The sequence below is a fragment of the Mus musculus genome, chromosome 7 (assembly GCF_000001635.26).
Source record: "Mus musculus strain C57BL/6J chromosome 7, GRCm38.p6 C57BL/6J".
NCBI lineage: Eukaryota > Metazoa > Chordata > Mammalia > Rodentia > Muridae > Mus > Mus musculus.
In genome coordinates this window covers 108,943,288-108,996,722 of record NC_000073.6, presented here as the reverse complement: position 1 = coordinate 108,996,722, position 53,435 = coordinate 108,943,288, and the positions used below count along the sequence as shown (strand labels likewise).

The following is a 53,435-nucleotide window of genomic DNA, read 5'->3' as shown; positions in this document are numbered from 1 at the left end:
AGACAGAAAGACAAGAAAGTGGGATGGATAGCTGGTGGTAGGCATGAGAGGAGGCTAAGAGAGGAGGTATGAGTGGGGTCAGAATTTATTATATATGTGCATGGACCTGTCAAAGAATAAATTAAACTGCCATAACAAAAATTAATGACAAAATGAAAAACAAAAGGCGAAGAGAAATGCTGTGATCCGAAGGGAGATCACAGGAAGCCATCAGAGCAGTTCTGAGAGAAGCAGAGACACCTGTGAGCTTCGCTGGAGGGAGGGGCATTTGAGGCTCCCAGGGCTCCAGGCAGGGAGGGCAAATCTTTTGGAGACAGCTGCTGCAGCCAGGCTGCCTGGTTTGGTCTCCTAACCATGGCTGCCGCGCTGACTCACTCTGTCACCTTAAATCATTTCTCATCTGTAGACGTCTGCAATGATTTCTTAGGGCCTATCAAGGGGTCATGGGATTTAATAAATGAAAGTCATTAGATTAGACTTCCATGCCTGTCAGACTCCAAATCAGACACTGCAAGGTCTATGATTTGTAGGGCAGAGAAGGTATCTATAGCCAGAGAAACCTCCTACTGTGTGCCTGCATAGTTTTGGGAGCTTTTCATCATAGATACATGCCCACACACAGCTCTACTTTTTAGAGAAACAAACCAAGACTCCACATGTTGTCAGGCATTTGCCCCTTACTATGCTGTATATCCACCCATCTAAATTCACCAGTCCTCCAGGCTAGATTCACCCAGAAGCTTGTCTGTCCTGCTCTTGCTTCTGGTCCTCCCACAGAATAGGCTGCCTCTTCCTGCTTCGTGTCCACTCCCCCACTTCATGATCATAGTTTTTGTTTTGTTTTTGACCTGGGCTTTCAGTCAGGTCCAACCTTCCTTCAGGCAAAAAAAAAAAAAAAAAAAGACTTTTTTTTTTAAATAAAATAGAGTTTATTTAGGGCATGGGGAGGGAGGTTAAGAGAGTAGTAGAGGTAGAGAAAGGCAGAGAGAAGGAGAGAGTAGAGACATAGAGGCCAGCCATGACCATGTGGAGAGAAGGGGGGAAAGGAATGGAAAGAGGAGGCAGCAAGGGGGCAAGAGGCAAGGGAGAAAAGCAGGAGTTATAGCAGAAGACTGGTATTAACTGACCAAGAAAACCAGGCATGATGGTGCATGTCTATCTATGATACCAGCATTCAAAAAGCTGAGGCAGAAGAGCAAATTTGAAGCCATACTGGCTTCATACCAAGACCCTGCCTCAAAAAAAGAATCAAAAGATCTACAGAGTATTTCCATGCATTCATCTCATTTACTCTTCTCAGTTACGGACGCCTCTGTTTTCCAACCAAGGAAGGCAGACTCAATATTAACTAACCAGAGGCCACACCATAAAGTTCAGTGTCAGAATCAGAATCTATGAACTACATATCTGCACCAAACCAGTTCCCAACTGTCTGGTTGCCATTCTGAAGTGCCAGCCACAATTCTCCTGTCCATCCCCACCCAAGTCCAGCCCCACCCACACCCAGGTTCAAGCAGCAGGTCAGGAGAGAATGGAAAAAAAAAAAAAACTGAGGATTTTCTTTTGTTCAAGGGTGACATCTGTGAGCCCAAGACACCTGTCACTAAAACACTATGTATGCTTTCTCCTTAGCCGAATGTCCACGATGCTAGCCTGCCCTCTGCAGACAACTCTGCCCATCTAGGTGGTGGGTGGGAATGCTGATCTGTGGCCAGCCTCCGCCATTTCTCTGAGAAGTTGGGCCCCACTGCTTTATCTATGCTGGTTCTTGTCCTCCCCTTGCTCCTGGGACACTGCTTCAAATTGGAGAAGGCCCTGGCACTGGGCCTGTAAGACCCCTTGGTTGCACACAGCATTCTACTGTTCCACTCTATCTCAAAGACCCTTGAGGATGCTCATCTGTCTATTTGTTCTCAATCCTGCTTGGTCCTATGGAGCCAGGATTTAAGCTGCTCATCTCTCATGCTCTGCTAGGTCCTCCAGCTCCACCAGCCATGTCTGCCCTGACTTCTCTCCTTCCTCATCCAACCTGTCTGTCCTGATATTCCAGGAGGCCCCACTGCTGCAACATTATGCCCCGCACTCATCCCCAGTCACTATGTCTTTCAGTCTCATTGTTTTGAGCCGAATTGTCTCTGATGAGCTGTCTTTGTTATTACCAGAGGGTAGTATTGGGCTCTTAATCAGACCAGCTTTTCCTAATAATCTCCTTGTCTATAATTGCCATACTTAGACCTCAACCAAGACATCAGGGCTCAGCCCCCAACCAATGCTACAACCTTACCCAGACTGTTTTCTCTGCCCAATGTCAGAGTTAATGATTTGACAAGCACTGGCTAAACTCTTGGTACTGACACATGATGGTCATTAGCAAGGACAGACAAGTATACTCCAAGTCTCCACAGACACAGCTGTGAACACAACTTGCATCCAGAAGGCCACAGCTGTGTGAGTGATTCTGCAGGTCCCAGTAGAGCTCAGGCACAGTCCACCAAGCTGGGGACAGGCAGGGGAACATGACTCTCCACCCTCCCCCTCATGCCAGGCTTCTGCCAGGAACCAGTGGTGCGGTTTGGAAACCACATTCACCACTTGGTCTCCATGCATTTAAAATGTAGTCTTGGAGTGCAGCTTGGCCTTCCGAGAGGACTGAAGCCCGAGTACTAGCCAAGGTCAGCACACTTTGGTTTGGGAATTGGGCTCTCTCCAAATGGTGTCCAAGTGAGTTTGATTCTCCAGCCTTAGCATCTTAAGTAGCTGAGACTACAGGGATACACCACCATGCCCAGTTGGTCCTGATCCAGCTCTTTGACTCAGAACAGATTCCCCTCAGGTCACTGTCATAATTGCTACAAGGCGAATGATACCCATCAGCCTCCGAAGTCCTGGTAATGTCCAATTTTATGTATCTTTACATAAGCACATGCATAAATTCTTTATAGCACTACTCCTAACCAATATGGCAAAACAGGGGAAACTCATAAATAAAATAGCCACCAATACCCCTAAATATGATGTTTGATATACCAGAGTGTCATAGGGACAGTTGTATGTAATTGGTGCCATGGCACATGGCTTCAATATATCTGAGTAACTATCTAGTAACATGTGACAAGGACTATAACATTTTTCATGACCTTTGACCTAGCAATGCCACTTGGGGGAATGCTTCCCAGTAAAACACTAAGAAAGTAATTTGTACAGAGATATTCATAGCTGTGGTATTTATAATAGCAAGACGTTGGAAGGAACCCAAAGGCCTAGCCCTCGGGGATTGACTGAGCAAACTGGGTCGGGTGAACACTTCAGAAGCTCTCCAGCCAGGAGGTGTGGACATGTGCAGTCTCAAGTGGAATGAATGCTCGATCCTAGGCTGCGAGATGGGACATAAGCCAACCCAGCCTGCCTCTGACTCTAGCTTCCACCAGGGGAAATGTACAGCAAATGTGTGCTGCCTTCAGGCTAATTTAGTCAAGCAATAGCCTGCGCGTCAATTATGAGGGCTTTAAAGGTCATTTATTTTATCTTTCAAAAAGGTCATTTTGAATTAACTAGGCACTGAGAAAATGTTACTTAAAATGTTGAAAGGAATTCCACCAAGGTTTCCCAATGATCCTCGATAGGTTCAACTCCAGGAATCCTCTCCAAACTCTATCTTGTTTCTGCAAGAGGTTCCAGGCTCATCCCTTGACAAAAGCAATGTGGGGAGTTGTGTGGACCTGGAGGTCTTGGGAAAGCTGTGAGTGCCACCACCTCTGTGAACTCAGCCCCTTATCTGTGGTGTCTAGACTCTGCTCAGCCTTCCTCCTTCAACCATCACCGTGCCCCCTCCTGGGCCTCAGGAAGATCTTATTGAAGAGCCTCTGGGTCTCTCTCCTATGCAAGAGTTCAACTGACCAGAACATCTTCTGGAGCCAGAATAGGAATACCCCAATCCCAGGACAGGTAGCCTCCTAGAGTGGTCTACAGAAGCTTTGAAAAGCAGACTCCTGGGCTCTCTGGTAGCAAGACTGGAAATGTGCATTTTAAAAACTCTCCCAGTGGGTTTCCCATGGTGCAAACCATCATTGGAGAGCCTGGTTGCTGAATAAGAGATAAGAGGATGAGCCTATTCTTCGGGACTGTTAAGCTCTGATGGCTCTTAGCCTTTGGAGATACCCCAGTCACACAGGTAACACAAGCACCATTCAGGGATGTCTCAGCTAGTGATTGCTCTGAAACACGGCCCCAGAGAGGGCCTTCACAGACCCAGAGAAAAAGAGCCAGCTTCTGCCTCTGCCAGAGCCCAAGCTTTGGAGTCCCCCACTGCAAGGTCTCTCAGTCCATGCCCTCGTCCCATGTGGAGAGTGGGGGCCCTATGACCCCACTCACCCCAGACATACTTACGGAGTCATTTTATAAAGCTGGGTCCTCCTCTCAAACAGCGACCCTCCCCAGGCCCAGGGCCACAACCCGCCCACTGGTGTGGCCTGGGCAGACTCGGTCTCACCGACCCCTGTCTCCAGGACTCTCTTCAGCTTCACATTGGTGCTTGCGTCCCCCGGCCTGTTGTCAGGAAACACCGTGAGTCGTCACCCTGTCCCCATCCAACCTCCCAGCCAAGTGAGAGCCAGTGGCAGACTCCTTGTGGTCCTGGGATATAAAGAACAGAAGAAGATAGGAAGGGACTGGAGAGACAGGGTCTTTTCCCAGGGTCCCTAGAGTGATTTTTCTGAGCCCTGTCTGAGGTGCTGATGAGGGGACAGGAAGAAGGCCACTTGGTTCTGAGCCCTCCTTCTAAGACGTGCCTAAGGGAGTGGTGGAACCTGGAGCTCCCACCTTGGAACCTGGAATTTGGGGTCCTAAACAGCTGGACCCTCTAGAAAGCAGAACTAAGATGGAATTGGCTTCCAGGCAATAGGACATGACCTGGGGCTTAAAGGACACAAGGCAAGTAACATGATTCCTTGTCCCTCAAGCGATCTCCATCTTCCTCCTCCCTCACAGAACCCCAGGACAAAGATAGAGGTCTGTAGCTCATTCCAAATTCTGAGACCACACCTGAGGATGGAAAGTCAGGAATTAGCTTCTCTGATCCATCATGGGAGTTTCTCCATCACCTTCCCACCCCACAACACCGGTCCTCACATACAGCTCAGGGCCCACCTGGTACCTATCTATCAGCAAGGCTTGAAGAAAGCTTCACGGGACTGAAGGGGAACCAGGACACCTTCTGTGGAGTCCTCCCACACATAGGCCAGGCCTGAAAACTCAGTTTTGGTTTCCTGTTCCAGGAACCTCTGCTGCGCGAGTTTGCAGAGACAAGTGGGTGGAGGTGTTAAGGCGCAGGGAGTCAGATGGGCTGCTTCTGCATTGTGCCGCAGTCTGCCCTGAGCAGAGGAGTGGGGCCTCAATGTGCAGGGAATGGGGCACTGCACCGACACATACACTGTGACTTACTAGCCAAGGTAAGAGACAAACTCCTATATCCTAGGCAGAGCACAGAGCTACAGAACGGGGGATATTGCCGTGACTGTGCTGTGCTGGGAATGGGCCTGGGTGTTCACGCTGCATCTGAAGCCAGGCTAGCTGGCTTTCTTTTTGTGTTTTGCGCCTTCCTCATCCCCATCAGTATCCATGCTAACGGGGATTCACACACCTGCACTATATGCCATGGTGTCTGGGGTTCTCTGGCCCCACGGGTTTCAGCTGGAGTACGCCCTTTCCTAGGCAGGACAGAAGAAAACAATCTAACAGCTCTCTCTGCCTGAAGCTGGGGGTGGGGCAGCTGACGATGTTCCACATCTCCTCCCCCCCCCCCCACACCTCCTTAAAGATTCCTCCTGAGGACCCTGGGGGCTACAAATGTCACTTGAATATCATTGGTCCAATCCAACCTTATTTTCAGATGAAGAAGCTGAGGCTCAGAGTAGGTAGAGATTGGCTGAAGGTCACACAGCAAGTTGGTAGCAGAGCTAGGACTGGCCTAACCATTGTGGACTCCAGGCCAGCTCTAAGGCTCCCCCTGGTGCTCTGAACTCCCCCAACTGTCTCCTCTTATCCATTCTCTGGTTCACTGGCGTGGAGGGCCCTACCATCCATGACACACTTCCCAGAAATGAGGCCTACAGGGGCTCCTGAACTGGCCCTGCAGCATTAGGCTTTGAATCGTCTTCCCAGGCTCTTCTCTCATCCTGTGATCTCCCTTCTCATCCCTGTGATCCTGCACTCCATGGCTCTCCTGCCTACCCCCAGAGGCTCTAGTCTACTACCTGCTCCAGGGACACTGGCTTTGAAAAAAGTCAGTCTAAACATATGACTTGTTGGTGAGGCTCCTCTCTCAGCCATGGCTCCCTCCCACCTCCACCTTGAGGCTGGTGAGGCCTTGGACCCATCCCATCTCCTGCCTCTGTTGCTCTCTCTCCTCCAGACTGCCCCACCTCAGCTGTGTTCCAGCTTTCCAAATACCCAACACAGATCTCTGCTTTCCCCTCCCCCTACCTTGCAAACACTCTCTCGCTCTCTTGCTCTCTAGTTCTCTCGTCTCTCTCCAGACAGTGCTTCTCCAAGAGTGCCCTGAGAGTTCCCTGTCTCCATCCCTTTGCCTATAATCCATGTTCCTGGGCACTACTCTGCATGGACCCTGGAAAGAGGATTGATACATTTTCAATTCAGGTCCTAGGGGTGTTTTGCTCTTAATATAAAATGCACACACTGGCTCCATCAGGCCAGAGACTCCTATCACCCCACCCACCCCACTGCATCAGCTGGGTCTTCCTCCACCTGCATACTCCAAAGGGAGAAACAGACAGTGGCTTGGTATCTCCTGCTGGGCTGTGTGCTCTCTGCAGGCACTGAACCTGTCTTCTCCTATATATAACTCCCACCTGGTGCCTGGCAAAGAAAAGGGACTTAGTTAAATGATTGGGACCCCCAAGTGAGCCCTTTCACTCATGACTAGGAGGTGGTCACAGCTGATTTAGTGGCAGGCTACAGCTTGTGGGAATCTGAAAAGTTGTTCTCCCTGCTGCTTGTCACTGGTACCTGTCCACTAATCCCCTCCACTCTATTCCCTCTACATAAAGGAGGCATATTGAAGGTGAGGGTAACACCAGGCTTATAAAATTCTGCAAAACAGCTTCAAATAGTGACACTTAATATCCGGCTTGCCAGAAAGTATTTACATGCATACATACATAAGTTATATAATTTTGCTGACATATATGATGGACAGTGGAAGTTTATAAATACAGATTAAATACCCAATTCTTAGGTCAGCAAGATGGCTCAGCTGGATAAGGGTACTTGCCAGCAAGCCTGATGACATGTGTTCAATTCTCAAAACTCCCATGATGGCAGAAGAGAATTGACTCCTGCAAGTTGACCTCTGACCTCCAGATACATACTACACACACACACACACACACACACACACAGAGAGAGAGAGAGAGAGAGAGAGAGAGAGAGAGAGAGAGAGAGAGAGGCAGAGGCAGAGACAGAGACAGAGACAGAGACAGACACACATAGAAAGAGACAGACAGATGGCTGTAAGGAAGAAAACCCTGATACTATACTGCTATCCCATATAGCTAGACAATTAATTGTCCCATAAATCAATGTGTGTGCTGATTCCACCTCATTTTTACCTTGCTGATCTGTGGCTGAAGTGATAAATGGATTTAGTTCTAACTCAAATGCTGCTTGATATTTTCACTTAGTTTAGCAAGCAAGACAGAAGTGAACTGACAAATAGCACACATTCCCAGTGCTGTGAGTGAGTGACTTCCCTGCTGAACTGGCTGACAGCTCCCAGCACTGCAGAGGCATTCTCCAGTGCTCAGTTCACAACGTGGCAACTACACATGTGATGGCACCGTAGAATTTAATCTGCACTGTGACATTTGTCCCCATCACCTTCTTCAGTCTAGATGTGCAATAAAAGGACATGTCCATTCTTTGTGAGACCTGCCGATTCCTTGCTCTGAAACCTCTCTCCTGGGCTGACCTGTGACATGCTGAGACACAACGTTAGGAGTACTGAGCAACTCAGTCTAGCAGCAGGGCCATCACACAGCACGGTGGGATTGGCCCTGATGGAGCTCAAACAATGAGGAAGCTGAGTGCATGGACTTGTTGGATTTTTAATTATAGTTTCATTTTATAGTTGATACAGTTTCAAAGTCTTAGCAACATCTAGGTTTAACGGCCTTGTATTTTCCTTTATTGTATACAAAAGCTTTTTAAAAAATAAAATAAAGATAAAAGTAAGGCTAGGTGTGGGCCTTTAATAAATCCCAGCACTTGGGAGGCAGAGGCAGGTGTCTGTCTACATAGTGAGAGCCAGGCCAGCCAGGACTACACAGCAAGACCCTGTCACCAAAGAAAACAAACAGGAACGCTTTCCTCAACTGTGCAAACGAATCTTCCTCGTCAATATGAACCGACTTCAGGACAGTGACCCTGAAGAAGTGAATGCGATTCATTACTCACCCACATGGACACTCTACTCATCCTCTAGCACCCAGGTCTTAGCTGCTACAGTGCACATTGTGTGCATGCATGGGACTGTCAAATGGAACAATTAATATGTTCCAATTAATATGTTCTAGTTAATATGGACAATTAATGTGTGTTATTTTTAAAAAGTCGAACAGACCCTTCTGTGTCACCCAGGTAAGGCTCAGGATCCTGAACTTTGAGAGGAGCTCCACGTGAGATAGAAGGAGGCCATCACTTAAATCTTCCTCTCAGACATGATAGCACACACACACACACACACACACACACACACACACACGCACGCACGCACGCACGCACGCACGCACGCACGCACGCACGCACGGTTTCCTGTCTGTGCCTCAGCCCTCTTTCCCCAACCCTACCACATTACAAGGGATATAGCATGCATATACTTTTGGTACATGTGCACTTTGGATGCTTTTGAACTATATCATACACAACAGCATGTCATTCTTCATATACACAGCAAAGAAAACTGACCTGCAGACCGTGGTCTCCCCCATCATCTTCATCATTCCAAGTCTTCCTAATACACATACACAAAATTACATACTCCAAATAAACATGCCAAGTACCTGGAACTCACAAGTTTAACAAACACATATCACCCATGAAATCCTAGTTTGATCTTCCCAGATATTCTGCATGTGTGCCCACAAAGCTTCATAACACACATGCATGCATGCACACACACACACACACACACACACACACACACACACCACACACACACACACACACACACACTTACCACCTACTTGTATTTCTCACATACACACATATCCTAGGCATCCATGTAGGCCACCCTTACTCTGAATCCACGATTCAGGTCTTCCTGTTCCAGGATGGGATTTCCCTCTGCCAGTCCTCTGAGACTACACTCTGTTTCAAGGAACAGTGAGCAGAAATTCTTACAACTGATGGTAGGCAAAGTGGGATACACTTCTACAGAGGTCAGGCCTGGGCCTAAGACACACGGTAACTACAAAGGTCTTGGAAAGGGATTGAATAAGGATTCCTGTGTAATCAAACCACTTTCTTTGCTTCAGATCCAAACTCAGACACCACAGGTAGTGCCTGCAGCCCTCTTCTCCTCTTCAGCACTGTTTCCTTGGAGAAAGAAGTCATCTGCAACCTGAAGCTACAAGAAAGTCCTTCGTGGGTATGAGTGGGTATGAGCCTGAGCCTTGCTCAGGCTGCAGTGAATGCTGAGTTTAGCCCTCATGTTCACTGAAGGCCTGGGATCCTGTAGGGAAGAGGCTGCTGGGGAGGAGAGGAGGGCTTGCTCTCACGAGCCTAGTGAGTGTCCTCACCATTCAACTCACCCTGTCCTTCTTTGTCCCAATCCTCTGTTCTACTTAAGGCCAGGCCCTACTAGGCCTCTGGGACCATCATCCTGTCCTTTTGTTCTGTCTTTGCCTGCCCCAGTGCCAGGACCCCTCCATGGAAATGAGTTCTGTAGTGGGAAGTTTCTCTCTGTTCTCAAAGCCTAGTACCTGGCCTGGGTAGGGGTCTTTCCTGGGCCACTTGTCATCTAACAAAGGAGACAGTTTGCAGTAGATGCTCGCTGGGTCCTGAGAGATGCCAGCATATCTACTGAGCTGGTCTAAGACCACTCTAACAGTTACCTCCAACTAGGTTGTGATGAGCGAATGGGCACCCTCTCCACATCAACCCTTCCTGAAGTGCTGAAGGGTTCAGGCAACAGCCTAGAACCATGCCTGAGGCCTTAGATGGTAATATTGAAACACAGACTTCCCTCTTCAAAGTCCATTCCATTCTTTGACCCTCTACACACACACACACACACACACACACACACACGGGCAGGGAGAGAGAGAGAGAGAGAGAGAGAGAGAGAGAGAGAGAGAGAGAGAGAGAGAGAGAGGGAGAGGGAGAGAGGGAGAGAGGGAGAGAGGGAGAGAGATGGAGAGAGAGAGAGAGAGACCCACCTTACCTCAGCCCATTATCTACATACTCTACATCCTGCTGCTCCAAAAGCAAACACTTATTTCAGATTGCCATAGCAACAAGAGTCAGCTTCCCTGAGTCTAGCCTAGGGTTTTTTTTTTTTTTTTTTTTTTTTTTTTTTTTAGTAGACTTAAGCTCAGTATCTGGGCCTAGGCTCCAGGCTTGGAATGCTCATGACTCACCATAGGGCACAGAGCACAGCCCCAACTCTTTGGCCTCTGTGATGGCCCAATGAGGATGAGGCCACTCCTTGATCCTGTAGCTCAGACACAAGGATTCTAGGTCAAGGCTGCCCCTCTTCAGATGATTTCTAAAATGGAACCACAATTAGCAAGAAGATTCTCCTTGCCTATGGGGCTTCCACTTCACCTCTGACAGCTTGTTTATAATGACAGAAAGTAAGTCACCAAGGCTCTGCTGAAGCCAGATACGTGTAAGGTGTGCTTTCCAGTGGTGTTCCTGCAGACACATATATCCATGTTGGGGTAATCTTTGTGTACACGATGTGAAGGTATGTCTGTCCTTCTTCATCTGCTTAAGGCATTCTCTGATTGGCTTTAATAAAGAGCTGATGGCCTATAGCTGGGTAAAATAGGGAAGGTGGGGCCTCCAGGCAGAGAGAGAGAGAGTCTCTGGAAGAGGAATTGAGAGGCAGAAGATTTGCCAGCTAGAGGTGGAGGAAGTCAGACATACCAGGACTTAGTGAGAGGTAATGGGCCACGTGGCAAGCAAGGCTTAGAATAAATGGTTTAATTAAGTTATCTAAGATAGTTGGGAAGTAGCCTAAGCTAAGGCCCAAGCTTTCATAAATAAATGTAAGTCTATGTCATTATTCAGGAGCTGGCATGACAGAGACAGTACAGTGGTACTTATGCATGTGCACAAGTGTATGATGCACTATATGCATGTGTGCAATGTACACACAAAGCAGAGATAGTTCTAGACATTATCCGTGTATACATGCTGGCACTGTATACATGCTGGCACATTTACTGAGGGGCAAAGATGAATGTATACACATAGAATGCTAGATGTGCACAAAGGTACACATGCTTTAGACAGGAAGGCACAAGGCTATAGATCAATATATGCATCCCAGCTTGTGAATTACAAGTGGGTTAATCTCCATAGCTACTCCTTGCTTTGTATGCATAAACATACACATGCACGTGCGCGCGCGCACACACATACACACACACACACACACACACACACACACACACACACACACCCTAGCCCTAGCCCTATATCTGCTCAGATCCATGGAAAAGCGTGTGGAATGTCATCAAAGAACTTGAAGCCCCCAGAAAATAATTTACAAACATAGAAGTGACACAGAAGAGATGGAACATATCTGAACATCTGCTAGGCTCTGAAACTGGCATCTCAATGAAATGAACTTTCTATAAATGTCTAAGTCTTTATGATGACTATGGCTGTCACCATAGTGATCATTATAATATATGTGTGTCTTGTAGTGTAAGATCTGTTTTTTCACAAAGAAGAATAAGTAGATCTCTAAACTTAATATGCTACACAATGAGTTAGGCCAACCTAGGTTACACTGTGAGATCCTGGAGAAAGAGGCAGAGGGAGAAGAGAACAGATAGACAGAGACTAAGAGACAGACAGTGAGAGAAACAGACAGACAGACACACAGACACAGGTGGGGGAGCCAGAAGTAAACCAAGAACAGCATTATATTCACTAGGCAAGACAAAGTGTCTTAGGTACAACTAAACATTGTCCTGTTAGGTCTAGACAAGGCCACAATTTGTGGGGTATTTCTATGTAATTAGAAAGAAGATAAACTGATTAGCATTTACACAGTTAGTAAGTCTCTGAAAGCCATTAAAACAGACAAACAGTTCAGTGAAGTTGATAGCCATAGGGTAGATCCTCATAAATTATTGCTTTCTCCACACAGCAGAAACATCTAGTTAAAATAAAACAAGAAAGACAACATTCAAATGACCTTTAAGTAAAGAATAGCTATAAAACTTCACATGAAATGCCTTAGTCATGTGTGAAAGATCTCACCAATTCTCCTTGTCACCTACACAAACAGCCTGTCTGACAGCAAGTGACTCCTTCCCTCCCATTAGAACTTCATGGTTCTAGTAACAGCTGCAGCAGCGTTTTCCTTACAACCAATGGATTTATTGCAATGCTTATCTGGAGAGTAAGCTTGTTTTCCAAACAATCCAAGAACTTTTGTGAAAGTAGAACATGAAGGTCCTGCCCATCAAACTGCACTGTGCACTTTTCACTGTCTTCGTGCACAACACAAACTGTACTCCAAGTGGAAACTCCAACACTAGAATGACCAGCTGCAGCAATGCAGTAGAGACAGGTCATGTACACAGTATGTATGTATATGTATGTGTATGTATATGTATGTATATGTATGTATATATATATGGCTCATGACATAGATGGTCTTCCAAACACACTCAAGGAATTTGGGTATTCAGCAAATGGTTTAGAGAACAATTTGCCACCACTGGGAAGAACAAAAGTCTATTCCTACTTCCTATTACACACTGACGTGAATAACAGGTGTGTTAAAACTTCATTTACAAAAGGAAACAAACAGGAAGGCAAATGCATCAGATGGAAATATTCTTTCCATCATCTTCAGGGAGCCGGATATCCCAAAATTAGAAACATTGGGCCCTGTTTCTAAATCCAGAGGCCATGTTTTATAATGAAAAAAAGACTTGTTTTTACTAGATTAAAAATTTTAAATCCTGTCTCTTGGGCTACAGACAGACATTCCAACTGAGTATATGCAAATTTGGTAGCTATTCGGTGAGGGAGCCATTTCATGTTCTTTAGGGAGGGTCTACTGATAACCTCTAGAAGCCTTTATGAACATTATCAAAGACCTTTAAAGACATTCATTCTTTGTGAACCATTATTTCCGTTCTCTGAAGCCATTCTAAGAAAATAACCACAAAGGCATGTATTTTTATGCACTATGTTCATCACAGATTTGGGAATTATGGGAACAACCAAAACAAGGTGATGCTTACATTCAGTAAATCCACAAAACCATCACACAGCCATTAAAAATAAGATGTGTTTAATAATACTCCTAGAGAATATATTACATTAAGACTTTATATAGCAAAACTTTTTCACTAAAATGTTTGCACACACAAACCAAAATTCCTACTTACAAACTCAGACTGCATATTCTTAGCCATAATATCCAAGATATATTTTTCAAATAGCACTTAACAGGAATTTAAACCTATTTAAAAAAATAACAGTTCCATCAGTAAGAAAGAACGACACAGAACAAATAAGGTTACTTTAGATCCATTCTCCACTGCTCTCACCTCTCTGCCAGGGCTTCCCTGAGACAGTTCCCAGTAGGGTCACACCAGCACTAGCTCTAAGATAAGAGTCCGTCAGGGAAGGCTTCCATCTTCTCTCTGAAGATGCCTTTCATTCGTACATTGGCCTCTTATGGAGTAACTATGGAGTAATTTCTCATACAACTGCCTTCCAACGAAGACATAAGCGCTGCTGTTGGGACAAGCACATTTAGTGAGAGCAACAGCAAAGGACCCTTTTCCTTTCTGAGCTCTCCTAGTTCCATACAACCTACTTCTCAAGAGCTCAGACTTCACCAAAGGGAAAACCAGAATCAGTCTTTTAAGCTGGGATATTTTGGTTTCACGGTAACAGCCTTTGAACTTCCTCACACTTTTGGGTCTTTGTAGTAAACTAAGGACTATAAGAAGTAGCCACATAAGTAACATATTTGTTAAGAAATACATCAATGAAATAATATTTAACTGTTATTCACCAGAGGACTGTAAAGTAAGGCCACCACAATTCTATGTGTTGTTCACTCACTGAGATAGCTGAAATGCAAAGACAAAGAATCAGCAGGGCTTACAGTCACCCAGACTCACATCCTGCAGAGAGGTATACTGGCAGGAGCATTCAGGAGGACTGAGGCAGCAGCCACTGGGGTTGAACTTAAGGCCAGCGCTGCAACCCTACTCCTAGTACACATTGTGTGGACAAACATATTTGAGAACCAAGAGATACATACAAGAATGTCCACAGCGGCACTGCTAATAATCTGCAAACTCCACAAGTGCCCATTAGCAGAATGGATGTATACGTTGTACCACAGTTGCCTACTTGAACACAATATAAGGACAATAAATGAGCTGCAGTGGAACTACGTGCCTAACAGATGAATTTCACTGTTGAGCAAAGTAAGCCAGTTTCAAAGTGAAGACAGTAAATCACTCCATTTGCATGAATGTCAAACAGAGGGTGAAATTAATATTGTGTTAGAAGTCCAGATAACTATTGGATACAGTTTCCAGAAAAGATCTCGTCAGGGGGTTGTAGGGTGTCAGTGCTCATCTGATCAGTATAGGTGGTGCGAGCCTGATTGTGCACATCCGCAGACACTCATCAGAAGTTGTGAAGCGTGTAATTTGTGCATGCTGATGTACAGCATAAATATTCCAATGGTAAGTTTAAAATGGAAATGAATCACCAGCAACAGGATTTACCTCCAAGTGCTGGGAATATAGGTAGTTTTAATTTTTATTTTATTTTTAATTATGTGTATGTGTGTATTCCAGAGTGCAGAGATTGAGGTGTCAACCCCCCCCCCCCCCCCGGAGCTGGAGTTACAGGCAGCCGTGAGCCACCAGAAGTGGATTCTGGGAATTGAACTTGGGTCTTTTTTTAAGAGCAGTATGTATGTACTCTTAACACTGACCTCCATAGGTAGTTTTGTTTTATATTGTTTCAGATAATCTACATTTACTATAATGAAATATGTTTTAAATACTATTTTATTTATGTGTATATATGTATATATACAATGTACATAAACACACATATATATATATACTACACGAAGCCACCATGATTCTAAAAGGTGTTGTGAAGTTGGCCTGGGTAGCAATAGGTCACCACTTCTTTTCCCAATAGGTATTTACTGCCTTTTCCCCAGACTTAGGCCAATAATACCTCAAATCTATTTTGCTATTGAAAACACCAGGGTTTTAAAACTCAACTCAGGGTTTTGGTCATTCCCCACCCTCAATCCCCTAATGACCGATATATCACAGGGTCTGAACTATAAAAGCTCCAGCTTTCCCTACTGGACAAGAGATGGGGAAACCTGCCTGGGCTGCAAGGAACTGAAGGCCAAACAGAGAAGTCAGCAGACCTGGACTCAGGTCTTGCTTTGTGCTCAGGTCTGTGTCTTCAAGGTTTAAATCTCTGAGCCTTAGCTTCAGCACAGAAATCCACAGGGGTGGAACACCTGTTTCACAATGTCATAAATATTAAGGAGGATAATCTGTCTAAAATACCTGAGCTGACAGCCTAAGGACACCCAGTCTCATGAGAGCATCTGGCCTTGGTTCCCTTCCTTTCCAAAGGACACTTTTGCTGAATGTCCACTCAGTGCATGGCCCTCTACTAGAGGTATAGAGTGAAGCAAGATATTTTCCTGGTCTCAGAGAGGGCACAGCTTAGTAGTAGACCCAGGCGTAATTGACAGTAGTAGTATACATACTAAGAACTACAACAGAGTTTAGCACTGCAATGGAAGTTTTCTTGGAGAAGGTGTCGGCAAGCCCTGATGGACAAAGAACAGTTCACAGGTGAAACAGGTAGGCTGTATGTAGGAGCCATGGGCTAGGGAGACCTGTGGAAAGGCAAGATAGGAGAGGATGAGGCATGTCAGGAGCAAGTAGTATATAGAGTCATCTCCAAAATGCTGAACCCTATGCCAATCACGTGACTGGAGGCTTAGAGCTTTCCGTCTCAAAGCCAGATCAAGGGAGAGGAAGGGAGCTAGAACTCAGCCACCAGTCTCCAAAGGCCTAATTGATCAGCCATGTAACAGAACCTCCACAAAACCCTAAACAATAGGGTGAATATCTCAGAGGAAGGGGCGCTAGAGAAGGCACAGAGGTCATCTACACTCCTTGTCCTGTGTGTCTCTTTCATTTGTCTGTTCCCAAGTTTTGACCTTTATAGTAAACGGTTAATAGTCAAAAAAGCACCTTTCCTAGGTTCTACCATCTGTTCTGGCAAATTACCAGAGGATTATGGGAGTGCCCAAATTATAGCCGATTGGCTAGCAGTTCAGTAGGCAACTGGAGACTTATTAGCCTGTGAGATAGGAGTGGCCTTGTGGGACTGAGGTCTTAACCTGTGGGGAACAAACTAACTCCAGATAACAGCAGAACTGAACTGCAAGACATGATTGACATTCAGATAGTTGTCAAAGTGGTTGGTGTAGAAAAACAAACAGATTTGAAAAAAAAAATCTAACCAACAAACAAGCAAAAAATAAACTTAAAAACAAAACAAAAAACAAACCCATATTCATTTGACATTTGTGTTGAGGGTAAACACAACACAGTAGAAGCACACTGGTGAGACAGGTGTCCAGTCCAGGGAAGATGATAAAAACATTTCTGCAAATTTACTTCATGCAAGGAAAGTAAGGGGGAAACATGACAGGAGGAATGGCAGCTACACTTGGTACCTAAAATGTGCTGCTGGTGTTGACATACTCCAAAGGAAAGATTACTGAATTCAAAGCCACAGACAGACATATTCCCAAGTAGGGACAGTCCATACTGCTCACCACATCTTTGATTCTACTTCTAGGGAGGTGGGGACAGGAAGATCTCAAGTTTGAAGCCAGCCTGATCTGCATGAATAACTTTTCTCAAAAACAGTGTGTGTGTGCGTGTGTGCGTGTGTGTGTAAAAATAAAATAGGAAAAAAATCCACAGTATCAGTGAAAATTGTTTAAAAATAACTAGCTAGTTGAATCTAATAACATCAAGATTATACATCTTGACTAACTTGAAGTTATTCCAGGGATGTAAAATTGACTTATCTTGCAAAAATCAATTAAAAGAAAATAAAGTATAATACAATGAAGAATAAAGCCCATATTATCATTTCAGGAGATATAAAACAAAAGCACTGAACCAACTTTAATACCTTTTCATGATAAAAGGCCATTCAACAAAGTATGAACAGAAAGGACATTCCTTCTAATTTATAAGGAGACTCTATGAAAAAAAAAATGTCTACATCTAACAAGACACTAAAGGTGAAAAAACAAACAAATCTGCCCCAGAGAGTAAAACAAATAAACCTACCCACTTGAGGTTCTACCCAAGATGCTTGGGGAAAAGGCGAAAGAGAAGATACCCAGACTGGAGAGGAAGAAGGAGAGCTGTCTTCTACTTGTAAATGAAACGGCACTGTTTTAAGAAAATTGATTGTGTCCTCTAAAATACTCTAGACTTAATAAACAAATACAGAAAAATTTCAGGACACAAGCTCAACACAGCAAATCGGTTTTATTCTTATACACATTCAATAAACAATCTAAAATGAAACAATTCAATTTATCAGCATAAAGAAATAGAATACCAAGGAATCATGTTTAAAAAGAAGTTCAATGCTCTACACTGAAAACAGCAAACTTGGGCTGGGGAGATGGCTTAGTATGTAACAGAATTTGCTGTGCAAGCATGAGGACCCAAGTTCAAATCTCTGCACCAACATAAAAGGCTAAGTAAGGCCATGCACATGCCTGTAACCCCAGGGCTATGAAAGGTAACACCAGGTACATGCCTGTAACACCAGGGCTTGCTGAGGCCTGATAACTGCCATCCTGGCTGCAGGTACAGAGAGAGACTGTCTCAAGGGATAAAGTAGAAAACAACATAGAAGGATATTCAACATCCTCCTCTGGGTGTGTGCAGCTGCTCACATATGAGTGTGTATACCACATATATAAACACACACACACACACACACACACACACACACACACACTTTTTAAAAAGAGAAAACTCTAATCTTCTGGAGAGAAATTAAGCCTCAGACATATAGGAAGTCATTCTGTACTTATGGATCAGATGACTAAATAATAGTAGGATGGCATAGTCCCTAAATTAGTCTATACACTCAGCACAGTACCCCTCACCAGAATACCAGCTGGTTCCTTTGCACAGTGTCACAAATGCAACCCCAAACATACACACACATATACAACAAGAATAACTCAAGTAAATTTGAAGAAAAAATTTAAAACTGAATGCCAGAGTAGTGTGGTGCTACACACCTTCAATCCTGGCACTAAGGAGCCAGAGGCTGGTGGATCTCTGTGCGTTCCAAGCTAATATGGTCTTCATAGCTAGTTCCAAGGCAGTCAAGGCGTCTAGTGAGGCTCTGTCTCAAGACAAATCAAGAACTGATCCCAGAGAAAGCAAAGGAATCAAAAACAGGCTAGATCTAGCAAGATGGCTCAACAGTTAAAGGTGCTTGCCGTACAAACCTAAAGACCTGAGTTCGAATCCTAGAACTCACATAACGGTGGAAGGAGTGAGCCAATTCCACAAAATTGTCCTCTGGACATGGCATGAACAGGTAACCTCTACACACACACACACACACACACACACACACACACACACACACACACACACACCAATGATAAATTAAGAAGAAATATTAAAGAACAGGCAGACAAATGTAGTACTAATAGCAAAAAGGCTGGAATTCCATGATATAAATAACACAATAAACATAAAATGGTCTAAACATCCCACATTTATTAGGCTGGATAAAGATGGCACAGTTATTTGATCCCTCAAAGAAAGGTACTTCAGGTATAAAATTGGTGAGGTTAAAACTAAAAAGCACGGAGAAAGATGCCAAGCAAAAACTAATGAAGAGTAAGCTGGGGTGATTATAACAGACTAAGTAGACTTTGAAGCAGCATACTCTGGAATCAACAGGGATGTTCACACTGATACAAGTGAACTTGTTGAGTCCTTACAACAACTGCAAATGTTTATAGTCCTAAGAAGAAAACTTCAACACAAAGGAAGCAAGACGTGATCCACCAGAGAATGCAAAGGAAAGGGAAGGATCTTGGGTATGGTATAGTTCTTGGCCTGAAACCGAAGTAGTTGTTTTCACTAACAAGATCACTAAAAACAAGGGAGAGGGAGGAAAGAAACCAAGACAGAAAGAAGTTCTCATATCAGAGATGAAGCAATAATCAGAAAGGTAGACGCAAACAAGGAGCGTGCAGAGTAACAGACAGCAGAGGAAAGGGGTCCATAGAGTTGGGATGAGCTGGCTTGGTTATGCCCAGGGCCGCCAGGAGGTGACAGGAAGTAGGAGTTACCAGCATCAGCAGCATAGGTGGAGAATTGGAGCAGAAGCCGGGCTGGAGCTGCCTGAGAGTTCAGCAGGTGAGGTGATGGAGCCGACAGGCCCTGACTTTGACTTCAACAGACAGAGGGAAAGAGCAACGGGACCTTATAAAATTGAGTTCGTGAGGACTATCTTTTAACTGGGTTACAAAGGAAAGTTCCAGGAAAATGGAGTGTGAACATGCACTGGAAGTGTGGGGAGGAAATGAAACAGGGTACTTGGGGTCCCAGGGGACATGGAAAGGGCTATCAGATCTCTGGTGGTGAGGTTAACAGGAAGAGTGACACCTATTCCTCAGTGTGTCAGGAACTGGAAGCATTGACTGTCACGATTGTGGAGAAGTTGGAGGTCCAGGGCAGAGTGCGGAGAAGTCGCTTCCTGATGAATATTCTTCCCTCTGCAAAGTCAGAGTCTACTGGCAGCTGAGGATGAGGAGGGAAGTGTAGCATATGAAAGCAGTATTCTGTGAGAGCTTTGAAACAGCTGTGGGGGACATGAGTGCTGCTGGACACTACTGGGACAGAGAGAAAGCTGCAGGCTTCTGGGAACGAGGGCGACAAAGGGCAGGCAATTCCCCTCCAAGGATGGTGAGTTGCTGTAACAGTAAGCTAGAATATCCACACAGAAGAGGAACTCAGAGCGAGCATTAAAACTAGGAGTTCAGGGTGCTGGGAGATTGCTCAGTGGTTAGAACTGACTGCTCTTCCCAAGGACCTGGTTCAATGCCCAGTACACACACATGGCAGCTCACAGCCATTTGTAACTCTAGTTCCAAAGAATCTGATGCCCTCTTCAGGCCTCTATAGGCACCAGGCATGCAAGTGGTACACAGACGTGCATTTGTTTTTTGTCAAACACCCACACACATAACAACAACAGCAGCAGCAAGAACAATAACAGGGAGTTTGGAGGCTGAAGGTCTCTAAGAACTGACACGGTTTCAATGTGGAAGAAAGCACGCATGGGAGTACAAAGACATTAAAGTTTCGGAGATATATAAAGAAGAGGGTATGGAACTGGACAGGGCTGTAGCAGGGTTTGAGAGAAGTTGGAAATGAGGGTGGATATGATCAAAACACATTGTATATACATATGAAACTCTTATATGGTAGGTAAATAAAAATTAAGGATTTATTTACTTTATGCATGAGTATTCTGCCTGCATGTATGTATATGTATCATATGCATGTCTCCAGAGGACAGAAGAGGGCACTGGATCCTCTGGAATGGAGTTACAGATGGCTTTAAGACTTCAGTGACTGAATATCTGAAATGGTTTTCTTTTGGGCAGTATATTGTGCTATTTTGAGCCAGTTTAATAATTTGGCCATTAAGTGGGGGTGTTTAGACCTTTTACATTTATTGTTTTTAGTAATATCACTGAGTTCTATCCACCCTATTATTAATAGTTCATTTGCCCATCGTGTTCCCTTAAAATCACCACCACTACCACCACCATCACCATCATCATTGTGTGTAGATCTTAAGTACTTCCATCAAATAATATTGAGATGCTAGTATGAGTAAATGAAATGGACATAATATTTAAGGAGTTAAAGATTAAAAAAAATCAAAGGTCATGATAGAAATGCACTATGCTCATTGTCTTAGAAACTTCTAGTACAGTGGTAAGACTAAAATGGAACACTATAGGTCAAGAACCAAACTTCTATTGCTTTCCTATACCACTCCATGGCTCTAGGGTTGCCGAGGCCAGGATAGCTAGTCCTATGACAATGTCATACAAGATACACATAGATATGCTCTTGCAATCTATGTTCCATGGGTTAAACACCCCAGGCTTAGTGTGTGGCTCAAGACAATTCTTCATTGTCTAGTGTTGCCTAGAAAAGCCTAAAGATTGGATGACCTTTGCTGACTGTTCCTAACCTATAAATATGTGTTCCTATAACACAGTCCCTGCTCCTGAGGCTGCCTCGCTCCTTAACTCCCTGTCTATCTATGGACATGCATGTCCATATAGGACTGGTCATTACTGGTGAAATGTGGGTACCATCTTGAATTGTGAAGTTTAGGGGTATTGAAAGAGCCAGAGTGGTACTAGCAGCCCTGAATAAAATAGAGATGTAGAAAAATCTAGAACCTAGCTAGCCTAGAAAAATATTATGTTCAAGAGTCCTTGATAATCCAGACACCAGATATAGACATCTACAACTTATTCAGGGTCTCAAGCTAAGGCAGGATTGCAGCCACAAGGCCAATGCCACCCCCTGTAAAACCCATGTCTCTCACACAGTAAGTCTTGATCCCTCATTTTCAGTGCCTAGAAGGAGCCCTGCGTAGACAGCCTGGGTTCCAGTTCCAACTCTCCCACGAACTTGCAGTGTGACCTTGCCCCAAAGCCCCAGTTTTTCCTGTTAAATAAGGGGTTGGATATAGGATCTCAAAGACACCTGCAGGTCTATGCTCTATAGTATGTTGGATGCATGAAGAAGGCTCATCAGCTTGCATCACTCAAAATACAGGAGCTGCAGAAAACAAATGAGCCGAGTCCTGCAGGCTGCATCAGTCATCATAGCAGAGCCCTCCCTTTGGGGTACACTGTTGCATCCCTAAGAGCCTACAGGCCAGGCTCAAGGGACACCATTTTCTTTGTGAGATTTTTCTCTAGGCTTCACAGTTAACCTGCTCTGAGGCTGTGTGGATGGGAGATCTCTGCCACAGGGCCATACCTGAGCCCCCAGGTTCTGTACAGAATGTCTCTTTAGGCTCAATTCTCACCATCCAACCTATCCATCAATGTTCTATGACCAACATCCATGGGAGGCAAAAGAGAGTCTCAGATGCACCCTTTTCTCTAGATTTTTTTCCCTTGGCAGAGCAGGCAGATTCCCCAGGTACATGGTGCACCTGGAAGGCCCTCCTCAGCGGGGGAGGAGAGCCTATCCTTTTGCTTAGTGTATACAGACAGAGCTCAGCCCCCTCCTTTGCAGGTAGTTATTTCTGACCACCCCTCTGTCTAAGAAATGAATCTTAGGAGTCCCAACACCAGCAAGCTACAAATGATGCACTGATCAGTAGTCATGGACAAGACTTGTCTCCAGCCTGGGCTAGGGGACTATGATATGAACAATGCAGAATGGGAGCTTTAGCATCAGGATCCAGTCAGTAGTAGCCCTAGGCTACAATGCTGGTGATAACTCATCCCTGGAGAGGTCCAGCTGAGAGACCCAGGGAAGGCTGGTAAAGCTGGGCCTCTGGGCCTTTCACCAGTGCTACTCGGATGGACAGGGGGCAAAAGGACCACAGAAGATCTGACAGGAGCAAATCAAGCTCACAATAGTCAAAGTAATACAGACTTTACCTAGTGGCCACACCCTTCCCTAAACTCCACCTCACACATATACACACCACAGCATGACCAAAGAGCCACCCTCACTTCCCCACCTCCCCACCTCCCCACGCAGCCTCTCCTGTGGATGGCCTTCTCCAGAGACAGCTCTCCCTCCTCCCCAGTCAGCTCACCCAGCGATTTCCCTTCCTTCCTTCCAGTATTTCCTCCGGGATGTTCTCCTGAGGAGGAAAAGAACAGGTGACTCTCCACACGCTTGCCAGCTCACCAAGTTATTCCCACTGGTTGCCTGGCCACACTGTGGTCACTCAAGGCCTCCTTTAGTGTCCTGGTTTCAATAGCTTCAGAAAGTAGATTAAGTGATGGATCAGGTGGAGGTGATTTCTACAGGATTGCTCACTCTTTGGGCAGTGACTGGCTGTGGTTGTGAAGCTGGGTTGGGGTGATGGAGAACTGGCAGAAGCTGGATAGAGGAGCCCTCCAGGAGAGAGAGAGCAGGCACAACCTGGAGTAACTGGAGGTTTAAGCATGGGGCAGAGGTCCTCACTTGAGGGGGGTTGGATCCCTGAGGTGCTGGGCACATCCTACAGTATGGACCTATTTGATCACATGCTTAGAGACTATTGAGCTTTGTGAGGCTGGGGGACCCCATGTGTTAGGGGAGAGGCATCTAGGGAGAAGGGGAGAACTCAGGACAGTAAGGAGTGAGGGGGGATGGTTAGAATGTAGAAAACAGGAATGAGGCCTGTGAGTGGTGGGTGGAGCTCACACAAGGGCAGGTCCTTGGGCCAAACGCAGGGAGGGCGTTCAAGCGCTTACCTATCTCTTCGGTGGCCCCGTTTCAGGGGCCCAGGTCTCCTGTTCTGCTTTGAATGCCGAGATCCCATGAGCCGGGGAGTGCCTCCTGGGAACAAAAGTCTTGTCTGGGTGGAGGAGTGCAAACCCAGAGAGAAAGAAAAGATATCCTGGGCCCATGATGGCCAGAGGATGGAGTGAGTTTGGGGGATGGTCCCGGCATCAGACTATACACAAAGCCCTGGAGTCTGTTGACAATTGTGTCTTCCTTCATCACCAAGGCAACAGGAAAGCTAACGACTACCAACACTGGTTAATCGGGACACAAAACCCTCTGTCTCATATCCCTTCTAAGCTCTTCAAGATCAGACTAAATTGTCAAGGTCTCGGGGCTATGTCACATAGGGATAGCCAACTGCTGGTTTCCATGGCAACGGAGAATCTGTGTGTCCCTGTGTCTGTAGGTTACTATGGCAAACCAGGCTGCACCAAATGTGCTGAGGTAAAAGACCTCATTTGGAAGGTCCACAGGCAGATGGCGCGGGCACTGCTGGCCTCTCTGTGGGTGGCTCTGTGCCAGAGGGCAGGCTCCAGGGTGGGAGTACACACAGCATGCTTTTCAGAAGCCACTGAGAACCAGATTCTCTTGTCAGTCTTCAGTCTCTTGTTTCCTCGCACCACTGGAAGTACACACAGCAGGCCACACATCCTCACATTAACCCCCTACACTGAGAACACCTGAGCCTGCAGGCTGTACAGTCTCTCCCTATCGCTAAACCCCTTTCTCTGCCTGCTTTCCATACCTAACAACAAGATGCTGCACAGCACTTGCCACTGGAGGGTGCCCTTGTTGATTTCCTATGTGCCTACCCATTCAGTCAGGCCACTGTGGCACCATCTTGGCTTCCTGATTTGTTCTATCCATTTTTGTTTACCGTGGCACGTTCTGATGTTCTCTACTGAGCATCTTTGAACCCCACCTATTTCTCCCCCAAACCACATCTGGATTAGGGTCTCTTCTCTGGCTGATTGGAATTAGGATAATGTCTACCGCCAATTTGCTCCTCTCAACTCCATCCACTAGCGGCACCTGGGAAAGGTGATGCTGATCTCTCTCTTCAGGTACCCTCCGTGTCCTGCTGAATGCCTCCAACACTCCTACTGCCTCAGGACAGACTGTGCTAACATCTCAGATGCTCCTGCCAACTCTCCAGCCCTCCCAGGGACACTGCCTCTTGTCTTTCCCTTACCCAATTGCTTCCCTAACTCCCAACTCACTTCTTTCCCTCTTGTTCTCCCCCACTCACCCTGTAAATACTACATCCTGAATGCCTGCAAGGGTTAGGAACAATAACTAAGAATTTCTAATAAAAATGCCTGAAGCCTATCTTTGGGGGCTAACTTCACCTTTAGGGTGAAAAGGTGACCCCCAGATATGAAACCAGATGTTGCTGATTCCATGCCAATGGGACTCCAGAGATCCAGGTCTCTCGTCTCAAAGCAGACAGATGAAGTCTTAGAGAGGAGTCAGGGGAGGGGTGCAGACAGTGAGACCCATTCTATTTGCTCTCACCCACTCCAGAACACAAAACCATCACAGACCATCAACTGAGATGGTTTCTCACCCACACCAGGTATCACAGACAGAATGTGGGGCTCAGAAAGGGAGGAAAGCCAGAGCCAGCCTCTGGGCACGGCACTGTGTATGGGCACTTTCCAGGTGGGGAGTGTGTATGATACAAATCAGCCCACTAAGGCACCTGCCAAGGCTTTGGCTTTTCCCTATCCACCACGGAGCACACAGTGCTTGTACCGGAAAGGGGAGATTGCATCTCTCATAACCTTCCCCTGACTCCACATGCTTTCTGTCCTGTCTCAGCAGACGAGAAACTTCTAGTTAGAATCGACAAGCTCTCAGAACTAAGCTCAGACCAGTACTTTCTCTAATTTTCCTTGGTCCCTTCCACAGTCCACAGGGTTAAGCCAGGAGAAGCAGGTCACACAGAAAGGGTGAACTTAGCAACTGAAGCCAGTTCCCTGGAGGGGCACCCATGCTTCTCACCTTGAGGCTGCTCTGGAGGTTCAGCTGCTACTGAGGCTTCTGCCCATGACACCCTGGAGAGGATTAGGGAAGGATGGTCAAAAGTAATCTTGGGGCTTGGTAAACTGCAGACCTCAGGATCACACCTCCCAGAGGCTAGGTAAACTGCAGACCTCAGGATCACACCTCCCAGAGGCTAGGTAAACTGCAGACCTCAGGATCACACCTCCCAGAGGCTAGGCAAACTGCAGACTCTAGGATCACACCTCCCAGAGGCTATCACACCTCCCAGAGGCTAGGTAAACTGCAGACCCCAGGATCACACCTCCCAGAGGCTATCACACCTCCCAGAGGCTAGGTAAATTGCACACCTCCCAGGCACAGGGTCCCCTGACCTTGAGGTGATGGACAGTGGCTCTAAAACCTCACACTTGCATAACTCAGTATCTAGGTCTGTACACTGCCAGGTCTTCAAGCCCAGGAAAGAGCTTTGGTTCTGGTTCTGTCCTCTAGGGTCCCATAGACCTTGTGTGTTTGAGCTGTCGCAGTACTCTGCATTTCTTTCTTTAGTGGGAAGCACACCCCTCTACAGTGGACACTAGTAATATTTCACAGACAGGCTGAGGCTCAAAAACTCGCTCAGTATGTGGCAGAGTGGGCAGGCAGAACATGATGCTCTGCTTCTACATGTAAGGGACAAGATGACCTTCTACCGCCAAGAGGGGTGATGAGCCCACTCTGTAGTACAGCGGGTACTCGAGGCAGATCATGGAATATGAAGGCAAGACATAGAGGCTTCTCTACATGTCACCTCAGACTGTTGCTCATCTCCCCTCACCAAGACAGGTATCCTGACATTGAATGGACAAATGACCCAGGCCCCATAACGAGGCAAGTCTTAGCACCTTGGCAACATATTGACACTGATCTTTCAGCAATGCTGTTCAGCTCTTAGAAGAATTCAGTACAACCTGGTGATGGCAGAGAGAGGGTGTTCTCTGGTGACAGGGCTTCCTCTTTGACAGAGTCTATTTACCACAATGGGAGCCCTTCAACAAACAAGACCTACCCTCTGCAGAAGGCTGGTTAGCGGGCATCCATGTGTGTTCCAGTGGTCCATCTCTCTGTCAAAATGAGATCCTCATTGTCCTCTGTCAGCCACATGCTGTCCTCTCCCTGGGAGGAATTCAGGCAAGTGTAATTTTCTCTACTTCTGCACACACACAGGACACTTTTGTTGCTCTTTAGATCCCCGTGCCAGGGATGCTGTGTGCTTGCCTCCACTGCCCTGTCTGGACATGCTTACAGGAAGGGCAAAAGACCAGCATGGTCTGTCTTCTAGTTACCAGGGTAACCTACAGACCTTCTTTGAGGTGTCTTCTTCTCGGGGATGATGCAGGGTCCAGATGGACCGATGGAGGAAGGGCACATTAGGACAGTTATAGGGGTGGGGCAGGAGGGTTTCCCTACGTCCTTGCTACTCAGGGCCCCCACTCAGAAGAGCAGTTGAGCCACTCTACTCAGGGCAGTAGACGTGAGCACTGAAGGAAGCAGGGGTGAGTTCCCAGAGGGGAGTGAGGGTGGCAAGGCTGGGGCCATGCAGAGTTTAAGGATGTACTAAAAAACTCGCTCTACAATGAAATGTACCACTTTAATAGAAAAAACTACAAATGTGTCCACGACTAACCGATGTCTGAAAATAGTGGAGTTAGATAAGCAAGGCCAAATCCTGGGATTTTCTTGCTTGGAGATGTTTGTGCATTTGTTTTGTTTTGATATTTAAGACAATTAGTTAGTACGTGGGCTGCAGCAAGCACGTGGAAACCAGAAGAGCACGGGGGCAGGTGTGGGGGGAGAGTCACGTCTCTTTTCTCACAACAAAGATCCTGGACATTCAACTCAGGTTACGGGAATTCACAGAAACTTGACCAGCTGAGCCACCTCACTGGGTCCTGATTATTTTTCAGAGATGGTATGAAAATATTATTTTGATGTATGAGGTTTTTTTGAGTCAGTGTCTCACTATCTAGCATGGCCTAACTTGGAACTCACTGTATGTACCAGGTTGGCCTTGAACTTGTGGCAATCCTCTTGCATCAGCCCTTGGGTGCCGTGATGACAGATATTTGAGTTACCACACCTGGTTTAATTAATGGGCTTTCTAGAGACTCCTTTAATTATGCATGAGAGACAAATGCCTCTCTTACTTCATCTTTCTGGGGCCTGAAGGAGTGGGACAGTTTTGAAAATATATCAGGTGACAAAGTACCACCAGTCCATGAGCTACCTATCATCTGCCAAGTGCACAGATTCATCTCAGTTCTGAGTGTATGGCATGTAGATTCACATGTCTCTGTGATATAAAGAGAGGTTCTGGGACAAACAGGTGCCTGGCACGCACATGGCCCCTTACTCGCAGAGCAGCAGTGACTCATAAGGCAGCTTCCACTTCCTGCCCTCCCTCGGGTTGGCTGCTAAGAGGAGGGGAGGGGAAACAGGGAGGGAGTAACGGGGTGGGCAGGGAAGAGGCTGCAGTCTTTCATGACTTCCTGGGAATAGCAGGTTAGCTGTAATTGCTCGGAGCTGAGAGGCTGTTGATGAATGTTCGTAATAATCAGCCTTCAGATCTGACACAGCTCAGGCTGGGATGACTGTTTTGAATGGAAATTGAACCCAAACTAGTAATTACCCAGGTGAGCGATGCCAGTCTTCTCCTGGAGCCCTGTTCTAGACAGGGAAATGACACCTGCATGTCAACTAAGGGCTCTTTCCCAGGGCCACTCTCAAGAGAACAAGCTGGCCCAAACTCTGCCAACATGATGGGAAACAGTAGACAGGATTACCCACCCTTCTTCCTAGGAACTACTGCTCGCAAAGGATCCACCATTGCCCCTAGTCTCTAAGCAGAGTCCTATGTCCAGCCTTTCCCCTACTGCTTGGTCTAGCATCTCTGCTGACATTATCTCTCCATGTCCAAAGCAAGTGCTTCCCCCACCCACACCCCACACAAGTGCCATCTTCAAAGGTGATGCCTAGGACCCCTGGACACTGATAGATGGGAGCCTTTTGTATTGAGCTGTGGCCAGCTGTGAGGAGTGGAACACAACAGGCCCTAGTATCCATCCTGGCTTAGGCCTCTGGTCTCTATTTGCTCCTTGCTCCAGACAGAGGCCAGAAATCTGTACCTGGAAAGAGACAGCCTTCTCTGGCCCACAATGTGGTGCCTCTGAGCGTCTCATTTCATATCTGGACCTCTAGGGTGTTGGCACTACCCAGAGCCAAGCCAGAGGGGGAAGCACTACTCCCGTGTCTTATGATTTTTTGTCCTGATTCTCCCAGGGCTGCTGGATACTAAGAAAGCAAATGCTAGACAGCTAAGATGAAGTTCATACATTGGACACACCAATCTTCCACTCTCTACACTGTGCTTGGCCTAGGCCAGTTGAGAGGCCCAGAGGAGGCCTAAGCCTTTGACAATTCCTAAGGGAAGACAGATAAGTGGGCAGCAAATTACAACTAGAGGTGGGCCCTAATGGTCTCTGCCCAAGGAAACACTCCGAGCCTCAAGTCTACAGGTGTTTTTGAGAAGCCTAGGAGAGACAGGTCAGGCCAGTGGGGTTCAGTGAGTGTGAGCATAGCCTTTCAGGCTGCAGAAACACAGTAAGGAGCTGGCACCTTGAGTGCCACCTAGTGGTGTCAGAGAAGGAAGGCAGCTTCAGGTCGAGTGATGTTTCCGTCCCTATCTGTCCCCACCCCTGAACTCAAATGTGAACAGAAAGCCGAGGAAATGGATTTAGTTTTGCTCCCAAAGGCTTGGGGCTTTGAAGATAGGATATAGCATGGGGCCCAGGGTATGGAAACAGCAGAGCAGCAGGGAGGGAGGGGCTGGATCACAGGTTCCCTTTCAGGACACACTGTAGCCTTCTGAATACGTCTCTACTCTGCAGTGAATCCTACTCCTTCAGCAAGACTTCAGCTGCCACCAGCGCCTGGTTTGTCCCATGGGAAGTGGCCAGAGCCCATCTCAGCCTGTCTGAACCCTGCTGGGTTCCAGAAGGCTCAGTTTCTAGACACTCTCACTTCTTCCCAGGGAAAAGTCATCACCAGAGCCGACTGGTCCCTGAGGTAACGTTCCGAGGAGTGGTGAACACTCAGCACAGGGTATATGGGCTGTGTGGGTGGGGTGGGGATTGCACAGGGCGGAGAGAGGCAGCTGTGGGAAGACACGAGAGAATGGCCACCATGGGGTAAAAGCAGGGCAGCCTTAGGGAATAACTCACAGGGTTGCAAGGTTTTTCTTAAAGGGCCAAGGAATAAATATTTTAGATGTGTGAGCCAGATTAGCCCCACGATTGCAGGGTGAAGGAGCCTTGACAGTATCTAAAAACATAGGTTTAGCAGTGCACCAATAAACTGTTTACAAAAGTAGGCACTTGTACACTGGCTATAATGCCCTGAATCAGTACATCTGGAGAACATAGGCTCTTGCTACACACTGTTAACAAATATAGGGTGTCTATGGACGATCAGCACACTTACTGAGATCTCCAGACATGGCATAAGGTCAGGGTCAGAGCAGGACAGTCCAGGTGGGTGGTCCTAATCCTTGCCCTCAGCACTGGGGGGTCGGGGAGGGGGGAGGCACTCACCTGCTGTGAAGGTTTTGTTGCTGTTGTTATTCCACTGTCTTCCTCTAGGGGGGTCTCTCTTGGTCTAGCTGCTGCCCCTTCAACCCCTTCTCCAGCAGGAAGCCCCCAGAGCAAGGGGTGGGGATAGGGGTGAATGGGGCTGAACTGCCCCAGGGACAAACCAACAGACAGATGACACCAGGGGAAGGTGAGGTGGCCAGAGGCAGGAGGAGGAGGTGTAACCCAGCACCAAGAGCCAGAGGCCAAGAAGAGGCCAGGCTGGCCCTATTAGTCCTGTGAGCCTGGGCCCCACTGGACCCCAACTCCTACCAGAGACACATACAGCTAGCTAGCAGGGGACCTGTCCAGCTTCTCCACCCCAGCCCCTGTCTCTTTGTAGGTGACACTGGGCAATAAGATCACAAGTCCTGGATGGGGTTGGTATGCTTGTTCTCATGTTACACTAAAAGTGAGACTGAGGGAGATGCTATCGAGGCAATGCAGACACAGCACGGGCTCATCCAACATTGATACGGGCCCTGGATTGCCCCCAGAGCCCCTCTGAGCAGATGTGGGATCCCAGGTCTCAGCTTCTGGTGATGGACTGCCAAGCAGAGAAGGGTCCTCTGCCCCATAGATCACATGGGGACTTGTTCCAGGCTTTCTGGCTTTTTAAAAAATCAGACCCCTCTGGTGGATCCCCTGGGAGTACAGGACCTTGCTTACTGGACCGTATCAGTAGGCAGAGACTCCCATGAAAAGCCAGCTGTTCAGGAGGCCGTCATCACACCCAGTCGTTGATGGGTTGGGGAAAGGGAACTGTATCTATACTGTCCCACTCCCCAGTCCTATGCCTTACTCCCTCTCCTTCTATTTTCCTATGCATGTATTTCCACTCAGACACATAACACTTGCACATGTGGCCACCCTGGTGGCACGTGCACACACCTCTGTCTCCAAGGATGCACAGACCTACCTGTCTGCATGGTGTGCACATACCTCAGACATGCTCACTGGTGTCTACTCAGTGCACGTACAGATGTGCACACACACAAACCCTTTTTCCCAGGGGAGCCCAACCCTCACAGCTCTGTTCTGTGACTACTGGTGATGGATCAGAAGCTATCATGCAGGATGTCAGCCTGTGGAGAAAGGGATGTTAGCCCACTGGCAGGCCCTGGCCATCCTGGCATGGTGTGGCACTGATCTGCAGTGTCAGAGGAGTATGGAAGCAGGGCCAGGTTGGAATCCAGTCTTTACTACAGAATGGAAACTTGTAAAGAGTTAATCCTGGGCAGCCATCACTCTGATTTCCCTGACTACAAAGATGACCCTAGGCGCTGACTTCATCACCTGACCTGAACTCTGTGCCTATCATCTTATACTGGTTCTGATCTGCTGGTGTAATTCTCCAGCAGGATCCACATCTGACATCTGCTGTGGCAACAGCCCTGACAGATTGGTTACCAAAGCCTGCTGACTACCACCCCAAAACAAACACACGTATGTGCACATGCATAAATGCATGCATGCACACACCTAGAATTTTCTTTGTTCACCATTTAAGACACCAGAATACCTACCTGACACTGCAGAGGGAGGCTGATTGGGAACATGTCCCTGAACCCCCATGTGGGTGCTGTAGCTTCAAGAGAAAGAGCCCTTACCACTCAGGGTAGAGAGAAAAGAGATCTCTCTTGACTCACTGCCTTTTCAGCCAGATCCATACTGGCTGGCTGGGCTGCCTTGTCTGATCTCTGTGGAAGAGGATGTGTCTAGCCTCACAGAGACTTGATGTGCCAGGGTGGGGGGGACACACAAGGGGGTCCTCACTTGCTCAGAGGGGAAGGGGATGGGGGGATTGTATGTGGGGGGAGGGGCTGGTGACCAGGAGGTGGGCAGTGAGCAGGGTGTAAAGTGAATACATTTTTAAAAATTAAAGAAAAAAAAAAGATAGATCCCCACTGATTCCCTGTGCAATGAATCCCATTTGCCCTAACCGATCCAGAGGACTGGGTCTTGTCCTGTTAAATATCCATTAGAAGAGAAGCCTCTGGAACACAGCAGTCTCAGACCACCTGCCTCTGGAGGCCTGCCTCGCCCAGTAACTCCTGAGTTAGCACTGTCACAGGCATGGTCTCAATCCTGCCTTCCCAGGCTTCATCCCACCACCCAGCAATCACAGGACACACTGAGACAGAGAGAGGAGGATGGAGGGGGATGACCAGGAAGGAGCATCTGAGTATACTGTGTGCTGAACTGTTCTTTAATGAGGCAGCTGGACTCGGTCCCAACAATAAATAGTGCAGGAGGGTTCTACTGTCCCCACACTGTCACCCTGTCAACACCATCCCAGCACCCTGATGTCAGCGGTCATGTGTAGAAAGCACATCTGACTGCTGTTGTCCCATGTTAGCATGCTGTTACAGCCATTCAACTCCATGTTCCCTCCTCTGGGCCTCCCATGTAAGACCCATGTCCCTTCCGTAACTCCAGAGAAAATCAAAATCACTCACTCAACCTGGACTTTAGGAAAAATAATAAACCATGAAAATTACAAAAAGAGAAAAAATAGACTAGGAAAGAGACCAATGACAGAGTTCAGAAAGACTGGACTGCTCCCCACCAAGGGTTTTGAAATACCTATGAGTAGAAGAGCATGGGATATAGATGACACACAAAAAGTTACAAGACCAGCCAGGAGGTGGTGGCGCCCACTTTTAATCACAGCACTCAGGATGCAGAGGCAGGCAGATCTCTGTTAGTTCGAGGTCAGCCTTTTCTGTTCAGGGCTTCACAAAAACCCTGTCTCAAAAAACAAAACAAACAAAGAGAGAAAGAAAGAAAGGAAGGAAGAAAGCAAGGAAGGAAGGAGGGATGGAAGGATGGAGGGATGGAGGGATGGAGGGATGGAGGGAGGGAGGGAGGGAGGGAGGGAGGGAGAGAGAGAGAGAGAGAGAGAGAGAGAGAGAGAGAGAGAGAGAAAGGAAGGAGGAAAGAAAGAAAATGAAAGAAAGAGAAAAAAGTTATGACAAGACTGGGGGCCAGGGCCATTGTGTCTTTTTCCTTTCTCAAACTATTCTCCAAGTGCCTTTCTCTCTTAATAAACTCTTTCTTCTGTTACCATCTGTGCTTCTGTCCAAATCTTTTCTCAGGAACACACAAACCCAAATCCCAGTGAATGCCTTGTGGGACCCTTATCCACCTCTAACAAAGGCTATGATGCCAACCTAACCAGCCCAGCTCCTTCAGCTTCAGTGGCCATAAGTCCACAGAGCTAGTGACCTTCCCACAGCCAGCATGGCCTCTGAGGGCCCTAGGGGGACATAGATAACCCCTGGATTGCTGACTCTTTCTTATATCGAAACACCCCTTCCTACCAAGTAGACAGGGAGCTCACAATGCCACGAGGCTTGGCATGGTTGTCCACTGCTGCTACTTCAGTCTCTTTCTGCTTCTCTGTGGGTTCTGACCCTCCATCAGTGATGGATGGAGTTGGTAAGCTGGGTTCACCCTTGGGTCCCTGTGTAGTGGTCCCTCAAAGCTATGAGTAGGTCCCAGTCCTGGGGGTGGGGCTCCGTTTCCATGTCTGATGTGCTTGCGATTTGTCCCCGTCCTTCCTTTGATGAGATAAACCTTGTTATCCATGGCACTGGAAGGTTCAGACACCTAAGGTCCCGTGTGATTTTGCTCCTCTCTGCCCAAGGCCCTACAACTGTGCCCAGCTCACACAGTGGTGCCAACTGGTGAAGTCTTGCTCTTCATTCACCATGCAGCTTCAAGCCTGGACTGTCTCCTTCTCCTTCTCCATGTCCCTGGCCTTCCCAGGCCCTCCCCTTCCTGCCTATCCTTCCAAGAGCTCCTGTGAACCTGTGGTTGGGCCTCCTTGAGTTATCACACCTATTCCTATATTCAACGGGACAGACAAGTCCTGATGTTGGTGATTGTGGCCCTGCCGTATGCCAGGCCACAATCACAACAGCTAACAATTAAACTGCAGTCAGTGCCAGGCCCCTGACCTAGACAGGCTGTATTTAGTTATTAAGCCTTAGACACGGTAATTCATCTAATCCACACAGCCATTCTTGGAGGCAGGCAGGATTACTGAGCTCTGGGCTGTACAGGTGAGGCAGCAGGAACTCATAGCAGGCTAACAGTTCTTCCAAGGTCACCATTTCTGTGCAAGAGCTGTGAATATTCTGAAGGAACATTCTCTAAAACACGAGAAAGCAGAAGTCAGAACCATTGTTGAAACATCTCTGAATGCTGGTTTCTGAAAGTTCTTCTCTCCCCACACTGACCCCTGGCCAAATACATATGGGTTTGCTAGTGGAGAATCCATCTCAAGCATCCAATTAAAAAATAAAATATTTATTTTCAACTATGTGTATGTGTGTGTGTAGGGGGAGGGTATGTATACATGAGTGCAGGTTATAGTGGAAGTCATAAAAAGATGTCAGATTCCCTGAAATTGGAACTACAGAAGGTTATGAGTCACCGTGTGAGTGCTGGGAATTGAAGTGAGACCCTCTGAAGAGCAGCCAGTGTCCTTAACTACTGAGCCATCTCTCCAGCCCCAAAGAACCCAATTTTTGAAAACAAAAGTACATTATCTTGTTAGTGTTCAGTTTTTCTGATAAAGTGAGTGTCTAAGTCGGGGTTTATATTCCTGCACAAACATCACGACCAAGAAGCAAGTTGGAGAGGAAAGGGTTTATTTAGCTTACACTTCCATGTTGCTGTTCACCAAAGGAAGTCAGGACTGGAACTCAAGCAGGTCAGGAAGCAGGAGCTGATGCAGAGACCATGGAGGGATGTTTCTTACTGGCTTGCTTCCCCTGGCTTGCTCAGCTTGCTTTCTTACAGAACCCAAGACTACCAGCCCAGAGATGGTACCACCCACAAGGGGCCCTTGTCCCTTGATCACTAATTGAGAAAATGCCCAACATCTGGATCTCATGGAGACACTTTCCCAACTGAAGCTCCTTTTTCTGTGATAACTCCAGCCTGTGTCAAGTTGACACACAAAACCAGCCAGGGCAGTGAGTCTGAGTGTAGAGGTGTGACTTCCACAACAAGAATTTAACCACTTCTCCTGGATGTGTAGCTCAGTTTGTAGACAACTTGTCTAGGATGCACAAAGCCCTAGGTTCCATCCCTAGCACTGCATAAACAAAGTATGGTCCCCTGTGACAGCAGCACTTGAGAGGTGAAGACTGACAGATCAGAAGTTCAAGGTCACTCTCGGCTACATATAGTCAGTCCAACTGGGAGACATGACAGCCTGTCTAAAAACAAAACAAAACAAAACAAAACACCAACCGACAAAACACCCAAAGCAACAAACACAGCACCGCAGCAATAACTCGACAGAAACCTGCCTACACAGAGAACAGAAGCAGCAATGGCACTCTGAAAACCAAGGGACAAAAGAAAGCCACACCAACGCACACAGTAAGGCGGCCAGGCTTGTTCTCTTGTCTTCTATAAGCTTCAGGTCACTCAGGAGCTTCATTTGGCTTAGTCCTACAGAGGACGCACATGTTCTCTGTCTGCTAATCTATAGCCCACCTGACATGGTGGACAAAGAGAGTCCCTCAGTGACCCATCCATGTTAGTAAAGTCACCGCTCCCCAGCTCCCAGTTTATAGATGGGGAAACTGAGGCTGAAGAGGATGTGTATCTATTGCATATACTGCTAAGTTGCTTTGCCTTTGCTTTTTGTTGTTCAAAAGTTTAGGTTATTTTCATGCGTGTGTGTGTGTGTGTGTGTGTGTGTGTGTGTGTGTGTGTGTTGCACATGAGTGTAATTGCCAGTGGAGACCAGAAAAGGAAGCTGGATCATCTGGAACTAGAGTTAGAGGTAGTTGTGAGCTGCCTGAGATGGGTGCTGAGAACTGAACTCTGGTCCTCTGAAAGAGCAGCAAGTACTCTTTACAGCTGAACCATTTCTCCAGCCACCTTGTTTCTTTTTACAAATACATGTGATTTTTTTAAGTCAGCAAAGTGGAAGGAGTTTCTTTCACTGCGTTGTATTTACAGCTTAAGAGGCAGCTGCCACAGGAACCAGATATGATGACTAGATTGAAGCCTAGTGCCCACCCTTTTGGTCATCTCAGGGATCTAGTCTCTTGGGAGCCCCAGCTATCCCTAGACATGTGATTTGCTATGTTCCTATTTTCTGATCCTTTATTCAATATTACACAGAGCTACAGTAATCAAATCATTGAGGTATGTGCACGAGGATACGCATATAGGTGGAAATGAACAGAGTTCATAAATTAACTTATTTATCAAAGGTAAGAGGAACAACAAAAAGATGATAAATTAAATGTTATCAAAATTGACTTAAATGGCCCTATCAAGGAAGTGGGAAGACAAGCTCCAGAATGGGAAAATATTTGCTAATTACCCGTATGAAAGAGTTCAGTGTCCAGAATATGTAAATAGCATCTACAATTGAACAATATAAAGAAGAATTGATATAAAAATGGGAAATGGATAGACTTGTCTCTAAGGTATGTGATCAGGGAAATGCAAATCAAAACGACCCTGAGATTCCACCTAACATCAATCAGAATGGCTAAGATTAAAAAAACTCAAGTGACAGCAGATTTTGGTGAGGATATAGAAAAGAGGAACACTCCTCCATCGCTGCTGGGATTGCAAACTGGTATAACCACTCTGGAAATCAATCTGGAGGCTCCTCAGAAAGTTGGAAATAGATCTACCTGAAGATCCAACTATACCACTCTTGGGCATGTACACAATTAAGATGTCCCACCATGCCACAGGGGCACATGTTCCACTATGTTCATAGCGACTTTCTTTGTGATAGTCAGAAGCTGGAAACAACCCAGATGTCCCACAACAGAAGAATGGATACAGAAAATGTGGTTCATTTACACAATGGAAACTACTAAGCTATCAAGAATGAGGACATCCTGAGCTTTGCAGGCACATGGATGGAACTAGAAAATATCCTGAGTGAGGTAGCTCAGACCCAAAAGGACATGCATGGTATGTACTCACTAATAAGTGGATAATAGCCAAAAAAAGTACAGAATACCCAGGATACAGTCCATAGAATCAAAAAAAGTTAACAAGCTGAAGGGTCCAGGTGAGGATGCCTCAATCCCATTTGGGAGGGAGAAGAAAGCAATCACAGGAGAGGGGAGGGTGGGAGAAACCTGAGTGGGAAAGGGGACAGGGAAGGGAAGGATAGGGGGACATGATCAGGTATTGGGTGGAGGGAAAGCTCTGAAGTCCTGAGGGCCAGCAGAAAGAAAGGAAACAGGCAACCTGGGGAGGTAGGAGGTGAGGGACCCTCCAGAATATATCAGAGACCTGGGAAGTAAGAGAATCTCAGGACTCAAAGGGAAGGGACCTTAGATGAAATGCCCTACAGTGGGGAGAGGGAACATGTAGAGCCCACCTCCAGCAGAAAGACAGGGCATCAAGTGAGGGATGGGGTTGCCATCCCACAGTCAAAAACTCTGACCCATAATTGTTCCTGTCTGAAAGAACTGCAGGGACAAAAATGGAGAAGAGCCTGAGGAAAAGGAGGTCCAGCGGCAGGCCCAAAGTGGGATCCAGCTCAAGGGGAGGCCCCAAGGCTTGGCACTATTACTGAGGCTATGGAGTGCTCACAAAAGGAGACCCATCATGACTGCCCTCTGAAAAACCCAACAAGCAGCTGAAAGAGTCAGATGCAGATATTTACACCCAACCAATGGACAGAAGCTGCTGACCCCTGTGGTTGAATTAGGGAAGGCTGAAAGAATTTGAGGAAAAGGGTGATCCAGCAGTCTTAATTAACCTGGACCCCCCCCCCCAAACCCTGAGATCTCTCAGACACTGAACCACAACCAGGTAGCATACACCAGCTGATATGAAACCCCCAACACATATACAGCAGAGGACTGCCTGGTCTGGGTTCAGTCAGAGAAGATGCAGCTAACCCTCAAGGTACTGAAGGCCCCAGGGAGTGGGGAGGTCTGCAGGCGTGAGGTGATCCTTCTGGAGACAGGGGTGTGTGGGGAGGAGGAGGTATGGGATGTGGAACAGTCAGAGGGTGGACTGGGAAGGGGATAACTTCTGGAGTATTAAAAAAAAAAGATTAAATAAATTTTTTTAAAAAGATGCAAAAAAATATGTGAATGGCCAAGGAGTACATAAAGTGCTGTTACTGAAGCCCAGTCTCACTTATGTTTTAGAAACACAAATTGAAGCCATAATTGGCTAGCATTTGGAGAAGACTGGGGTGTGGAAATACTTGCAGAAGTGAGCAGGAGTTCGTGAAATGGGGAAGTGGGAACACATTGTATACTGCTGGTAGAAACAGAAAACAGTACAGCTTCAGTAGAAGACAGCTCTGGTCCTTTAAAAAATGAAGCTAAGAATTAACAAACAGCAAGTATACTCTAAATAACAGACTTGGCCAAGTGCAGAACAATGGTCACTCTTGTGCGTCACAGCAGTCAAAAGACCAGAACCACTCAAGCCCCGGAGACAGACGAATAGATAACCAAAATGTCTATGTATACAACCAAATATTGTTCTGTCAAAAATAGGAATGGAGTTTTCATACTTGCAACAACACAGACTACCCTCACAAATACTACACTAAGGGAAAAAAGCCAGGCATGAGGGAAAATACGACGTTATTCAATTCTATGGAATGTTTACTATTCATAGAAATCCAAAATAGACTAGAGGTTCCAAGGAGTAGAGGGAAAACTTATTCCTTAGTGGACGGAGTTTCTCTTCAGGGTGCTGTTTTAGGGGTAGTGATAATGATTACTGATGGGTGTAACTGATGGCTGGCTCTGAACTTAGAAACCGCTGGGACCGTTCATCCTGTGTTAGATGCATCTCACCACTGCTAAAATCCTACAGCTGTGTTGCTAGACAAGGCAACAAAGAGCTGGAAGCCAGGACCTTAATATATATTAAGTGTGTGTAGCTGTGCCATGCGGGCACGTGGAGGTTGGAGGACAAGCTTCAGTCTGCTCTCTCCTTCCACCTCCACATGGGTTTGAGGGACAGGACTGAGGCCATCAGGACTGTGCCACAGGGCATGGGACATCCCAAGAGCTGGGAAGCTGGAGTTCTTAAAAAGACTATTTATAAAACTGAGTGGAAATAAGCAAACTTAAGGATAAATCTTCTAATAGTTACAACCTATACCTTGAAAGCCACAGACCTTGCCCGGGAAGAGATGGTGGGGAAATACATGCTCCTGCAAACACTGTGAGTGCTAGCTTGTCACCTGTGTCCAACTTGTCCTGTAAATCCAATCAGCCCAACCCAAACCTCAGCCAGTCCGACGGCTGTTTGCTTGCACTGAACCTTAAAATGCATCAGATTTATATGACATTGAAAAGTACCTGTCAAACTCAAGGTGGCTTTGATAATGAACCAAGTTAAAGCTGCTTGAATAACCTGACTTAAAAACTAATAAAGCTACAGACATCAAGACAGTGTGCCATCAGCAGCAAAAAGAATCAGATCAGCAGGCCAGGCTAGACATAACTTATAACAAGGACACCTGACTTGGTGACTGACTGTCCTCTGATCTCTTGCTCCCCTGCTTCCCCTTTAAGACTAGATCTCACCATGTTGTCTAGGCTGTCCCTGAGTGCCAGGGCTGAAATGACCTCCTTTCTAGGTCTTTGAGCTGCTGGCTAATTCCACCATGCTCACCTTGATTTCTCAATACCAGCTCAGAGTGCACTCAGGAAAAGGTCTTTTTTTAGGAAGTGGTATGGGGGCTGGAGGGATGGTTCAGTAGTTTGGAGCACAGCCTGCTTTGCACAGTATCCAGGTTCAATTCCCAACTCTCATATGGTAGCTAACAACCACCTATAATTCCAGTTCCAGGGAATCTGACATGCTTTTCTGCTCTTGGTGGCACCAGGCACATGTGGTACACATACATGTATGCAGGGAAATACTCACACACATAAAATAAAAAAATAATTAGTTAATTTTGGATCTCTTTAAAACTTTCAAACACTGTTTCTTATTTATATGTATGCATTGCATGTGCATCTGTATATATACCACATGTATTCGGGTAACTGAGGACACCCACTGAAGGTGTCAGCACTGTAGCTGTAATCATGGGTGGTTGTGACCTGCCTGAAGTGGGTGCTGTGAATCAAGCTCAGGTCTTCTGGAAAAGTAGCAGTTGCCTTATCCACTGAATGTTCACTCCAGTTTCATCTGTCTGTCTGTCTGTCTGTCTGTTTATTAACCTATATATCTATATAGCCAGGCATGACAGCATGCACCCATAATGCCAGCACACAGGAGGGGAAGTCAGGATAACTGCCAAGATTCAAGGCCAGCCTGGTCTACGTAGGAGTAAAGCTAGGGCTATACAGAGATAGCCTGTCTCAGACAAACAAAACAAAAAAGAACAACCCAATAAAAACTATCACCGCACACTGGAAAGTAGGATGGAACCAAATTTAACACAGAGAAGGAGACATTTCTAGGAACACTTTTATCTTCCTCATTTATTTAAATCACAGGGAAACCTTTCACTGTGATTTCCTTGGCCTTAGGTCCCTGGAGGCCTGTAAGCCTCTCAACTGTCGTCCACAGGGAAGGGGCGGTACAGCCTAGGCTGGGGAATGGGTCTAGCTGTTTTCCACTTTTAGTTAGGCCGTTGAGGGACAGCAAGCCAGCAGGCATGGTGCACACACTTATCAGAGGTGGATGCAGGAGGGTCAGGAGGTGAAGGCCAGTCTCTGCTACATAGATCCTGAGGTTATATGAGATCCTGTCTGAATACACATACACACACACACACACACACACACACACACACACACACACACCAGCAAGATGGCTTAGTTGGGAAGGGAATCTGCTGCCATGCCAGACAACCTGAGTTTGATCCTGGGTACCCACGTGGTGGAAGGAGATAACTTATTCATGCCCATTGTCCTGACCTCCACATATGTGATTTCCAAATACACACACACACACACACACACACACACACACACACACACACACACACACACACAACACAGCCAAAGTAGCAAAAGGACTCATAAATTCTAACAAGTGGTGACACTCGATTTGAAATTAGGGAAAACCCTTAAACAATATGCTTCCTCCCAAAGATGTACAGATGGTAGATAAGCACATGAAAATTGTCTTATTATTGTTAGTTAATATCGAGGGAAATGTAAAATAAAGTCACAACAACATACTACTATATACCTATTGGAATACTTCAAGCTAAAATTTTTCCTTGCACTGGCTTGTCTCAAGGATGTGGGGGAGCTAGGACTCCTAACCACTGCTCCTGAGAGTATTCAATGTTTCACTCACTTTGGAAAAGTTTCTTAAAAAGTAAAATGTACAATAACCATATAATCCAGACATTCCTCTGCTAAATGTTCATCCAAGAAAAACAAAAACACACACTCATACATAGACTTGTGCTTGATAGTCACAAAAGCTATATTTATAATAGCCCCAAACTAACAGCAACCCACAAGTCTGCCAGTAGGTGACTAGATAAACTGCAGTATATCTGTATATTGAAAATTTTCTCAGCAGTAAAAAGATATGGTCTACTGACTCGGGCAACCAGGAGGAACACCGAATGGCTCTGTGTGAAAGAAGGCATTGTGACGGCATATATTGAGTGATGACACATATAAAATTCTAGGACATATCATCAAGTCAAATCAGTGGCTCTCTGAGGATGACTCATGAGGTACAGAATTTGGGGGAAGAACGATGAGTAAGGACTACCTGCTTGCTCAGCAACACTCTAGCCACAATCTGACCTTACAACCTCTCAGTGCTGCCCCCTAGGGGACACTCTTCCCCATTCACCAAAGGATTCATTCTCTTGCTCTTCCCCACAGGACCGATTGAAGTATCACCTTGCCAGGAAGCTGCCTCACACTGCACGGTGGAACACTTCCCTTTTCCACCTGCCTGCACAATCAGCCCCTGTTCATATTTTTCTTCTCTGCACTTATACAAGTTGCTTGGTATTTGCCCACATCTATCTCAGTCCCACTAGTCAGCAAGCACTATGAGACTGGGGCCCTGTTTTGTCGGCTGTGTCATTCCCAGTTTCTAGAACACTGCCTGGCATTAGTGCTAAAAAAATATTTAATGAGTGGATTACTTTAAAAGACTGATACTGTTATCTATTTTGTAACTGGGGGCCACACCCCCTGTCACATAACTAGTAATTGGTGGAGCTGGGCTTTTTAGCCAGATCATGCCAAAAGTTCTATAGAGTTATTTCACTTTGACTCAGAGTCTAAAAGGCTAAACCAGTGAACAGCTTACTGTCAAAGAAGGCATTCAAAGTGATCTGTGAGAACAGAAGACAATTCAATAGCCAGAGTCTAAAGCTAGCAACCCTGCTTCCAGGTGTCTGTGGTAATCAAATACTCAGACATGAGACATGAAGGAAAGTTCTATACAAACATGGATGTTTACTATAGAATTATTTATAACAGTAAAAATAAAAAGGAAGCAACAACAACGAAAGTCCCCCAAATGGAGTGACTTTAGGGATTGGAAATTACATGAAATTAGAAAATAACAGGAGGTCATTCGTGGCATGATCAGTCTTTCTAAGGAGCCAGAAGAGACAAGGCCACTTGCTTAGCATCTGAGACTAGGGCTCCCAGTCTGGTCAGGTGACACAGGACGGCAATCATAGCTTCTCAGGAGGCTAAGACAGGGGAGCTGAAAAAATGTGAGGCCTGCACAGTGAAGAGTTCAAGGGCAGCCCTGTGAGACCCTGACTCAGAGTAAACTTAAAAGGAGGCCTGGAGGTATTCATACCTCAGTGGTACAGCACCTGCCCAGTACACATAGGGCCCTGGGTTCAATCCCTAGTTACTGCTGTACCACAAACAAATGAGTGCGAAGGTCTTGAGTATGATGAAAGTGTCAAGAGCTGTCATGGCCACCAGAAGTGAAGCTAGCCACGGAGAAGTAAAAGAGATCCACACACAATGTAGGTATCCCACCTGAGAAACCTTGTGCCACAACATGAACAAGCCTAAGAAAACACGTGGAGAGAGACACACAGCTGCTCTGGCTTTCCCAGCCTTGGTACCAGTTGAGTCGCAAGCCTGGCCTGGAAAAACTGAGCCCAAGCCAGAGCTCAAGAACTGTCCACGAAGAACAGTTTACGCATGGAGGTCAGAGTAAGTCAGCTGAATTATAGAACTCCCACTTCCCCTTTTCTGAGGGCTATATGCAGCACAGACTAGCCCAAAACTCATTCTATATGCTCACGAACTCTTTATCTTCCTGCCTCTACCTCCCGAGTGCTGGGACTACATGTGTGTACTCCCATGCTTGTTTTATGTAGTGCTGGGATTGAACCAGGACCTCCAGCAAGACTGGTAAATACTCTAACAACTGAGCTACCTCCTTAGCCCAGAGTTTAATTTTTAATATCTGTATGCTTTGTACACATGTTGTTTAATATTTTAACAGCAATGTGAGGTTGCGTGATCTTTTTGCATTTAATATTTATGTTTTGAAAGCCAAACAGAGGTGGTTGCTATAGACCAGGGGCTCCAGAGAACAGCCCAACCAGTGGTTTTACACCTGGGAACTTTTACACAAACAAAGTCCAGCGTCCTAATAGCCTTATCTAGGTAATTCAGACATTGGCTGGGGATTCTATTTTCTTTACAAAACTCCCAAGATATTGAGGATATCTGGGTGACAAGAAAAGACGACGTTTGGAGACAGGACCCCAGAAATGTTTTCATTTCATGGCCTAAAAAGGAGAATAACAATCTCCTACGCAGCTAGTGAAAAATCAGGGTTTCCGAGGACAGTTATGTGCTAACTAATAAAAGAGCAACAGCAGTGACTACTGTGCCCCAGGGAAGTTCTTTGAAGTTAGTTAGCTGGAGCCATGATTTGAATCCTGGTTGTCTAACTCCAGAATCTCTGATTTGTTTGTATAGGAGCAAAACCCCACCTTTAGTTACTACTAAAGGTTAGCATAGCTTTAAACTCTTCTATATTTTCATTAGGCATTTGGCATATGCTACTATCTGTCTCTACCCAACTGTAGACAGTGGAGCCATTTGGGGGATGGTTCTATGATCTTTAAGTCCTTACCCCCAGGGCTCTAGTTTTTTCTAGACAGAACACTGCCGTTCAGAAGAGCAGTTTCACTGAAGTGAGAGGTGGGGGTCAGCAGGTTAATAGGGCTGTGCTGAGGACAGAGAATTAAAAGTGTCCTGGACCAGCGGAGGCCTAGGATGCAAAGAAAGAGATGCATCAGGTGCTACCACCAGGAGAGAAAGTTGACAAACCTGTAGTTCTGCCAGCTAAGGGGAGACAAAGGGGATCACCACAGGGAAGACCCTAGGAGAGAGAGAGTTCCTCTGGGAATTAGCCTTGGGAAGGCGAGAACGGTTCCTCTGAATTTTAGAAAAACAAGCACTGTCAAAGACACAGCAAGGGTTTCCCGGGGGAAGCGAAGCAGGCAAAAGGAAGAGCAATGGGGCGGGGAGACCAGTTAAAGAAGTTTCTTCCAGCCTTCACTGCTGAAAGTCAGGGATCTGAAAATTCACTCCAGGATCCTGGAGATTTACACAGGGCTTAGAACTTAAAAAACGAAAACAACAACAACAACAACAACAACAACAACAACAACAGCAGCAGCAGCAGCAGCAGCAACAACAAAAACTATTATCTGCATGGTTTCCTTTTTAAATGGGGAGTGGGGTTCATTTAATACGCAAAAAAGAAATCAAAATGATAGAACGGATATAGTCTCTGAATAAATCTACTCTGCTTTATCACTAACTCATTTGCTGTCCTTGTTTTTCTCATTTCGCCAGGAAGTATGATTCCTTCCTCCAGGACCAGTGCGTGGGGAGCGCGGCTCCAAGCCGCCCACGCTGGCAGCCGCTTGCCATCATCGCGGGGTGTGCGCGGAGCCTGACACCCCCGCTGGAGCCTAGAGCCGCTCCTGCGCTTCGACACCCTGCTCCGGGCTAAGATCCCGCCAGCCGGGCAGAGCAGGAACCGACTTCCAGGTGCAAGTCTTGCCAGTCCGATTCGGGACAAACCAGGTCACCCACTGATTGTCGGCTGGACACACCGCGGCAGCGCGGGGCCGGTACGGCCTTTCCTGGGTTCTAGCGCCCACCTGCACCGCGAAGTGGTAGTCCGAGGATCTCGGTACCCACACACCCTCCTCCCATCGTTCTGTCCCTCAGGTGTTAGGATGCCCGCGCCTGAGCTCTGACTCTGGATATCCGAGGCCATGGGTACCCCGGGTCCCGGATGCCTGCGGATGCTGGTGCGTGAATTCATGCTGGTAGCTCTGGGCGCTCACGCCCGCATCTTCTTTGAGCACGCGCGTTAGCGGCACCCACGCGGAGCCAACCCGAGGTACCGGGAGAAGCTCATCTTCCCAGCACGCTCCTTACCTGTCGTAGCTCCAGCGGCTGTAGGACAGGGTGCGGTGGCTGCTCACTCCCTCCATCGCGGTCCTGGACTGGGCTTGGGGCTCCACGGGCGGCGGCTGCGCGGGGCTCGGTGCTCGCTCACTCGCGGCGGGCCCGGCTGGGGCGCGGGCGGAGGACTGTACCATTCGCCCCCCCGGGGGTGACCCCCTCCTGTCTCCGCCAATGGCGAGGGCGCACGGGCTGCGGGGACCCGGACCCGAGGGGGGTCCCCTCCCCTGCGCGCCTGTCCCGCGGGGGCGCGGCTGCGGCAACTAGACTGCTTATTTATTTATTTCCGATGTGTGCTCCTCGTTGCCATGGCAACCGCTCCATCTTTTCCGGCGTCGGTAAAGCACCGCTGATTTTAAACCTTACCAGGACAGAGATGGCTAAGAGGTTGCGCTTTCTGCTTGCTTGGGGAATCCCGGATGCGCTCTCCCTCTTCTGCAGAGATGTGCCGGCTCCACCCTCAACAGAAAAACCTCTGTGATTTCCTTGATTCCTGAGTTCTCCTGGTCCATGTCTTCCCAGCACAGAACTCTTGGAGCAAAGTTACTCTTCAATCACAATGTCTCTTTCTTTGCTTGCAGGGAATGGAAATCCACTCCTGCTGCCATCTTCCCTCACTGTATTTCCCAGGCCCACAATCTAGTTCTTTTGGCTCTCATTATGATTCACAGAGCCAGAGAACCAAGGTCTGTTAACACTCCCATTTCTAGAGCATCTCTTTCTGTTTATGTTCCTTTGTGCTTTTTTTTTTTTTCATTAACACCACAAATCCTTTGGAAAATTGGCTCATCCGAATAGGATCAAAGGGAGTGCACACAGATTTTCCTTCTCAACAAGGGGAATATCTGAGATTTTGTATAACTGTGCTTCAAAACTGTCAGGTTCCTCCTGTAGAAAGCTGACACAATGACAAAGGTCAAGGGTCCTTTCTTTGGGGCCTTGCTAGGCAATCCCACCGGCCTGGCTGAGAACTCTGTGCTGATGTCCAGGGTACAGCCTTCTCTAGAGCTGAATCAGGACACCTAGCTTTGAACTTGTTTTCAAGATCTATCTGATTTGCAGCCAGGGAAGGCTAAGTGGAGGGACCACTGAGATAGAGCAGATGCAAAAGGGGTGACTAGGGCCTGCCTGTCTTCCAGGCTACTCTGTCCCTCCCCCCACCTTGGACTTCTGGCTGCTGGGGTTTACAGGTATAATCTTCTTGCAGAGGTCAAAGAGGCCTAAGAAGGACTTTTCAGTGCAGCTGTTGTGGGAAGTCTGAGCTAACTTCCATCCAGGTCAGGGTCGGGGAGGGGCCCACATTCATTCTCTGCAGGCAGAGTGCGGGAGGGAAGGCAGGGTTTGTGTGAGCCCTACTAATGCTTGGAGTCTTAACCCAGTGCCTTTCAGGAGTGGCAGCCAGCAGTGCACCTGTTGCATTCAGCCTGCATATGTGGTTTTCCTGAACATTTTTACATCGAATAAATTGACAACACTTAAATACCTGGATAGGGCTAGGGAGATGTTGTCAGTCAAGTGCTTGCACTGCAAACATGGAGACGAGTTTAATACTGAAAATGAGGATGTGACCACTCTAAGGTATGGTTGGGGAGGTTTTTATTATATATATGTGAGGGAGAGTGCAGCCAGAGTCCAGACTGAACTGGGCCAAGAGAGGGCGGGGGGGGGGAGAGAAAAGGGGGGGAGGGGGAGGGACAAGGAAAAGAGAGGGTCAAGAGATAGGACCAGGAGCCAAGTGAGGAGGACCAAAAGAGCAAAGAGGACAAGAGAGCAGAGAGCTTGGCCCAAAGGGCAGGATTATGATAGAACAAGAAGCTGGGGGAAGGAAAGCCCCTGCCCTGATGAGATCTCAGGTAGGGAGTGGGTGAGAGTTGCTGAGAGGCAGCAAGGACTCTGTGAGTCTAGATGCTAGTGTGTGCTTTGGTATGCTAATGAGCACCACAGCCAGCCTTTTGTCCCAAAGTTTCTTTGGGCTTTGGGACCTAACAGATCCCAAGATGACATACACACCACACACACACACACACACACACACACACACACACACACACACACACACACACTCTCACCTAGTGGCCTCACTTGTAACTCCAGCTCTGGGGAGGATCCCTGGGGGCTAGCCTACTTGGCTAGTTCTATGTTAGTGAGAGACATTGTCTCAAAACCAAAGTGGATGGCTCACGAGGAAGCACACTCAAGGCTGATCTCTGGTCTACACACACACACACACACACACACACACACACACACACACACACACACATACACACATGCATGAACACAAACGCATACATACAACTGGGAGATATGATTTATCTTGCTTTAGTCCCTTGAATACTAAGAGAATGTGAGAAATCTGGGGCTGAAGAGAAGTAGCTACCCCTCGAACCGGGATCAGAGAGCACACCACTCTCCTGTAGACCTCGGGCCACACTCAGCCAGGTTCTCACTACCAACTTACCTGGTCCCTGTTGCTTTTGAAGTTGCCATCCTTGTTCAGTTAAGTCATGTCTATAACCACTGACATTTCCAAGCTGACTACCAGAGTTGTCAGAACCAAGGTTTATCAAGGCCAGGCACTTAGCATGTACTGCATACATGAAGCAGACATGTAGCCAGCAGAGCTCACAGACTTTTGAAGACTGAGTCCTGTACAGGATCCCCTTTGATGGTGAGACTTCTGATATGCTCATACCTCGGAAACGGTGTATTAAGGTTCAAAAATGAATTCATTACACTATGTGAGGTCTTGATTTATTATTTGGGCAGAAGTAAGTTCATTTTTCTGGGAATCTGTGAGCTCTTCCACATACAATGCAAAGGCCTTTGCCCTTGTGTGTTGTAAGACCAGCCCCAAATAAGTCTTTTTTTCCCAAATAGCATGATGGAATGGTATCAGGATCTCCCTCAAGGGAGGGGTCCTGCCCCATACAGCACCATCATCCCACTGAAAACCAGACTGGATCAGAAACAGCAGACAGAGTGGCTTCCTGAGACTGTCACTGGCCACTGTCTGTCAGGCCCCTTCAGCTAGCCTTGGTAAGACCACTGGGTTATTTCCCCAGGAAACCAACTAGCTGCTACTGTTTGAATCCCATAGCTCTAGGGGACTATAGCAGGTGTACTGAGCTCCCAGACCTGACACTCAAGAAACAGAACCAAGCTCAAGGCCTGTGAGGAAGACTATATTCTATATATCACTTAGGGAGTTCTAGACTAGCCTGGAGGAATTGCTTAGCAAGGCCCAGAGAACGTATCTTTCTTTGGCTTTTATCAGGGTCAGCATTCTGCAGGAAGGGAATGTGGCAGTTTTGAAGTATACTTGTAAAACCTTGGCTATTTCTCTTTTTGAGAGGAAGTTCTATGTGAACTCCCCTTGAGCCTGTAGGCCACATGACTCTTGAGGTGAAGGAAAATAAGGCCCTTTGGTATTCCTAGTGTTTGTTTGCTGACTGGAGCCTTAAGCTACCATGTTGGAAGCAAAACCACTGAGACCTCTATGCTTTGAGGATGCCTAGAAATGCAAGGATAAGGAGAGGGAATATACATATGCTTCACTTGACAGTTCCAGCTGAGCCCAGCCTTTAACCCACTACAGCTAGGCACCAGACCTAAGAGTGAAAAGGCTTTCACGAGATTACAACCCCCAGTTCTTAAAATCATCCCAGCCGCCTAGTCTTCCCAGTTGAGCACTGGATCTCATAAAGACCAGTCATCCTTATTCAGGGTATCTTTCTTGCCTTGCCTCACAAGCATTATGAAGTGGTGGTTGTTTTATGTCAGACAGCTTGGCTAACCCTTCATCCAGGGGAAATGATGGGCCTGCCGACTACAGCACAGTCTGTATAGAAAAGCTGCCACAAGACAGGAAATAGATTGCTTTGCCTTAATAAGGCGCTAGGAAGTCACAAGCTATTCTCCGGCAGCTAAATGATGAGTGGCAGGGATAAAGCCGGAACTGGAGCGGATGCAGAGGTAAGAAAAGGAGATAAGACAGTAGCAGACTCAATTCCCAGATGGAAAAGTGCATGGTGAGGCTTTCCTAGGTAGGGATGCCCAAGGACCTTGAAAAATGAAAGTGTCTATCACTTTTTCCTTTGTTTTGTTCTTCAAGATAGGGTTTCTCTGTGTTGCCTTGGCTATCCTGGAATTCACTATGTAGACCAGGCTGGCCTCTAACTCAGAGATCAGTCTGCCTCTGCCTCCAGAGTGCTGGGATTAAAGGTAAGCACACCCCCCCATCATCATGTTTTAATTGGTTCTACTTGTTGCCCTGTCATAGACATCGTCTTCTGTGAGCAGTGCCGTGGGCAGCTCAGAAGGTAGGACATGGGCTATATGAGACAAGATGTAGTGGGAGGAGGGTAACAACTCTAGCAAGCAGTTGGAGATTGAGAATTAAGTTAGGAGGACCACAACGGCAAAGGCGTTCAGGAGAGTGTCACTCCCTCGAAGTCCTTGGTTGTATCAGAGCAGGGCTAGACTTCCTTAACTAGGAGGCAGGCCAGAGAATCTATTTAGGATTTTAGGGAATGGTGTAACTGAGAAGGTTGGTGGTTGGAATACATTTGGCAGATGGTTCCAGAGAACCTAAAACCTATTTAATGTCTAACTTTGAGGGTGGTGGCGGTGGTGTTACTGGAGACTGAACCCAGTGTTTTGTGCATGTTAGGAACATGCTCTGTCATTAAGCTACATCCCCAGCCCTCCACTTGACTTCTAAATGTAGACTTAAGCATGAAAATGATCTTTAATAAGTTCCAACTAAGGTGCCAGCTGCTCCAGTTCGAGTAAGTTAAGTCTGATAGTGCCCGAGGTTCTAGATTAGATAACAGATAAGCTCTGGAAAGTTGTGTTTGAAGGCTAGGCCTTACTGTGTGTAGTAGAGAAGTAGTTGGACTTGGAAACAGAATTCATGGTTGAGTCACTGGGCCCCGGAAAGCATAACACTGAGCTATCAAGACACAGGACTAACATTGCCTGCTGTAATTTCGGATATCCGACCATTAAGTTGGTGATGTATATTGACCAGTTAACCAGCCACAGACCACTAGTTCACTGCATGACAAAGGTGATATCTAAACTATAACTACACTACTCTCAATTGTAGCTGCTTCTCTAAGTCCTCAGGTGAGTGGGGAGGGACACCCTCTCAGGGTTAGTATACTTGGCCATCAACTTTGTAAGTAGGGAAACAATCTGAGGTAAGAATCCACATATTGGGCTGGAGAGATGGCTTAGCAGTTAAGAGCACTGACTGCTCTTCCAGAGATCCTGAGTTCAATTCCCAGGTGGCTCACAACCATGTGTAATAGGATCTGATGACCTTTTCAGGTGTGTCTGAAAATAGATACAGTGTATTCATATACATAAAATAATTCTTAAAAAAAAAAAGAATTGGGCTGGTGAGATGGCTCAGTGGGTAAGAGCACCTGACTGCTCTTCCGAAGGTCCAAAGTTCAAATCCCAGCAACCACATGGTGGCTCACAACCATCCGTAACAAGATCTGACTCCCTTTTCTGGTGTGTCTGAAGACAGCTACAGTGTACTTACATATAGTAATAAATAAATTAAACAAAACAAAACAAAAAAAAAACACAAGGCTTTGACGCAGTCCTTTAAAAAAAAAAAGAATTGACATGTTAAATTGGGCAATGAAGAATAATTTGACTGGCCGACGAGAGGCCTGCATACACTAGATTAAAAATAGTCTAGGTTAAAGGAATGTGAGTGGACTATTGGAACTGGTACCAGGTGGTCTAGGTCTTTCTCATGTTAGAGGCCACAGGAAGCATCTACTGTCAAAAAGATGCTCAGTGACCTATTTCTAGATGCACAGATCTCCTTGCATACATACAATTTTGCTCAAGGCTTTGTTGCATGTGCTTTTTCAGTGGTCCCAAAGTATGATCTCTATCCAAATGTTTTTATATCCAAACTGTTGGCTTATATTTTCAGTTAACTCCAACCTCAACCTCAATCTATCCCTTACATTCTCAATAAAGCAATTTTACCAGGATCTCAAGACCTCAGACCTCCAGTCTCTAGAATGTGGCAAAAGTCTCATACTTACTGCCCTAAACTCTAGTGTCATCTACAAGGGCTAGGTTCTTTAATAAGGGTTCCAAAGCCATATACTAGCTCCACACTTCTCCTTGCTCAGACATTTCTCACTGGTGTAGTCAGGGCTAGGCTGGAGCTAGCCCTGCACATATCAGCCTCTGGATTTTCTACATAGAGGGGCCTAGGTTGTAATACACATTGTGGTCTGGTTGGAAGGGGAGAGGGCCCTACATTTACATTTTTTCCATTTCAAGTTCTCAAGTAGCTTACATGCCTACTTGGAGTGTTTTAGGGGTGAGGATAGGATAACATTCTTTGGTGTCATCATTCTATGGCTCCCAGGTGGCTAAAAGAAGTGTGTCCTGGAGCCTTGGCCACTTATTTTGCACTGTCTTGGCATTTTTTTCTGGGTAACCTTAGACAACTGCTTGGGCACTGATAAAGGATAGCCAGAGTTCTGAATTTTGTAAGCATGCCCTCTAGTGGTCACGACTGAGAAAGCCCAATAAAACACGCAGCTGGTCATATACAGGCAGGACTAAGGTCATGAGGATGGAGAGATCTGGGGACAGATGCAACCAGAGAGAGGAAAAAAAAAGATCATTTTGAGACATATGGACCAAGATGAACCATACTAATCATCAAAGAACAAGCATGTATATATAATTCATAGCCTAGATGCCACCACAACTGCTTTCCCTCCTGGGAGAGAGCACAGCAGGCCAGAGTGTGCGTTACTGAGTGTGGGTCCAATACAAGAGAGCAGTAAATACACTTTCACCGATATTATAGGCATTATCATATTTTCATGTACAGCATGAGTATCGATTACAGATCCCACCTTATCTATTTCTCATTTTATCTTTTAGACCTCTACCAATACATAGGGAACTGTCTCATTCTTAACTGCACAGTATTGTATTTTATGAGCATGTCATAAAATCTTATTTATGCACTATTTTGCTAAAATCAAATCAGTCCTTCTATAGGATGTATGTATGTTTACACATATGCCTATGAATTTTGGAGTTAAAATTTTGTGATTTTGGTAAATATAAATTCAAAATGCTGCAACATAGTTATCTACCTGCTGGAGATAAATGTTCATTGTTTCTTTCTCTGGCCACTACTACAAGCCATTCACAGAAGAGAAAACGTGATAAAATGGCATCCTATGAGATCAGGCATATTTAAATGTTTATTTTTTTGTATAGATAAGTGGACTGTTTGTATCCCTATACCTAGCAGATAATTGGCCTTTACAAAACAGGTTGTGGGACCAGGTGTGGTGGTGCACGCCTTTGATCTCAGCATTTTTCTAAGGCTGAGGCGTGGGTGTGTGTGTGTCTGAGTTTGAGGCCAACCCAGTCTACACAGTGAGTTTCAAGACAGC

The 53,435-nt window shown here is 46.5% G+C and overlaps 2 long non-coding RNA genes across 4 annotated transcripts; both read left to right on the top strand.

Annotated features, from left to right (window-relative positions):
- Positions 1-5,040: 5,040 nt before the first annotated feature.
- Positions 5,041-33,778, top strand: Gm32309. 3 transcript variants are annotated; one of them, XR_003946849.1, is made up of 3 exons: positions 5,041-5,447; positions 9,549-9,661; positions 24,947-33,778. It is a non-coding gene; the product is annotated as a predicted gene, 32309 (long non-coding RNA). The 3 variants fall into 3 exon arrangements; XR_003946850.1 differs by lacking the exons at positions 9,549-9,661; positions 24,947-33,778 and adding an exon at positions 7,698-7,936 and having other exon boundaries at positions 5,041-5,148; positions 5,274-5,447; XR_003946848.1 differs by lacking the exons at positions 9,549-9,661; positions 24,947-33,778 and adding an exon at positions 7,698-7,936.
- An 8,232-nt stretch (positions 33,779-42,010) lies between these two features.
- Positions 42,011-42,564, top strand: Gm39067. Its single transcript, XR_869864.3, has 2 exons — positions 42,011-42,233; positions 42,388-42,564. It is a non-coding gene; the product is annotated as a predicted gene, 39067 (long non-coding RNA).
- Positions 42,565-53,435: the final 10,871 nt, after the last annotated feature.